The sequence below is a fragment of the Petaurus breviceps genome, unplaced genomic scaffold (assembly GCF_028583685.1).
Source record: "Petaurus breviceps papuanus isolate PSGF00001 unplaced genomic scaffold, PetGlider_PUasm1.0 138, whole genome shotgun sequence".
Classification (NCBI taxonomy): domain Eukaryota; kingdom Metazoa; phylum Chordata; class Mammalia; order Diprotodontia; family Petauridae; genus Petaurus; species Petaurus breviceps.
The window spans coordinates 22,514,897-22,581,184 of record NW_027185694.1 but is presented as its reverse complement, the minus strand read 5'-3'; the positions used below and the strand labels follow the sequence as shown (position 1 = coordinate 22,581,184).

The 66,288-nt window shown below is 41.0% G+C and overlaps 2 protein-coding genes across 3 annotated transcripts in view; both read right to left on the bottom strand.

The window, feature by feature from the left end:
* Positions 1 to 9,736: 9,736 nt before the first annotated feature.
* DECR2 (2,4-dienoyl-CoA reductase 2) lies at positions 9,737 to 33,956 on the bottom strand. Of its 2 annotated transcripts, none has more exons than XM_069107897.1 (10): positions 33,691 to 33,956; positions 33,226 to 33,344; positions 31,272 to 31,340; positions 26,699 to 26,750; positions 24,610 to 24,745; positions 18,254 to 18,378; positions 18,073 to 18,166; positions 17,277 to 17,381; positions 16,047 to 16,264; positions 9,737 to 11,968 (listed from the first exon to the last, which is right to left on the bottom strand). In XM_069107897.1, the coding sequence occupies exons 2-9, from the start codon at positions 33,303 to 33,305 to the stop codon at positions 16,047 to 16,049; spliced, it is 879 nt and encodes a 292-aa protein (XP_068963998.1). In that variant the 5' UTR covers positions 33,306 to 33,344; positions 33,691 to 33,956; the 3' UTR covers positions 9,737 to 11,968. The 2 variants fall into 2 exon arrangements, with proteins under 2 accessions (XP_068963998.1, XP_068964006.1); XM_069107905.1 differs by having other exon boundaries at positions 33,794 to 33,953.
* Positions 33,957 to 55,749: 21,793 nt separating this feature from the next.
* NME4 (NME/NM23 nucleoside diphosphate kinase 4) overlaps positions 55,750 to 66,288 on the bottom strand; it is a 22,151-nt gene continuing 11,612 nt past the window's right edge. Inside the window, exons 2-5 of the mRNA XM_069107886.1 lie at positions 60,798 to 60,931; positions 60,060 to 60,161; positions 57,600 to 57,712; positions 55,750 to 56,183 (exon numbers count right to left, since the gene is read on the bottom strand). Of these exons, the coding sequence (XP_068963987.1) occupies positions 56,063 to 56,183; positions 57,600 to 57,712; positions 60,060 to 60,161; positions 60,798 to 60,931 (470 nt within the window). The 3' untranslated portion in view covers positions 55,750 to 56,062. The remainder of the gene's footprint in view (positions 56,184 to 57,599; positions 57,713 to 60,059; positions 60,162 to 60,797; positions 60,932 to 66,288) is intronic.

The following is a 66,288-nucleotide window of genomic DNA, read 5'->3' as shown; positions in this document are numbered from 1 at the left end:
AAGAAAGAAAGAAAGAAAGAAAGAAAGGTCTTTCTGTGATCCTCCCATTTATCAACACCTCCTCTCCTGAAATGACATTGTATTCCTTTGTGTACACTATTTCCTTGAGTAGATGATGTATTCCCACTATACAGAAGAATGTAAGTTCTTTGAGGGTAAAGACTGTTTCCTTTCTTTTTGTCTTTGTACCCTCAGTGCATAACATAGTCTCTTACATATATTTGGCACTTAGTAATAATAAATGTTTATTGAATTGAATAATTTAATATGGGCTCCTTCTATATGCTTACAAACATGCTCAAATCTCTCCTGTTCTTTGAAAAAGAAAAAAAAAGATCTTTCCTTGACCCTTCTACCCACTCCACCTATCATCCCATTTTTCCTTTCCTTCAGTAACAAACTTTTGGGGGAGGGCAGCAAGGCAATTCAGTTAAGTGACTTACACAGTTAGTGTTAAATGTCTGAGGCTGGATTTTAACTAAGGTCTTCCTGACTCCAGGGCTGGTATTCTATCCCCTGGACCACCTAACTACCCCCCAAACTTCTTGAAAATATTGTATAAACCCAATACCTCTACTTCCTTACCATCTACTCTTCCTCAACCCTTTGCTATCAAATTTCTGTCCCCACCATTCTACTGAAATTGCTCTTTCATAAGTCACCATATCCTCTTTTGGGGGGGGGGAGAAGGCAAGGCAATTGGGGTTAAGTGACTTGCCCAAGGTCACACAGCTAGTAAGTGTCAAGTGTCTGAGGCCAGATTTGAACTAATGTTCTCCTGACTCTAGGACCAGTGCTCTATTCACTGCACCTCCTAGCTACTCTACCATAGCCTCTTAATAATCAAATCCAATGGCCATTCTTGTCCTTGTCCTGCTTGACTTCTCTGCACCCTTTGGTATGTTTCTGGAAGGTCTCTCAAAGACAACTTTTTTTGTTCTCCTAGTTTGAGAGTTCCTTCTTTATTTTTAGTCCTCTTTCTGCCCCCCTTAAGGGGGTGGTGAGGACATTTCCCAAGGTTCAGTCCTTAGCCCTCTTTTCTTTCCTCTGTATACTCTTTTTCAACCCATAGGTTCAACCTCTACAAATGATTCACAAGTTTCCAATTCTCTTTATCCTGACCTGTCTTCCAAACTGCAGATTTGCACTTCCAAATGCCTTATAGAACATCTACCTAGATACCTTGCTTAGCACTTTGCACCCAACATTTCCTAAAATGATTTTTTTGCCCAGATTTGTGATTTCATAACTGTATAGAGAGCTTCCCAGTGAGGAACCTCCTTTTTCCAATGCATATCCACAACAGCTCTGCAAATTAATTTTAGAGTTACCTAGGGCATTCAGAAGTTAAAGTGATTTGTCCTTGGTCACACAGCCAGTATGCATCATGGGTGGGATTTAAATACAGCTCTTTCTTACTTCAAGGCTGCCCCAAACAATGAGAAATATCTAGGCAAATACCAAGTCCAGGGAAATATTTCCGAAAAAGTCTCCCCTATCTATTGCTTCCTCTCAGTTCTCACTTCTACCACTCTAGTACAGGGCTTCATTGACATTGACTTTAGATTACTGAAAAAAAAATCAAGGTCTTTCTACCTCCACACTTTCCCTCTCTAATCTGTGCTTTATATCTACTTCTAGACCGATGTTTATGTATAGATCTGGTTATGTCAACTCTTTTGCTCAAAACCAGGCAAATGGCTCCAGTAAAGTTCAAATGCAGCCTAATAGTCAAATACTTTCATACTCTGTTGCCACCTTTTCACATACTCTAAGTTCCAGTCAAACTGGACTATTTGCTATCCCCTGTACACACCCTGTACACACCCTATACTTGCTCTCCTCCATAGCTTGGCCCATGTTATTTCCCTAGACATTCCCCAATTCCATCTGTTGAATTCCTACTCAGCCTTTATAGCCCAACATGGAAAAGGCATAGAATTTAGAATGAGAAGATGGTTTCCTATCCTGGCTCTGCTATTTATCACCTATATAACCCAAAGTATGCGATTTCCCCTCCCTCAACCTATTTCCTTATCAATAAAATAAGGTTGGGGAATTAAACCTCTAAGGTCCCTCTTATCTCTAAATCCTAAGATTCTATGAAATACCCCCTCCTTCACAAAGTCTTTCCTTATCCCCATGGTTAATAACAATGTTTCTTGGGGCGGCTAGGTGGTGCAGTGAATAGAGCACTGGTGCTGGAGTCAGGAGGACCTGAGTTCAAATCCAGCCTCAGACACTTACTAGCCTTGTGATCTTGGGCAGGTCACATAGCCTCAATTGCCCTGCCCTCCTCCCTCTAACAAGCAAAAAGGAAAATAAATAAATAAAATTATGTTTGTCTTCACAAAGTACTTTTCTCATTGTTTTATGCATTTATCATGCATTATTTTGTTTTTGTTCTTGCTTTTTGGAGGGGGGAAGGCAGGGCAATTAGAGTTAAGTGAGTTACCCACGGTCACACAGCTGGTAAGTGTTAATTAAGTATCTGAGGTCGTATTTGAACTCAGGTCCTTCTGACTCCAGGGCTGGTGCTCTATTCATTGCACCACCTAGCCACCCCTATCATGCATTATTTTGCATGATAGTTACCTGTGTGTCTCAAATCCTCTTTAATAGGCTGTAAGATCCATGAGGGCAAAAACTATCTTCACTAAACTTTGTATTCTCCCCTAGTATCCAACTTAGTGTCCTGAACAAAGAAGGTGATTTAAAATGCTCATTGGATTGAATTAAATATATGTTCTAAGCACAAACTGGAATTTTACATCTACTGGATTTAGCCTAGAAGTTGGAATATGTTTGAAATTTAACTTAAGTCATTTCTAGAGACAGCATCTAATATACATTTACTAAAGTCAAGAGGTAAAGCAATAGAGATGTATTACTCAGAAATATAGGACAATAGTCTCTTTGCCAAAAAATGAGCATTTTTTTTCAATCAGCTGAGCTCATGATGGCTTTGTTGGGATCTTACCTAAAAGAAAAAGAGGGAGTCACAATAAATGAGTAAAAGCATTTTGCTAAGTTGCCTGGAGCTACCAGGAAACTCGTATTAAACAAGGCTATCTATGCTTCTTCTGGGGCAGAGTTGCTCAGAATATCTCCTTCCCTAGCCAGAGTACCATGCCCAGATCTAGCTAAGAAGACCTCATTCTTGAAGAGGGTGTGGAGGTAACATGCCTTGTATAGGAACAAGGTGTGTGCAGTGGGTTCATTTTTGACCTGTGGTCAAAGCTGCTACTTCATGTTTTCCTTTGATCATTTTTCATTTCAACAAGTATTTAATAGACCTCCTACTGTGCACCATTTAGGTACTGTGTGGGTTGCAAAGGAAGCCTCAGGCATGTTCTTACTCTTGAAAAGCTTAAAATCTCAATGGGCACACAGGGTATATACATGTGAAAATTAAAGAAGGGAAATATTTTAGAATGAAAATGAGCTGTGGAGACTAAAGATTTAGAAAAATGTGGATTCAACATGGGGTTCTGGGGTCCAGGAAGGTTTTTGTTAAGGAGATGGTTTTTAAGTTGGGGCCTTAAGTATGGGAAGGATTTGGATCAGTGGATGAGAAGAAAATACATTCCAGGCAGAGGGAGTAGTGTGAGCTCAGCCAACAGGATCTGGTCTATATTTGCTGTTTCTCTGTTTGGTTTAAAAAAGAAAAAGAAAAAAAAAACCCTTTCTTGGTTAGCACTTTCCCCAGACTCGGGAGGCAAAGGAATGCTGGGGTCTTCTTGTGAAGTCTATATTGGGTTCAGATGAATCATGGGTCACTGACTTTTATGAACAGAGTGCCTCACCCAAGTACAGGGCATTCTATCTAAACAGAGGCTCTGGAATCTTGCCTAAAATCCAGGGCTAATTTATATATTAGGTTTATTTTTTTTTTAATCAACCTGCACCATCTTCTGTGTGGCTGATGGCAAGTGTCCCCAACTGCAGGGCCCAGATAACTGGGATTATCTGATTACCAGAAATTAGACATAAGAAACCTGGAGCTTCTTTTTAAATCAGAGGTGTTTTAATAAGCAATCAACATCTGCCTGAAAAAAGAGGTCAAAGCCAACCCTTGCAAGGAAGAACACTTGAAAATAATAATAATAACAATAGCATCTATACAGCACTCTAGGGTTTCCAAATATTTAATGTTTACAAATATTATCTCATTTGATATTCATAATAATCCTGGGAGGTAAATGCTATTATCCCCATTTTATAGATGAGGAAACTGAGGCAGATAGAATTTAAGTGACTTGCCCAGGGTGACACAGCTATTGCCTGAGACCACATTTGAACTCTAGTCTTCCTAACTCTAGGGCCAAGGCTTTCTCCAGGGTGCCATATATAATGACCAAAAAGCCTCAGAGACCCCTCAAAATGGGAGCTACAGTTTAAACTGTACTGAGATCCATGACTAAGAATGCTGGATTTTCTTTTTTCTTATTCTTAAAGCACCAGCAGCTTCCATCAAACAATCACTTTTAATGCCTATTGGGGGTGACAGAGACATAAAACAGTATGTGTGATGGGAGGATGGAGAGCTAAGTCACAAGTACAACAAATTCAAAAATAAAATCCCTTAGCACAGTCCCACCTGGATGTGGTCCTGTTCCCAAAATAGTACTTAGAAAACTGCAGTAACAAAACCCTAGCAGTGACTGCCAGCCTGATTGAAAACCACCAAGAGCTGTTTGGCTTTGATGTTTATCAAGGCGTCTCCTTGAAACGGGCCTCTCTTGCTGGAACATGTTTCTAGTAAGGGAAAATCTACAACAGTTAGGACTGGATCTAACAGCACAGGCAGTGTCTCAAATATTTCTTACTGATAATCCCATAGCACCTACATTATCAAAAACATCCTGGTGAATGATTTGGGTTAGTTACTGCCATTGGCAGTACTGCTACTACTTAGATAGATAGATAGATAGACAGATAGACAGACAGACAGACAGATAGACAGACAGACAGACAGATAGATATAGATAGAAAGATATAGACACATATATGTATGTATATGTGTGCATACATACATATATTTATGTATACATGTGTGTGTATATATATATATAAATATATAAAATTTTGGATTGGACTTGCGATTTCCTTGGCTTAGGGAACTCCCAAGGAGCAAAGTCCCTTTACTAATGCAGCCCAGTCACTTGCTTTGCAGCTTACAGCTTTTAAGAAATTTGCCCGGGGCACTAAGAAACCATGTGACCTGCTCAGTCACACAACCTATATGTACAGGAGGCAGAATTTGAAGCTAGGTATTCTTGACTCTAATGCCACCTAATATTATTATTATTATTATTATTATTATTACACTCCAAAGGTTCTGTGATCTTGTCAGCATTAAGTATTGCTTCCTTTAATGCAACCAGCCATGCCTAACCTGTATGACTCACTGGTGTCTCCCTGTAAATTTACCACAGCGGGGTCCACCCACCATACTGCAGGCTTTCCTGTAGTTCTTCCACTTACATGAATACCAGTAGAGCATATGGACTATCCACCGGTCACCTCTTGCTCATATTCCATGGTTATCGCATATGATAGTTCCATTAGTATTAGCTATACCACGTTCCCCACCCCTGAGCTACACCCATACATTGGCGGCATCAAATGATGGAAAGAACACTGGATTTGTACATGGTGCAAGCTCCTACTTCTGGCACTTACTAGCTTTGTGACCTTGGGCAAGTGTCCTGCACGTTGCGGGTAGACTAGGTGGTCTGTACTGCAGTCATATGCTGTGGTTCTCAATGCACACGTTGGTGGTTGTTCTCCTTTGTTCTTGAAGTTCAAGACCAAAATGATATCACTATGCTAGACTCAAGTTACAGTGTGCTGGACTGCGACTGACCGGACCAACGTGAGCTCAGAATATCCTACCACAGTTTGGGCACAAGTAGTCCTTGTGAACATTTGGAGTGAATTTTCTAAACTTGCACATCTTGCATGTCTTTCATTGAGCTACTTCAATTCTGCCTTGCTCACAGAGCACAGCACCTTCTCTGATGTGGGCATGCCACACTGAATGGTCCTGTGCCGCTGTCTCCCATGCCACACAATCAATTCTGAAGTTCTTAAGAGAGACCTTAAGAGTGTCCTTGTATTGCTTCTTTTTATCATCACGTGGACACTTACTCTATGTGGTTCTCCATAAAATAGTCTTTTTGGCAAGCATGTGGTCAGCCCATCGGAGCTGTGCTCCCTGAAGTAGAGTGTCAATGCTTGGCAGTTTAGTTTGAGAAAGGACCTCAGTGTCTGGTATCTTATCCTGCCAGGTGATTTTTAGAATCTTCCTAAGACAATTCCAATGGAAGCTATTCAGTTTCCTGGCATGGCGCTTGTATACTGTCCAGGTTTCACAGGCCTACAATGAGGTCAGCACAACTCTGTAGACCTTCAGTTTTGTAGTCAGTCTAATGCTGATGGTGCACCTGTGTTTTCTTGGTATTGTTAGATCAAAATTAGTACAATCAGCAAAGAATTGATCCATATTTTGTTGCATCTCAGCTTCAGAGGCTACACTGAGTGCATAATCATCTGCAAACAGAAAATCATGCACCAATACTCCCTCCACTTTGGTCTTGGCTTGTAGCCTTTTCAAGCTGAAGAATTTACATTTATAGATCTGACCAAAGGCTTTGATACAGTCAGTCATGATGGCTTATGGAAAATTATGTCAAAATTTGGTTGCCTAGAGAAGGTTATCAGCATTGTACTGATGATTCTCAATTCACATTTATATAATGTATTACATTTATAAAGGCTTTTATGGAGAAAGCTGATCTCAGAGCCAGGAAGGCCTGAGTTTATAATTTTAAGTACCACATAATCCTGACTGTGTGACCGTAGGTAAGTCACCTAAACCTCTGTGGATAGCTCTCTATGTTTCAGAGAAGGTGCAAACCTGCACAGGGAGTCTCCTCATCCAAGAGTTCCCTATACCAATAAAATCCCATTTTTAGTCCCTATTCTCATCTTTTTTTCATGTGACCACTACAACAATGCAAAGCACAGGGAAAGGATTATTAGTCTCATTCTACAGATGGGGAAACTAGCTCTGAAACTTGCTTCAGTCACAGCTAAGTGGAAGATCCAGGATTGAAACCCAGATGTTCTGTCTAGTGCTTTTTCCATACCCTATGGTCTGAATTTCTATTCTGGCTAGCAGAACTATTGGAGAAAGATTAATTGGGCGGCAGACTATCAATGACAGTAACTCCCTCCAAAATGTGACTATTCAAAGGGAATCAAAACTTCCATAAGCAAAAATAGCCCCAAATGACTGGAAACTGGAGGAGTTTCTTGGGCTATTTAGATACAGTGCTGCCATCTGGGGCCAGAATTTAAACATGCAAGTACAAATACACATTAAGGACAATTTCTAATCAAAATAGCTAACTTCTTCCCTTAACCTAGAAAACATTTTTCAATTTCCTTCTTTTGTTGACATTCAACAAGTCTTTATTGTGGTCTATTATGTGCAAAGCCCAGTGCCAAGTAATGAAAACCACACAAAGAAGGCACTTGCATTCTGACTCTCAAGGGGCTTAAATTAGGACTAAAACATCTGGAAGTTCTATACAAGAGGTATTAGACCAGAAGTGTCAAACCCACCACCTGCCATATTCCCAAGTGCTACTGGAACCAGATTAAAACATAATTTGGAAATGTTTAACAAAACAAATAAAAATATACATAGCAGATTTTTAAAGTTAGTCAAGGTGAGGTCTTCAGAGAGTGTCTTAGTGGTCCCCATTTCTATTTGATACCACTGGTCTAGCCAAAGCACCTAAATTGCCCAAGAGGCCCAATGATGACTGAATAATCTAGCTTTTCTCTCCACAAGACTCCTCTTTCTTCTGCTAGAGGTCTATACTTTAGAGACTCATAAGTTTTGTTATTTGCTCATCCTTTATTCTATAGCAAGTTATAGAATCATCGATTTAGAGCAAGAAGGGACCTTAGATATCATCTATCCAACTATCTCATTTTATAGACGGGAAAGCTGAGGCCCTCCAACTTGCCCAGTGTCACCAGGGCAAGAAGTGAGATAGCCAGAATTTGAAGCCAGTCCCTCTTGATTTCAAATCTAGCATAATTTCCATCATGTCACATAGTCTAATTAGTCCCAATTTACACCACCGCTATCAAGTCAAAAAGTTATAACAATAAAGGCTTTTTAAAAAAAGCTTACTTTCATCTGATTAGTGATCCTAAAGGTCCATGAATAGTTCTGACATTTATATATCGACAGTCAAAGGACAGTTCTCCTTTATCCACCATACTTGTATTCTAGCTATAGTTACTACTGAGCACAGGTATTGATTGCATTTGAGGTCTATGAATGAATGACTTGCTACACTTTTCAGTTTCTCTTGGGGGACAGATTATTCTTCTGTTTCATAGGTGAGGGAATCATAAAAGAGGAGTTGTCACAATATTCCTCAAAAGTCTCATAGCCTCAGAAAAAGTACCTTTTACAACCATTGTTAAAGGGCAAACTGTTTTTTTTTTTAATTTTATGTATGTCTTTTGTGTTTACATCACCTTCTTTTCCAAGTATATGCCCCCCCCAGCTCTCCTTTATAACACAAAGTTTAGTAAAACAAAGGAACACATTGATCAAATTAAACAGCATATGCAGTGTTTTATATCCATAGTCTTTTACCTCTACAAAGAAAGACAGGCTGCCCATATCTATTTTTAGGGGCTAATCTTGGTCATTATAATTACAAAGCAATCTCTTTTTAAGTAGTTGGTACAAATTATTGAATATACTGTTAAGATGCAGGTGCTGTGTAGTGTTTTTTTTCCTTTTTTTTTCTTGACTAGATTGGGTACATGAATGAGGAGAGTTTATTGAAAAGTCACAGTGGTTTAAAAACAGTATCACAAAATATTTTTTTAAATGCATTAAAAAAAAGACTCACAGACTCTACCAATAAACTTTTGTTTACTCATTTGGACGCTGATTATAATTCTCAAAATCTCCTTTCTTCTCAAGAAGTAAATACTTAAATTTGGGTTGGGGCTTGGCCAGGTGGCTATAATTTTAGAAAGGGGATGCTGAGAATGCAGGGGAAGATATCAGGAAAATCCAGAACAGGAGAGCATAATAGTAAGACCCTTTATAGCAATGATCAATTGCTTTTGAGTTCTGCAGTAACCTGACATTACTAAAAAGGCATTTTGTTGGTGGTGATAGGAATGAAGTGTGAACACTAGTCCAGGGAGTTAAAGGTCACCAGTAGGAATCTTAGTTCAGAGGACAGATGAGAATAGCTAACAAAGATGCCAAAAAAGCATGAGGAAAGTCCAGTGGTAGTCACATACTGTTGGGTGCTTTCGTTCAACACAAATATGGAAGGGGTTTTATAGTTGGACTATGTGCAACTAACTGAGTTGTGTTCACCCTTGGATCTGAGTCATTCTGCTGGATTTTCCATTTTTGTCCTCTGCATTATTGCTTTGATTTCTACTAATTTCACTGGTTACAGACTGACCACTCATTCTGGCTGTTAGAAGAAAGAAATTTTTAAGCAGAGGTTTAAACAGGTAAAAGCCAGAGTGGAGTTGGGGGAAAGGGTAGAATGAGAAAGAGAAAGAGAGAAAGAGAGAAAGAGAGAGAGAGAAAGAGAGAGAGAGAGAGAGAGAGAGAGAGAGAGAGAGAGAGAGAGAGAGAGAGAGAGGAAAGAGGATAATTTTTCATTCAATGACATTCTTTAAGTAATTTTAAGAGCAAAATTTTATTCTTTCCAAGGGACAATTAAACAAATAAAAGATTAAGTCTCAAGTTTCTTTGTAAACTTCCCCTCCATCTACAACCAAGACACAAAGAAAAAAACAGCATATTCAATCATTTACAAGTGTTCCTTATCCAACATTATGAATCTCGCCTAAACAAATATCAGATCCCAGGGAGGTTTCATAATTCAGCCTAACACCATAAGGAAGAGAGGAAGATATATTTTCCACTAATAAAATGTCCTATACTTGAAAGCTGTAGTGTAAGGCACCAAGGAAAAAAAATCTCTGAAAAACAAATTTCTAGGTAAAATACAAGATCAATGTAGCAAAGGCCAATGAGCCACAGTAGATCCACCCATTACCAGCCTGCTGCTACTAGCACCGGCTGCCCCCAGTGGACCTGGGGATAGTGAGTACTAGGGAAAAGGAAACAGAAAGGGAAAAAACAGGATTTGAGAAGAGGATGGTACAACAGTCTTAGGCTGCCACACACAGGGTAAAAAAGACCAGCGACTATCCCCACTCCCCATATAAATAGCCTTATTTAAACAAATAATATAGATTTAGTCCCCCCTTTAGGAAGTTCTTCACATAGGACTGCATGGATAAAAATCTTCCAAATTTGCTGCTGCAAAATGCCATGGTAGTTAATAGGTTCAATATTAAACTTTGCAAGTAATTAAATCAAGGGGCTATTTCCCTAGTCCTTGCCCAGACGGTGGTAGAGGTGTTAACATGCAGGAAAATAGCAAGCAGTGGGAAACTGGAGGAATAAGAAAGCCTAGGTCTAAGTAACTGTCCCCAAAATAATCAAAAGCGCACTGCATTTGAAGAGATTGCTCCTATTATGTTTGAAGCAGTCAGCATCACAGGGAATTAATGCAATCACTCTCTCACAGCTAACACTACCCCCATCCTCACACCTGGCCCTAATTAGCTTTGAGTCAGAGCAACCTATCTGCTGCTGACATCTCCCAATTACCAAAAGCATGTGAATAACCCCTTGCAAAATCTATGTGCAACCTAGGAGGGATGCTTGTGCTAATATGCTATTAGCATGCCCAAGGAAGGGGTGGATTCTGCCCAACAAGAGATGTCACTTCCTTCAGGCCCTTATAAAAGACCACTGTGTATTATTAAGTCTCACTCTGCCATAAGCAATTCTCAGCTGGCAGTGTCTGAATGGTGGGAAAGGGCTCCAGGTGCATCTGAGAGGTCAGAGTAGATACAGTTACACTTCATTCCTTCCTGTTGTACTCTCCCCTTCCAAAGAAAAAGCTCAAGACTACACTAAGCAAAGGGAACAGTTGAAGCAATACTTCAGAGTTTGGACAGAAGAGGGATTTGGATCTGGATTATTAACAACACCAATTTTCTTCTTCCTTTTGTCTATGATGAAGTCTGATCTAATGACCCTTCCATCCCCTCTCCTTCCCAAAGGGTTGAGAACATCACCTCAATAGGGAGCAGAGAAAAACCTGAAAACCCACTGTTTGGATTAGGAAGCAAATTCAAGAGCTGACCCTAGGTCTTTGGAATGGGGGAGCCCAAGTTATGGCAGGAACCTGAAGTTCTAGTCATTCTGGCCTGGCAGTCATTTCATACAGTCATCTTATTTATCCTTAGAGGGAGAGCAAAGATGCCCCAGGTTAAAATGAGGTTCTTATTACTAGGCAAATTTTGAGCCATGTTTCCAGCAGGGTTAGTCAAGCACTAAAGGTTGGGAGAGGAGGCTGACATCTTTCCAATAAGAGCCCTTTGTTCCAAGAGCATACAGATTTAATGTATTTCCTATCTAAGTGTCTGTTTGTGGAAAGGATAAGCTAGTGAAAGATATGCTTAGGATGGTCAAAATCTTGTGGTCTCGTGCAAGTTTTGTTTGAACCCAATCCAGTCCTACACTCTAATAAAAGATTATCTTACCAGCAGCTCATCAAATTGGCCCCCATAGCCCAAAGGAGGGGGTGTTTGCAGATTCACCAGGCTTTTTTTTTTGCCAGAAAACCCCTATGAGTGAAAGGGTTGAGAAATAGGCTTGTGAGATTCAGCACCCTACAGCTTTGCCTTGAAATAGCTTGGCATGCCAAAGTGAATCAAGGGGAGAAGAGGACAGGAAAGACTTCTAGGAGAAAGCTGGAGCACTGGATCAAAGAGCAGGTCTGAGTGAGGAATCCTCCTCCATTTATCTCAGCAGGGCAGCTACCTGTAAGAAATATTAACAGATGTCAGCATTACATTGTGTGATAGGGAAGCATTAGAAGAAAATGGCCAACAACATTTTGTATACTTCACTGGACTGGGGTTCCACAGTTCAAGCAGGCAGAGCTGGCAAAGGGGACAGAGGTGGCTAGGATGAAGGATAGAGAGGCAGGGACCCTCAGTGTTGACAGCTAGGGAATATAAAGAGTTGAAGCAAAATATTCCCTCCGAAATCCAGAAGAAACCTGGGGCCAGGTGACTGGCACAAAGTCCTCAAGGTGGGGACTCAGGGGTTTATGGGTGATGGAGCCCGTCTGTTCATTCTGAGGGCTACAGAGAGAAGGTGAGAACTACCAGCTCAGCATTCTTCTGGGATAACCAGACAATTATTCTCAAGACAAACAATAGCTCCTCCTATCTTAAGGAGTAAACTCAAGTGTCTAGGAAAGAGAACTACAAGTTCTGCCTCGTGATCCCTACTGGGTAGCACAAGGACCAAGGACTCCTTCCTTCAATGTTGAAACTAAGTTACCTTGATAACCAAACTTTTAAAAAGTTTTATCCTTTCTTTGAGACATAGCATCCCCTTGCCTATCGAGGGAAGTGATACGTTGGACTTCTTACCCCTTGAAAAGTCCTCAGCCATGGCACTACAATAAATCACATATGAATAAGGCAAAGGGATTCCCACCATTTCCCTCTGTAATATATACAGATGCACACTCAATTCCCTTGGTGATGATTTTAAAAATGCTTCTAGCAGAAAGAGGGAAAGGTTGTTCTCAAAGTCTACTGTTTGTCCCTGACATTAAAGTGAGTCATAAATTAAGAACTGCAACTGAAGACTTAGGGGCACCCCTTTAAGAGCTTACCTAGAATGACTACTTGGGTATAAGCTTAGCAGCTCTTTGGTCCAGGGGCAAATACCTGGGTGAACAATTCAAAGGACATTTTGTGCAGGGAACTCAGCATCCCCTTTCATGCCCTAGATCTAATCCCAAACAGATGAGGGAGATAAAGCACAGAGAGGTGGAGTATTTAATCAAATGTCACATAGAAAATCAATGACAGAGAGGAATCTATTTTCCCAGTTCTCACTTCAACTACAGTTCTCTTTTTTAAAGGGGGAAACTGGTGTCCCTATAAACTGGGACTGAGTTATGCAATATGCAATTTGATTGCAGAGGCAGCATTGCAGAGTGGAAAGTGTTGGACTTGGTGTCAGGGAGAACTAGATTCAAATTCCACTTCTAGTGAAGGACTTTAGGTGCCAAAGGAGACAGACATTTTGGATGTGGCAAATAAGCAGATTTGTTTTACTTGCTTGTTCCAAGGACTATGTTTTCATTTTTTATTTGGATGGATAAATTCAAGGGGAAAGCTAGCAACAAGATTGCCAAAAAATAAGAGAAGGAAAAGGGTCATTGAAGGATGTTTTAAAACACACAGAAGAGAAATGAAGGAAGCTCAAAAGGAAAGAGACAAGCAGGACATGTCTGGAAGTAATATGTTTAAGGTATTACATACTTTTTAAAAAAGCAAGCTGTACTTAACAGCCATTCATGTTTTTTGCAGATAATCTATTTCTGCTCTACTTTGAATATGCAACTGCTGTGGTTTCATGATGTGTTGTGGTGGAACTGTCTCAAAGAATTCAGAGTCAGACCACCTCTAATCCAAGTATTTATTGAGACTGATGCCTCTCAAGTGGGCTAAGTTCCCAGAGGAACCAGCTGCTTCAGAGAAAGCAAGATGGATTTTTAATAGGGTAAAAATGCATTACATAACCAAAATTTGCATAGAATGGAAGAATATGATTAATATTAAAAAGGCAGGAGGGGCTTATTAAGGGATTAGGTAATGGAGGAGGGGTCCCATCTATAGTTTGGTGGTTAGACATTCTGGTCATGCTGCCCTCCAATTAGCTAGCTTTTGTGGTCCTGTCTCGTCGAGATAGGTATTGTGGTCCTGCCTTGGGTTATATGGATGATATGATTGTGGTTGAGTACAAGTAAACACCTGTTTCTGTGGGAACGGGTCTGGGGGCAGTGACCAGGTAGAGGCAGCAGCTGGGTTCCCATCACATGGACACACCTGCTGTTTCTGTGGGAACTAAGAGTTCAGGGACACACCTGTTGTTCCAGGGAGCAGTGAGGCATATATGAAGAAGTTAGGTCATTGATGAGGGGGGGGCGCTAGGTAGGTGCAGTGGGCCTGCTGTTCACTAGGGCCAGGCCTATAATGAAGTTAGAATATTGGGGTTGGGGGAAGCTTTATTAGGATTCCATCACAACTATTTTGGGGGATATTTATTAATTTCAGAATTAAAAACAAAACAAAATAAAAATACCCTGACCAGGCATTTAGTAGCTAGGTGACCATGGATAAGACCCTTCACCTCTCTCAGTCTCAATTTCCTCATCTGTAAAAAGCTGATAATAAATAATATGTACACAAAGTGGTATCAAATGCAAAAGAAAAATGGATCCTGGTCCCTACTGCTGTATACTAACTTAGAAAACCACAACTTAACATTATCTATGTTGTATTATATTTTATTTGTTTTGTCAAACATTTATAATTACACTATAATCTGTTTCTGGCTGAACTGGGAAGTTCTGTATTCCAACAAGTCTGACACCTCTGTCGTAAAACATATCTCACAGGGCTGTTAGGAGGCTCAAGTGAGAGGAGATACATAAGATTCTTTGAAAACTTTAAAGCCCTATGTAAATGTTACTTGTTACTATAATAATTCCCTATTTTTGTTAGCTGACATACCTTGAGATATCTAAGCATATAAAGAATTACATTAATAACTAACGTTAATTTAAAATATTCTCTTGATACAACATTAAGTATAATAATAACTATACCTTGCAATTATATTAAATATATGCAGAATTATATTGTTAATATTACATTAATTTTTAATGTTAATTTGTGGCAACTGCAATGACCCTTTTGAGACATCAAGAGGGCAAACTTAAAAAAGGAAAAAAAGGGCTCTGGCTCTTTAAACTATAATAACCATAATGAGCAGCCATGAAAGTGATTAAAGAAAAAGGCCATCCTTTATGAAACTCAACTGAAGCAGTTACTGACTCTCTTCCCAAGTATCCATCAGATTGAAACTAAAGTTGAAAAGAGAAAGTCAGTGCTTCCTAGCCAACAAGTGTTATGAAAAAGAGCCTACAGACTTAGAAATGTTTCCCCATCTTCTGGCCACAACACATTAAATAAACTTGCCAATTCAAACAGAAAGGAAATTAGGTGTGGTATAGTAGAAAACAGGCTGTACTTGAGGGAAGGAGATGTTTGGGCTTAAGTCCTGGGCTTCAATCACTAGTCAAATGATCTTGGGCAAAACATTCTCTTCTCTAGGCCTCAGTTTCCTCATCTGTAACTGGAGATAATAATGATACTTCTCTTACCTAACTTACCTCACTTAAAGCACCTTGTAAACTAGCAGGTTTACAACTGTCTGCTGCTATGATGATGATGATGATGATGATGATGATAACGGCTCTTCCCCTATCAGTATTCTACAAATTCAACCAACCATCTGTCTATACTCAATAGCCCCAAACACATTTCACACACACACACACACACACACACACACACACACACACACACACACACACACACACACACACTCCCAGGCATTGTGACCCATGAAGAAGATCTTATGAACACACTTAAGTGAACTTGGTTGCTTAAGAAACACAAACAATCAGGGATAGAAGGCATCTTAGAAACAGAACCAGAGAATGTCAGCACTGGAAGGGACCAGTAGACATAGTCTAATCTGACTTACTTATCTTAGAGAGGAGGCCAAATGGTTCATCTTTACCAGAACTGAGACTAGACGCCTGGTCTCTTTATACTCCCTCGGGGCTTTTTTCACTACTATCCTAGTGCCTCAACAGACTACCTCTTTCAGGCCAACCAAACCACCCCTTATCCACTCCAAACAACAACAAACTGCTAGAAACCAGTGTCACCCTCTCCTACCAATGAGATGGGATGTCTGCTAAAAGAAAGACCTGGGTGGGGCTAGGGGCAGAGGTGTACATTACCTAGAGTTTGGAAGGGTAAGTTTCAATCCCCAACAACTTCATGGAATCATTGGCATAAGTCAGCCAGTTCCCACCATCCACCACCAGGACTGTGCCAGTCACAAAGGAGGCTAAGGGGCTGGCCAAGTACAATGCACCATGGGCAATCTCAGTCTTGTTCCCCAATCTCTGGAGTGGGCTTCCCAAAATATTTCTATCCCAGTCGGGTTGATGGCCACCTGGAAAGAAAAAGAAGAGAAAGAATTAGGGGGTCCAAATCACATGTTCACCAGTGAGGCTGAATAATATGTGTAGGTAGGGGAAAAGGGGAAGAATACAAAGGCAGAATTCTCCACACTGTCAACAGTTCCATATCGAATCACATCTAGAACAGGTAATGAATATTAAGGAATGAAAAATAATAATGTGACTGAATCAAAACAGGGTTATAACCCTTAGAAAAGTCAGACATCTGTCAGGAATTTTCTAGAACTAGTCCAGGGCTATTTCATTGGCTTCCCAGGCGTGACTTCCATGGAAGAGGTGTCACAAAAAAAAAATACCATCAAGAACACTTATGACTAGAAAAGGAGGCAGGTAAGTCACGTAGCAAGAATAAGGGATAACAGCCATGTGCTGCCCTGGTATTCATGAAATATCAAAAGAACCAGAGGAAGGCTTCCAGCATGTTTGGGGTAGACTGTCTGTAGAGGATATATGGAAACACATGGCCAAAATCAAATATCACACAAAATGAGGTACTGAAAGGTGGTGACCTCCACCATCAGAGTGAGCATGCACACAAGACTGGGTACTGAAGTATATTCAAAAGCTAGAGGGTAAGGAAAATACCTGTATAGGGCCTACAAACATTAAAGGGCTGTGCATAACAGTAGTTTACCAGCTGAAAATCTCCAAGAAAATAGAAGAACATACCACTAAGATCAGGGGTTCTTAAGCTTTTTTATGTGATGGTCTCTTCTGGCAATTTGGTGAAGCCTCTAGGACCTCTTTTCAGAATAAAACTTTTTAAAATTCACAACTAGAGCAAATGCTAAATTTTATTTAGAGGTTATTGGAAAAAAAAAGTCTCAAGTTGAAGAACTGGCAAAGTAAGGATTTGAACCCAGATCTCTGGTTTCCCAGTGTTTTCACTACACCATACTACCTTTCAACAAGCATGTGAAATCATACGTAGGAAGAAGAAGATTCAATAAAACTGGAGACGCTGGTCCCATGGCCTTGCCTTACCAAGTCGGCGCATTCCTTCAGTGCCACTGATGGGGCCTGGAGCCAGGCTATTAACTCGGATGTTGTTGTGACCCCACTCCACAGCCAAGTGCCTTGTCATTGCATCTGCAAAGGGATAAAAAGATAGAGCTGAAAAAAATTTCAACAACATCTCAATGGTCAAGGAATGGGAGAAGGGACAAATATGTGTGTGTGTGTGTGTGTCACACACACATCACAGCAAGACAAAAGTCAGAGTAGGAAGCAAAGGCCTGTGTATCTCTCACCCAGGGTAACAGGAAGAATAGTATAAAGAAAAAAAGGAGTCAGACTTAGCTGAAGGGGGTCAGGTCTGCCAAGTTCTTCAGGCTGTTGCATGAAAAAGCAACCTATTCTTTTAGAAGAAGCCTTATAGAGTAGAGAGAATTCTGAGACTGAAGTCAGGAAAACATGGTTCAAATGTCTCCTCTGACACTTATTAGCTGTGGAACTATAGGCAAGTCACTTAACTCCCCTGATCCTCAGTTTCTTCATTTTTAAAATGGGGATGATAATACTTTCAGTATCCAATTCAGATCACTCCTAGGAGGATCAAAGGAGATCATAGGAGATTTTGTATTAAAAAATTTTAAAGCATTATAGAGGGTGTTCCCAAAGTTTTAAACTTTAGGGTATTTAGCTTAAAACTGAAAACATGCTTTTAGGACACCCTGCATGAATTGTGATGCCTGTTGCTATTGCCGTGGCTGTCAGGAGTGGAGGAGCTGGGGAATGTGGGATGAGAGGGAGGGAAAGCCTCATAAGGAGCTGGCCATACCCACAGCTGCCTTGGCAGTGCCTGCATGCACCTGGAGCATCCGCCCTCGGTAGTTTAGGGTAGCAGTGATGTTAATGATCACACCACCATGGTCCTAAAACAGACAAGAGAAAGAAAGTGAGAGCAAAAGCCAGAAATGCCCCCAGGCACCCCAATGTGTCAAAGGTTGGTAAAAACCTACCCGGAAGTACTTCTCAAACATGACCTTGGAGACATTGAAGGTGCCTATTGTATCAATATCAATAACAGTTTTGTATGCATTGAAGGAAAGGCTGTTGGCTGCACACAAAAAATTACCTGCTGCACCTAAAGGAGAAAATTGGGGGAAGGAAGAGAGAAAATTCAAAGAACCTCCTAAGCAGTCACTCTGGGAGAGTAACACCCTTTGGGTTTGGTGAGGCATCTTAAACACATGTCCAAAACGAAATTCATTCTCTCTTCCCCAAAGCCACTCTCAGCTTCACTGTTACCGTAGAAAACACTACCTTCTTCCCAGCACTCAGGTTCACAACCCAGATGCCTCCCTCAACTCCTCCTTCTCTCTCACTCCCCATATTCAATCAGTCGCCAGGTTCCCTTGTTTCTATCTTGGTAATAGCTCCTGAATACAGGAGCTCCAGGGAAATCTTCATTTGATCATCAAGTCTAACGTCATCACCTCTCCATTCAATGAATTCCAATGGCTCCCAATTACCTCTCTGATTCAATATAAAATCCTTTGTTTGGCTTTTTATCCTTCACAACCTGCGCCCCCCCCCCTTCTTCCAGTCTTCCTACAATTTAGTTCCCTCCCACATACTCTGCAATCCAGTGACATTGGTCCCCTGACTCTCCCTTGAACATGACACTCGACTCCCAACCCAGAGGGTTGGTTTTTTTTTACTGTCTGTCCCCGATACCTAGAATTCCATCCCTCCTTATCTCATCCTCTTGGCTTTCCTCAAGTCTCAGTTAAAGTCTCCCCTTATGCAAAAAATCTTTCCCAGTCCCCTTTAATCTCAATGCCTTCCCTCTGAGATTATCTCCCATCTACTCTGTAGCTACAGAGTGTCTAAAAAGTCTCAGCACAGTTTTAAACCACTAAAGCTTAACACTACACTCAAGACTTTGGGGGCACTCTGGATAGATAGATTTAGCCAGCTAGACAGAGAAGGAGATAAATAATCATATTTGTACATTTTTTATGTATTGTCTCCCCCATTAGATTGTGACCTCCTTGAGGGCAGGGACTGTTTTCTGCCTTTCTTTGTACCCCTAGAAACTAGCTCAGTACCTGGCATAGAGAAGACACTTAATAAATGCTTGTTGACTTGACTTCTTAGTCCCTACATCTCAAGAAAGCTAAAATAGAACTGGAGAAAATTCAAAGATGGACAGATGAAACCTCTATATGACCACAAACTAAAATGATTAGGGATTTTCACTCTGCAAGACAAAGGTCAGAAGAAGTCTACAAAATAAAGAGGCTAGAGTGAAGGAGTCTGGTAAAGTTGAAAGAATGCTGGACTTAGAATCAGAGGGCCTAGGTTCAATTCTACTTTAACCAACCCTAGGCAAGTCACTTAACCACTCTGGGGCTCAATATTCTCAGCTATAAAATGGGAGAATGATATTTACGCTACCTACCTCACAAAGTTGTTTTGAGGAAAGTGCTTTGTAAATCTTAACTTAATAAAGCAATGTGAGCTAATATTAATCACAGTAAAAATAAACCTCAAAGAAATGAGCCATTATCATTACAAGCACCCACTGACAGGGTAGCACAGGCTTTCTCCCAGGTGAGGGAGCAGGGCCTAGCAAAGGGAGGAGGGTATAGACTAGAGGGCTGAGAAAACAGTCTATGTTCCCTACCCAGATCTCTGAAGAGAATGGCAAGCTGCCTTCCCAATGCCTTATCTACTATGCCGTGTCTCAGGAGATAATCAGATTCCAGAGAAAATCTGGGGGTTGTACCCAGCAAGTCTGAGGCTCTGGTTAAATCTGAGTTATTTGTTCATCAGACAACATATTTAATGAACATTAAATTCTAACTCAGTGAGCTCCAGTTGCTCTTACTGCTTCTGAGATAAAATAGAAACCTTTTATATTGGTTTTTAAAGCCCTTTACAACTGACCACAAACTATCTGTCCAGTCTCATACATTCTTCACCTTCCTACACTCTACAATTCAGTCCAAGTGGCCTTTTCTCTGTTCCTCACACAGGACACTCCATCTACCAGCTCCAAGCCTTCACACTAACCATACCTCATGCCTAGAACACAGTCCCTCTATCCCTTCTGGATGGAAGTTTTTCTAGACTTTCAAAGCCCAACTTAGGCATGACCTCCCTCAATGAACACATCCCTAAACCTGACAGCTTCAAGTGATCAGTCTCTCCCCTTCCCTGGTCTTTCATTCCTGCTTGACTTTTTTTTTTAAAACTTTTGCTATATACTTATCACAGTCTAACTTTTATTACAATTCTTTGTGAACATCTTATTGTAAGGAAAGAAGCCAGGAATAAAAACTGACTCCTCAACCTACCAGAGCAGTATGAATGCCAGTCTATGGGTGAGGAGCAGATTCAATGTCCCCCAAAATTCCAAGATGCCCCATGAAGACAGCCAGAGAAATGCTCTCGCTTCCCTTGTTGCTCATCAGGGTCATTCAGGTACCATCTGATTCAACTGGGTGGCTCTTTAGGCCCATTCCAGATTAGTGGGATTCAATGGAAAGAACACTCTTTTGGAGTCAGAAGGTATGGGCTCTAATGTGCAGCTACCTGAGTGACTTGGGAAATTCACTTAATCTGAGAATCAGTTTCTTTTTGTGAAAAATCTATAAAATTACAGGATTAGATTACCTTCAAGGTCTCACTCTAAATCCTATTACTTTATGACTCTTTTTATCTTTGATTTATTTATTGATTGCTTTTTGGAGGGGGGAAGTCAGGGCAATTGGGGTTAAGTGACTTGCCCAAGGTCACATGGCAAGTTAAGTGTTAAATGTCTGAGGATGGATTTGAACTCAGGTCCTCCTGACTCCAGGGCTGGTGCTCTATTCACTGCACCACCTAGCTGCCCCTCTTTTTATCTTTGAATAAAGATACACTGCACACAGTGTATTTCATTCAACATAGCATTTTTGCCATATGCATGGTTTTGTGCAAGGTGTTAGGGATACAAAGACAAAATGAAAAAGTCAGATTCTACTGGGAAGATATAACATTTACATAGATAAGTACAAAATAAATCAATAAGGAATTATATAACAATTTGGACTAATATAACCTGAATTATTGCTCCTACTTCTACTAATGGTAATTATAATGATCATGAAATCTCTTCCTTCAAGGAAATAAAATCATGCTTCAAGGTACACACGCACACACACACACACACACACACACACACAAAAGGGAAATTATCAATCCTGCCATCTGTGTATTTCATTTGTACTGGGTACAATCCTGCAAACATTTATTCCCATAGAAAATGGTCCTGTATTTTCAGGTCCAGGGACCAGGAAGAATTCCCATCTTTGGATGAAGCCAATACAAAATAAAAAACAAACTAAAATAGGAAAGGTTGCTGTTGAGATGATCCCTATTATTAAATTAATAAATCACTTCCTGGAGAATAAAGTTGCTTGTAAGAGCCTTCTTGTATCCTTGAACAAAGTAAAAAAATGTGGATCTGCTGTCTTGGAGACTTTAAGCAATCAGTTCAATAAACACATATTAAGAGTACAAATCATGTACTTAAAAATATGGAGAGGCACTATGGTTCTGTGGATAGAATGGCCTCAGCTGATTTCAAGTCCTAGCACTGACACACAGTGGCTATTTGACACTGAACAAATGACTTACTCTCTCAGTGCCTAGAAGTAACTTTCAAAAAGAGGGATTTTTAACTGGAATCTATAGACACCCAAGGGTATGTTGATTTTAGGGGATGAAATAGAATGGGGAAAAAATTTACATCTTTATTTTATTAACTTTTTTCCTATGTGTAATCCTAGGCATTTTATTTTATGCATTTAAAAACAATATTCTGAGATGTCCAAAGGTTTCACCAGACTGTTTAAAAGGATCCATCACATGCAAAAATGTTAAAAATCTCTGCTCTAAGATAATAAGTTACAGAATACCTACTGATAGCCCAAAGCAAAGGGAGCAAATCACAGGTCCAATAAAAACAAAATGCTTCCTGACCAAGGGTCAGTCCCCTCAGATAGTTCCCCACCCCCAAAATTAGAATACAGATGGTCTCTGGAGAGCAAGGACAGGGCACTGGGCCAGAAGCCCTTTGCCCAAGTAAAACTCTACATCAGGTTAAAATAAAACCTTGATAAGAGAACTTGCCATTAGCTTTCCCCTTCCCTGATGGCTGTGACCTCTTTAGACATTCCAACAGGACCTTTCTTTCCTAAATACTTTCAGGTCCTTAGGGTCCTTCTTGTGGGCCCTTATCCTGCCTTATTTGGGAGCAACATTGTCTTGGCCTCACCCTTCTATGTTGCAGGCTAGCACACATGAGCAGTTTGGTATAGCCGTATCAGACATACCCTGCCCTTGATTTAGGACCAGTCTTGTCAAGGTGGCTTCTGGGCCACAGATGCTGTGTAAAGTTCAGGAGATAACTAAGGAGGAGGCATAGAAGGCTAGGCCTTCCCCTCTTAGGCCTGCTTTGTATCTACTTTGTATACTTCTTGTGTGTACTTACTTCTTCACATGCTGTCTCCCCCACTAGACTATGGGCTCCTTGAAGACAGGGCCTGTTCTTGACTTTCTTTGGGGGCACAGTCAGCATCTAATAATAACTTGTAAACTTGACTTAACCAGGTACCCTTAATGTTCACAACACCAGTCCTGAATGAAACAAATTACATCTAGAGCACTGAAAGAACTAGCAGCCATAATTGCTGGGCTAGTACTAATAATTTCTTTTTTTTTTTTTTTGCTTTTTTTGGAGGGCAATTGGGGTTAAGTAACTTGCCCAAGGTTACACGGCCAGTATTTTTTTTTGTGTGGGTGTTAAGTGTCTGAGGCCAGAACCGAACTTGGGTTCTCCTGACCTCAGGGCTGGCGCTTTACTCACTGCACCACCTAGCCACCCCTAGTACTAATAATTTCTGAAGGATTCTGGAGAACAAATAAAGTGCCAAGGAGATACAGATTTTTAAAGGAAAAAGAAGATACAATAAGCAAAATGTTAGCTGGCACAATTAATTGACTAGGCTCAGAGAGTAATAATTATTTGGTAGATGTCAACTTGGTCTCTACCAGAATACCCTAAGTATGTGTCCTTGGTCCTCTGCTGTTCAAAATTTTTATCACTGAAGGAGGTATGTTTGTCAAGTGTGAACATGACACAAAGTTAGGAAGGACAGCTAATATACTGAATATAGAATCAAAGTCCAAAAAAATCCTTACAGCCTAAAATCATGGGATATGTAATAAGGTAAAATTGAATCAATGTAAAATTTTGCCTTTGGTTTCAAATAATAAACTTTATAAGTACAAATTGGGGGGCGGGGAACTCTGTGGCTAGAAAACAACTTGTGTGTTTTAGCAGCCTACAAACTCAAAACGAGTCAACAATTTTGAATGTTACCCTAAGCTTCACAAGAAGAAGGCAAGGTGTCCAGAAGGAGGAAGGTGATAGATAACCCTGGTATATTTTTCCACGGTCAGATCACATTTAGAATATCATAGACAGTTCTGGTTATCACATTTTAGGAAGCATGGTAACAAACTTGAGCAGTTCTAGGTAAAGGTGACCAGGATAGAGAAGGGATGAAAGAAATAGGGGTGATTACCCCAGAAAGAACATGGAAGTTATCTTCTAGTGGGCTTAAAGGCCTACTAAATAAAAGTTAGATTTATTTCGCTTGGACTTGTGCAGGGGAACCTGTGGCCTTCTAGGTTCTTGGGTGTAGCCTTTTGACTGAGTCCAAGTTTCACAGAACAAATCCTTTTATCAAGGGAATGTGTTCTGTGAAATTTGGATTCAGTCAAACGGACACACCTGAGGACCTAGAGGGCCACATGTGGCCTTGAGACTGCCGGTTCCCCACCCCTGAGTCCCAGAAGGGCTCATGTAGGAATAAATTTCTTTAAAAATTAAAAATACAAAAGGAAAGTTCTGCCTTGGGAAGTTGTGGGTTTGCTATCACTGAAAGTTTTCAAATAGAGACTATGTGTGAGGGCGGGGGGGAGATTTTAAAAGTAATTCTTATATAGGTATAATTTGGACTAGGTACCCAGTAAGGAAGAGTGGTACAGCGGAGATTGTTAGCTTTGAAGTCAAAAGACCCCAACTTCAGATCTTGACTTTGCTATTTAATACCTGTGTGACTTTGAACCTAAGTTTCCCCCTCTGTAAAATGATGGAGCTGGACTAGATACTCTCCAAGATCTTTTTCTAGTTCTAAATACAATAATCCTTAAATTTCATAGATTTTTTTCATACCCTTATGAAGACATGTGCTTAAAAGGATGCATTCTTTTAGTTTGTTCCACCAAGGCCCTTTGTTCTCCCTCTGTAGAAACTCACCATTGATGAGAATGTCAATCTTGCCAAATGTCTTCAAAGCCTTATCAACTGCAGCAGTAATAGTCTGAGGATCCCGGACATCCAGAGACAGGGCAAGGCACTGCTGGCCAGTAGCAGCAATCAGTTTCTTGGCAGCCTACTCCAGAAGAGAGCACAAGATATCTGGGCACTGGTCTGTTATCTCCACTCACACTGATAATGTACCAGCAGTGACACCCATAAGAGGCGGCTTAAATAGCAAAGAGGACAAGAACCAAAAGGCGTGCCTCCGTGTCACGGCTCTGCCGCTTCCTCATAGACCCTCCACCTTTCTAAGCCCGTTTCCTCACCTGAAAAATAGGACAATGAGAGTAGCCTAGCAACCCTTGACTAATTTACAGGTTTTAAGTAATGCATGTAAAGCTCAACATAAACCAGAATCTTCACCCCATGAAGAACTTCACAGAGAACCAAGAGCAGGGAAATTAGGAAAGAAAACCTCGAGTCACTGTTGGTTCTACCAGTAACCTAAGGGAGGCCACGCCATGGTCCCTTTTGTTTCCATTACAATAAAATATGTTTTATACCACCCAGAGCACTGGGATCTATGGGAAAAGTTTTCCCTTTCCAGCTGGAAATCACCTAATTTTTTCTTCTTCTACCCACAGGACTTCACTATATACCCTACAAGTGTCACAAAGTATATCAGAAACTCGATAAAAAACTAAGGGAGGCAACCAGGTGCTTTGGGAAAAAACACTGAATTCAGGAGTCAAGAGACATCAGTTTTAATCCATATTTAGACATTCAATAGCTTTGTTGCTGAGGGTAAGTCACTTGACTTCTACAAGCCCCAGTTTTCTCATCTGTAAAATGGCAGGAATGTTTTGCATGATCTACCTGACAGGGCTGTAAAGATGAAAGTGTTTCGTAAATTTCAAAATGAGTTAATAATATTAAGGGGGACATCTGGAAAGGAAGAACCCAAAAAAGATAAGCAGCAAGGCTTGGGGTCACAGTGTTTTGAAACTCCACAATAAAGAAGAAACAAGGAGCGGCTAGGTGGTGCAGTGAATAGAGCACAGGCCCTGGAGTCAGGAGGACCTGAGTTCAAATCCAGCCTCAGACACTTGACACACTTACTAGCTGCATTACTTTGGGCAAGTGTAAAGCGAATGTAAATTTTAAAGATCTTCCCTGCCCCTAGGCTAAAGTGCACCAGAAGCCTGGGGAGGGAGGCTTGTTTTTCAGTAGATACTTTTTGATTGGCCAGTGGGTCAATAAGGTTGTTACATTCTCTGAGCCAGGAGAAGGCTATATAAGCCCTGATGTGTAGCTTTGTTTTGGGACTCACTTTGAGAAGTGTTCTGTGATTTGATCTGAATTCTGGGAAGCCGTTGTTGAGAGTCCCCCGGCTTTGAAAAACCCAGAATGTGGAAACCCAGATGTTGACTGGGTATGGATGTAATGGTTGGACAGTTTGGAAATCTGTCTACTTGATGTTTCTGTCTTGATAATTATGCCTGTATACTTTGAGGTTCAGGGTGCTGACCTTTTCTCCTGAACAAGGTAAATGATATATGTCTGACTGATTAAAGTAAGCTTGTTAACCCATTTTGAGTTGCTTTCCTTTAACAAAGCAGATCCAAGAACCTGTGGTAGCAGCAAACCCTGAGGACGTGCTTGGGGTGCTTGCCGCTACAACAAGTTACTTAACCCCAACTGCCCTCCAAAAAATAAAACAAAAAAGACCTTAAAAAAAGGAGGGGGGCAGCTAGGTGACACAGTGAGTAAAGCGCCGGCCCCAGAGTCAGGAGGACCTGAGTTAGGTTCTGGCCTCAGACACTTAACACCCACACACAAAAAACTAGCTGTGTGACCTTGGGCCAGTTACTTAACCCCAATTGCCCTCCAAAAGAAAAAAAAAGAGGAAACCACCAGGTGGTACCACCATCATACTCTCATCCCTGATCCTCTAGATGCCACCTGCTAATCCACCGTCCAGGAACACGGTGCTATTACATTTACAATGAGCCCTAGAGAAATAAGTACTAATCAACAAGGAGAATGAAGAAAGAAAAACCCCAGTTGTCAGGGGGATTCCACTCACATCGGACAGCCTTTGCTGATTTCTGCTAGCAATGACCATTTGGCAGCCGTGCCTGTAAAACACAAACAGTTTAAGTCAACAAACACCAGGTGTAGGGACAGAGGGGGAAGACACCCAAAGGATAAGATTAAACAGTAAAGAGAAGGAAACAAAGCCCAATCAGGGTTTCTTCCCTTCTTTATCCCTTATCTGACAGGGCATACTGGATAGTGTTCTTTCTTACAAAACAACCTACTGAATTAAAAGCCTCATCCCCCAGAAGTAAAGGGCTCTAGCAAGGAGGATAGGGCAGGAAAGGGGCTAGGGCCTGGGTAAGGGTCAAATGGGTTAATAACTAAAGAACAGCACTGAGTTTGGATTGTTTCCCTGCATCTGGAATCCTCAGTTAAACGTCCGCTGTATGTGGGTGATCCTAGTCAATACAAAGATCCATTCTCCCCAGAATACAATGGTGAACACTTCAGTGACACAGACCTCTGCTCCATCCTCCACAAGAACCACCAATTTAGGCTTGGAAGGGGCCTTAGAAATTTGCATCACACCTTGTTTGAATATTGTACCTACAATTCCACCCCAATGCCTTGCCACCTTGGGCTCATAATACAGGAGATCCCCATAGCATTCTCTTAGGCATTCATTATATTCTACTTTTATTATGATTATTTATATATATTTTGTATCACCCTAGAGGCAGTAAACTCATTAAGGACAGGGACTATGACATTCATCTTTGGATACTCCAGCATCTAGCACAGTTCTTTGCATGTAATAGGTGCTCTAATAAACATGTATGAAATTTAATTCAATTCCTTTGATCCCTACTTATGCCTACCAAAAACTATCCTCATTGTTTTGAGCTCCACACCTCTGAGCTGGGCATTCTTATAACTCTTAAATCTCTTGTTCTGTGGGCTTGACTTCCCTGTGAAATCCACAGAATCCTAGAATTGAAGAGGAGCTGTTAAATTAACTGGTCAGATTCAATAAGTCAATCCTCTATACCAGAAGTTCCCAAATTTTCTCAGTGCCTACTGTCTCCATAATTTTTTTTCATGGAATCATTAGGCTAAATGAAATACCTAATAGTTCCATTTATTAATTAGGTTAAAAATTGTAAATATCTAGGAGTGCCCCTATGAGTTTGCTGCACACTTTTGGAACTGTGACTCCATACAATCTATCCTAAACAGGGGGTAGTCTTTGCTTAAAGTCTTTTAGTTATGGGGTGTTCACAATTTCACAGGGAGGTCTATTCCATTTTTCCACTAAATTCTACATATGGAGAAGAAATTTCTCTGTCTTTTCTACCTATTGATACAAGCTGTCTCATTAAATCTAAAATAATTCTTCTTCCATATGACAGCCCTCCAAATAGTATAAAATGATGAGCAAGCTTCTCTTAAATTGCCTCTGCTTCAGGATGACCAGCTCTAGTTCTTTCAACTTATCTTTAAGTCCCCTAGCCACTCTAATTCCCCTCCTCCGGACCTGCTCTAGCTTATAAATATCCTTCCCAAAATGAGGAATCAGAATTCCATTCGACAATCATTAACTACGTTTATGTGTAAGGCACTGTGCTAGGGACTTGAGAATGTAAAGACATAAACCACATAGACCCTGTTTTCAAGGGGCTTTAGACCTATGGAAAGATAAGACACATATACACATCTTTAAGGAAAAGGACAAGCAAAGTGCTACAAAAATCTGAGGAAGGAGTTGCCATTGTTGGTTGAAGATATCAGAGAAGTGGCAGCTAAATTCAATCTTGAAGGAAGGCAGAGGCTTAAACTGAATAAAAGATGGATTAGGAAGTCCCTTCCAACCATGGGAGAGGATGTGAACAAAGGTAAGGGGGAAGAAGAAAAGGTCAGGAGAACAGGGAATGGTAAGATCCACCAGGAACTTTTGGGACCATCAAGTTTGATCCTCTAGACAGAATGAACATTAAATGTCCAAAGAACAAATGTGACTTGACTGTGGAAAATTACAGTGAGACTATCTCCCTCTGCCTATTTTAGACACTATACTTGTGTTGGCACAATCCAATATCATATTAAGTTTTGTTTGGTTCCTTTATCACACTTTTAATTCATTTCAAACCATTCATACCAGGCTTTGGCAAGCCATGACAAAAGCACCACCAAGTTTGGAGGTGCAGGGATCTCTTCTTTTTTCTCCCTGTCTTTCCCATGGTCCAGCTTTTCTGAATTCCTTGCTAACAGTGATAACCTAACAGTGATCTGTTAATCACAGGTACTAATAAAAAGTTTGCTTAATCAATTTTTTTCTCTTTTCTTTGAAAGTACCCTGTGCCTCTCTCCTCATCTTAACATGGTCTATTTTGCACCAGTTTTGAAGACAGGGTCACCTGCTCTTAGTATGTTGCAAGTTACATGAGGGCAAGGACAAAGTCATATTTATCTCTATCAGTCCTCAGCCCTCATTCTTCTGCACTCAGTAAATGTCTAAATATTTGTTCAACTTCTTATCCTTATGCATGCCTTGGCCCTACCAAACACCAATGCCAGGACAATTTACTTAACTCCACCCCCATTCCCAGGGCCTCTTAGAGGTAAACAAAAGTTAACTCCGGCCAGGCTTCACAAATACCACCACAGAATACTTGCACCAAGGACTCAACACATGCAACATCTTAGTTTTACTAGCAGAGTAAAACTCTTGATCCAAGGGGTAGGAAGCAAGGGGAAACTAGGTTCAGCTAGAATGAGTCAAAGCAGTCTATGTAGAAAGTAGCTGGGGGCGGGGGGGGAGCCTCTTCCTTGTCTTCTCCTGGGAAGAAAGGCAAGCAATAGGACTAAATGGAGACCAATCCAACTTGTGACCTATCTGGAGAGCAGGTAGGTCCTTCTTGCCTTTGCAGAAACCATCCCTAAGGCCTGGAATGCACTTCTTCCTGACCTCTGCCTCAGAATCCCAAGTTTCCTTCAAGGCATCTCATGTTATACCTCCTCCAGGAAATCCTTCTTGATCCCCCAAACTGAGAGTGCCATCTTCTTCCTCAAATTATCAGGCACATACTTATCTATTTACACGTGGTATCCTTCCCAATAGAATGCAAGCTTCTTTAGGGCAGGGGTTATTTTTCATCCTCTTTGTATTTCCAAGCACTTCAGGTAATACAAATGTACTTAATAAATGCTTGCTGTATGTGAGATACAGATAAGCTGCACTGACACTGTATATAATTCAATGGGAACATCCAGGGGACTTAGCAGGTACAGACGTCATAAATCTCTCTTCCCTTGTCACAAGTTCACTGAGATGCCCTTCCTGCCCCAAAGATACCATGTGATTCCTTAGCCTTGACAATATGCATTCCTTGGCAAGTTAAATACCACTAGGCCATTGACTCTTGTGGTGCCACTGGACTTCGATGACTCTGGAGGAGAGAGGGAGGCTGATGACTTTGCATGACTCTGCCTCACTTAAACCCAATTCACTCCCAAGTCAAAAAAATGAGGACAAAGGATGAACAACCACACAACGAAACCAGTTCAGAGAACATTTGCACATCATGTTATGGCTTTCAAACTTTTTTCATTCATTACCCCATTTGATCTCTCCAAGATGAGTAGGTCAGGGACCATTATACCCATCTTACACTCAGTTCAATTTCGCAAAACACTTATTAAGCACCTTTCATGTGCAGAGAACCATGCTACGAACTAGCAAATAGACAAAGATGACCAAAATACTTTGCAGCCATCGAGTTTACAACATAGTAGGGAGATATAGCACACATAAAGCACTAGAATATAATATAAGCCATGATAAATACAAGAAAGAGAAAGTACTATATGAGGCCTAAGGGAAGAAAAGTCATTTACTAACAATATGAAAAGGGTAATAAGATCAGGCAAAGCTTCTTGAAGAGCATTGGCATTTCAGCTGGCCTGGAAAGAACTGCTAGGAATTTCAATATGCAAGGGGGAAGAAGGGAATTCCAAGCACAGGAAACAGGGTGAGCAGAGGCACAGAGGCAGGAAGCACAAAGTAAATACAAGAGAGAAAGAGTTATACAATTATAAAGGAAAAGTAAATGGTAGGAGATAAATCTGGAATGACAGGATGGTGACAGATGGCATATAGAGCCTTAATACCAGGCAAAGGACTATGAATTTTCCCAGGGAAGCATATGAAGTCACTGAAGAATTGGCAAAGGAGTGGCATGATCAGATAGATGCATGAAGATGATTACTCCAGCATGAATGACATCAGGAGAGAGAAAGAAAAGGGCACAAACCCTGTTAGGAGGTTATTGTAGTGAGGCAGGCTGGTAGTAATGAAGGCTTATCCCTGGATAATGGCAGTGGGAAGAGATAATGGAGCAAATATAGAGATAGTGCAGAACTAGAATTAAGGAGATTTTGGTAACTGACATGATTTGAGAAGGACAATGGCTGGAGAAGACCAGACACCACAGGCCTTGAGGGAAGCCCTTGCAAATGGATGGACAATTTGGTGAAAGAGTAAAAAGCAGCCACCAAAACGTGAGTCTGTCCAGGCCTGGGTGAACACAGAGGAGGTGGGAAGCTAATGAACAGAGACATACCGCATAAAAATTTCTGCAATTCGGAACCCAATTCCTGAGCCTCCTCCAGTGATAAAGGCCACTTTGTCACTGTGGAGAAAAGAAAATCCCTTTAAAAATGTTACAGAAAATGACATGGTGTAGTTATTATATGCTTAAAAAGAAAAACAAGTGATTATACAAATCTGTTAGAAGATGGCTTTTAATTTTTTTTTTCCAACGGGGATGGGAGAGGGTGAGAAGGAGAGAAATAGCAATCGAGTAGAAAAGGAAGGAAGGAAGTTGGGAGGAAAGGAAGAAAGAGAGGCTCGTTGATTATCTTATTAAAAAATGCACAAAGGGCCAGAAAGAATCACAGACAAGCAGAATAGCTTTGAAAGATACATGTTGAATTTATTATACATTTTTTAAAACTGCAAGCTGCACTTAATAGAGAGCCACAGTGTCATGTACCACCTCCTTTTCCTTTTCTACCATGTATATGGAAATTCCCTTTTAATTTGGTGTTAAGTTCAGAATAATTTTTAAAAAAGATTTTAAAAAGAAGAAAAGCAAGATCTCCATAATGGAGGTTTGTAGTTTCATGTACAGTCTCTCCTGTTCTACACCGTATATGTATGGAAATGCTCATTTTGTTTGTGATTGTTAAATTCTGACTAATAAAAATGTAAAATAATAAAAATTTAAAATGTTTCCTAAACCCTCTGAATAATAAAAATACTTCACAAGATCTATAATTTCATCAGAGTGTAGCTCTGTATTGTATCCCTGCCCTCTAGTCACCCACCTTAGTATATGGGAACTAAAAAGAAACAAAGGTGGACAACTTTCTAATGATAATCCTCTCCAAATTTAGGCTGGTCCTTAAATCACAGAAACACAGCCCTTCACCTGTCCCATACTTGATGCATCATGAAACAGCTGGAAAAAAAATAATGCCTCTAGAGTTAAAGAAACTGGGTTCAAATTCCACTTTGTGACCAATTACTGTATGACCTGGAGCAGGTCATTTTACTTCTCTGGAACTCAGTTCCCTTAGCTGTAAAATGAAGGATTGGACCAGAAAGCTTCTAGCATTTCTTTCATCTCTAGGTCTCTGTGATTCAATGATGCTTTTGAGCTTGGCAAGGTCTGCTAGTAGGTGGCAGAGTAAGGATGTTTCCTGGCCCATCATCATAGCTAGCACTTATGTAGCAGTTTAAGGTTTGCAAAGCACTTTACAAATATTTTCATCTGATTATCACAGCAGCCCTGGGAGGTAGATGTTATTATTAGAAACTGAGGCAGAGGTTAAGTGACTTGCCCAGGGTCACACAACTGCTAAGCATCTGAGGCAGCATTCTAATCACTGCACCCCCTCCTTTCACCTAAAGGTAAAGTCCTTTACACTAAAGATCCCTAATGAATCACTATCTTACTCTGTCCCTCACTGATAATTTTTCATTAAAATTTTTTTAAAATCAGTATTTTTAGTTTCAATGGCTATAGATTGGTTCTTTCTAAATGCTTCCCCAGAGGCAAAATAGAAGTCTTAATTTATAAGTATGAAGTTCTACTTCCATCTCATGCCAGAAGCCCTTCTCATTTTTGTCTGTAGTGATTTTATTTTTTAATAGTTTTATTTTTCCCGATTACATGTAAAAACAAATTTTAACATTCATTCTTTTGAAATTCTGAGTTCCAAATTTTCTCCCTCCCTAAGATGGTAAGAAATTTGAACTGGGTTATATATGTGCAATTATGTAAAACATTTCCGTATTAGTCCTGTTGTGAAAGAAACAGACCAACAGAAGAAAAAAAACATAAAGTGAAAGTTTGCTTCCATCTGCATCTGAACTCCGTCAGCTTTCTCTGCCAGAAGCCCTTCTACTGCATCCCCCAGTGAGGGTCAAGCCTCAGAGGTCTTGGGTTGGAGGATCCACTTCTCCACACCCCAGTGCCTGGGGTGAGGGTGCGGGCTGTTGGGAGCGCTCACCGAAGGATGTCTGGGCTGAAGAGGTAGTTATAGCTTCGGAGGCAGTCATCACTGGGGACGTCTGGGGGTGGGTGAGACATGGTGCCGGCCGCTGGTCACCTGCAGGGCCCCTGGAGAACCTGGAGATGGGAACAGGCTCAGCACCTCCCTGAGACGGCAACGGCGGCACCGACCCTGCTCTTCCTTATTTCTTGTCAGATTCCCGAGATGGGCGGTGTGGCATTAGAGGGAGTGAGGGGAAGGGGAAAGTCCAGGAAGGGTGCGTAGTTACGCAAGCCTGGGAGAAGCGGCCCTGTGCACCCCACCCCCCTTCCAGGCACAGGGACGGGTTCCCAGACTGGGGAGAGGGGCTAGAAGGCACAAAGGCCTTTGTGGGGAGAGGTCTCTTCCCTGAAGTCCAGAGACTTCTTGGGTCCCCTGGGGGTTCCCTGGCGGGGAAGGGCCAGGGGCCCGGGAGGGTGCGACCTATCTCAGGATGCAACAAGTGCGTCTCGGCCGGGCAAGGGGCGGATGGAATGGTCCCTCTGCTCCCTGGGCTGACAGGAGGGGCACTGTGGTGCAAAGAAACCTCCACCACCGCCAAGAATTCCCTCTGGAAAACCGAACGATCGGGGAAACCGAGTGAGGAGCCTCGAGGCAGACCGCACGCGCCCACTTTCCTTCCCTCCTCACAGAACGGTCCAGCGAAGCAGAACTGGGCGTGGCTTCCGCACACTCCTCCCCCTTCCTCTAAGCGTCTGGAAAGCGGAGTGGGCCGCTGGGAGTTGAAGTCTTCCCGGGCCGGAAGAGAGAGGGGCGCAGACGCAGTGTGATGCCGGTGTCTCTGGCAGGGACTTTTGGACTTGGGAATGCTCAGCATGCTGAACCTGCGCAACAAATCCCCAGAGGAGGGCATAGTGGAAATCGTACCCTTTTTTCTTGTGGGGGCTGATAACATCACATAAGGGTCAGACCTGTATTCCAAGTTTACAAATGACCACAAGCTGGAAGGATCAGCTGACAGGCGGAACCACTGGCCCCCTGGATGACCCAGAATCAGTCCCTGGGCTTTGGTTTCATAGGATCAGAGACTTAGAGTTAGAAGGGCCCTCAGAGCCCCCTTTTATGTTAGCGATGGGCAGTCTGAGGCCTAGAGAGGGCAAAAAGGCTGCTGGCCAGAGGTTGCAAGGGGAGCAAGTCCCAGAGACAGAGTTTGGCCATTGTGTGCCTTGTGAAGATTACTTCAAGACCTTGAACCTCAGTTTCCTCAACAGTAAAATGGGGGCGGGGAAGGTGCACGAAATGGCCTCCAAGGACTCTTCCTGTTCTAAATCTATGACCTAGTAAACCTAAAACGAGATCTAAAAATATTCCAATATGCTAGAGCAATGAGCTTGTGAATTGAATAATATAATTTTCATAGAAATTTGCCTTTCTTCAACAAGAATGTGTTAAATTCTTCCTATGAGATTCGAATCCTGGTGGATGGGGGTGGGGAGGAAACCCCTGTCTTCCAGGAGTTTGTATTATAGTAGGTAAAGGGTTAATAAAGCATATACACAGATAAGTATAACACAAGGTGATTGGAGAAAGAAGAGAAAACTAATTGAAAAGATCAGGAAAGGTCTGTAAAGGAGGTGGAACCTAATCTGAATCCTAAAGAAGGTAAAGATTCTAAGAGTTTGAAATGAAAAAGTGTATTCCAGGCATGGGGGAGGGGGGGGGGCTGCTAAAATGTTCAGAGGAAGAAAATATTCCTAGGAGTTTTCTTTTTGGGATCTTTTTCAGGAAGTGATCAGTGGATTCTTTCAACCTCTATTTTGCCCTCTGGTTCTAAAACATCAGGGCAGTTTTCTTTGAGAACTTCCTGGAGTATGATTTCTAGGTTCTTACTTTGATCATGGCTTTCAGGTAGTCCAATAATTTTAAAATTATCTCTCCTGGATCTATTTTCCAGGTCAGTGGTTTTTCCCATGAGATATTTCAAATTGCCTTCTATTCTTTCATTTGTTTGGATCTGTTTAACAGGATCTTGATTTCTCATCAAGCTTCCATTTGTTCCAATCTAATTCTGAAGCAATGATTCTCTTCAGTGAGCTTTTAAGATTCTTTTTCCATCAGGCAAATTCGACTTTTTAAAGCATTCTTCTCCTCATTGCCTTTTTGAGCCTCTTTTGCCATTTGAGTTAGTCTGTTTTTAAGGTATTATTTTCCTCAGTCAGGCTGTTGACTCTCATTTCATATTTTTCTTGCATCGTTCTCATTTCTCTTCCCAATTTTTCCTCCACTTCTCTTATCTGCTTCTTAAGGTCCTCTATGGCCTGTAACCAGCTCATATTTTCCTTTGAAGCTTTTGGTGCAGGAGTTCTGACTTCACTGTCTTCCTCCTGTTCCATGCTTTGCTCCTTTTTGTCCCCAAAATAGGAGTGTAACGTTGAAATCTTCTGTTTGCTTTGTTTCCTTTGCTTGGTCATGTCGCCCCTCAGTCACTTGACCCCTGGGCTTTTTGCCACAGTAGGACTCTGCCACCAGACTGGGAAGCTTTCTTCCCAAACGCTGGGGTTTTCTCGGCTGCCGGAGGTATTAGATGGGTGCCCTCTTTGAGGCCTCTACACACTCTGGCAAGCTGGACACACACCCCAGAACCTCCACCCTAGACTGCAATCCAGATCCAAGCAGATTAAAGCAAGAGCGATTCCCCTCAGGCTGGTGCTTGGTCCCCCTACATTCTGCAGGCCAGGAGCTGAAGCTGCCACGTGGTGCTGGCTGGCTGTGCTGGACATCTCAGGCTTCTTGCCCCAGGGGCAAAAATGAATGCACTCCCACTTATTGGGTCCCAAAGTCCAGACTGCACTGACCTCTCACTTTGTCCTTCGAATCTATGTATTGATAAATCTGGAAATGGCCACAGCTGCTGCTGATCTGGAGTCCCTCAGGCCAGAGGCTGGTCAGGCCCGCCCTGAGGCTAAAGCCTCGTTGTGGGGCTGGGCTTGGCTCCCAGAGCACTGTTCTGGCCCCTTGCTGCGGGCCTGCCGGGCTGTCCTCAGTGGGAGGTTAGCTTCTCTGTGTCATTTTGTGGGTTCTGCAGCTCCAAAGTTTGTTCAGAGTCCGCTTTTTACATGGATTGGGGAAGGTGGAAGCTGGAGCAGTGGGGAGGTCCTGCTTCTACTCTGACATCTTGACTCCACCCTCCCCAGAGGAAGAAAATAGAATCCCTAGTTGAGTAACCAGTTAGGTAATGGTCCTGTTTGGCAATAGCCTCTTAAATGGTCTTCTTTCCTCAAGCCTCTCTTTCCAGTATGCCCTGCACACACTGTCATGTGTTCATCTTTCTAAAGCACCACTCCCTGTATTTCAGTCTCTTGTTCAAAATCCATCCGTGGCTCCTTATTGTTCTGGTTTTTAATTTCCCCCCAGTGCTTAGCATAGTGTCTGCACTTAGTATCACTAATTAAATGTTTGCTCTATTGCAAACAAAGTCTAAACTCCATAACCACCTTTTACTTACCACCCTCCAACATCTTAACCTTTCCTGACTCATCTCCCACACTAACCTTATGTTTTAGACAATTTATACAATTTACCATTCCTCAAAAATGCTCCATACTTCCTTGCCTCTGTCTGGGTCTTCATTCTTGCTATTTCTCCTGCCTGGAATAACCTCTCCCACAATACAACACACACCACCCTATCAGCATCCATTTAGGCACAACTCAATGCCACTTCCTAGAAGATGCTTTAAAAAAAAAATCCCTGCCCTGCCCTTTCATCCCTGGTTGGAAGTGATCTCTCCTTTTTCTGAACTCCTATGGTATGATGCTTGTGCCACTTAAGTCATAAGGCATTTATCACACACTGCTGTGGTATAACGCAAAGAAAGTTAGACTTGGAGTCAACAAACCAGGGTCTGATTTCTGGCTCTCCCACCTGACCTCTTTGAACATCAGATTCCTCACCTGAGAAATGCAGATAGCATTGCCTACCTCCATAGTTTCAAGATAAGTATCTCCTAACCTAGCCTCAAGATCAATAAGCCTCAAGATCAAGGACTATGTTTCATATGTCTTCATACCCAGGGTAATGCTGGGTATGCATATTTCAAGTACTCAACAAATACCTGCTGAATAAACAAAAGATTATAAAATAATGGCTGGAGCATAAAAGTATTTCACAAGCCAAATATGGTGTCTGATTTCTTTCTAAAAATCCATAATAACAAAACTAAAAACAAAATTCTTCTTGGCTTTTCAAACAGGATAGTCTACTATTGGACAAGTTAGCAAACCTTATCCTCAGATTATATTATTAACTATATTAATGTGCATCAACAGGTTTGTCTAGTGGAAATGTGCTAAAGTACAATCTGAAAGAAAGTGGAGGGAGAGAGGTCATTGTCCAACAAGAAGAAGGAAAGAAACATTACGTTTTCATATTTTAAATAATTGTATTGTATGGGAATTACTTATTTCTGGAAATCCTGCTAAACTAGTTTGTGTTTATTTATTAGGTTTTACTTGTGGTTATTTTAGGCAATCAGATTCAGAAAAAAAATTGTTGAAAGAGAAGTTAATAAAATCAACATACCCTTTTTTTTTTGAAAATTTGTTTGTTTACTTTAAGTTTACAAGATTCAATTCCACAATTCCTTGAGTTTCACATTTTGTCTCCTTCCCTCCCCTCTCCCCCATGGTGGCATGCATTCAAGCATAGGATCTGTAAATACTTTCACATTATACATTAGTCAGGTTATAAAGACAGATTGTATCAGATGGAATGAAAAATGGTAAAAAGGACATAAAACCAAATAAGAAAAGGAAAAAGATCAGGTATTTTGCTTCCATCTGGATATAAACTCAGTTCTTTCTCTGGATGCACACATTTCTCTCCATCATGAGTCTTTTGGGATTGACTTATATCACTGCATTGCTGAGAAGAGTCCAGTCTATCAAAGTTGGTCATTACACATACGTTGTGTCTGTAATTGTGTACAAATGTCTCCTGGTTCTACTCTTCTCACTCAGCACCAGTTCGTATAAGCCTCTCCAGGTAAATATGAAGTCCATCTGCTCCTCGTTTCTTATAGCACAATAGTATTCCATAACATGCATATACCACCTGTTCAGCCATTCCCCAGTTGATGGGCACCCCCTTAATTTCCAATTCTTTGCCACATACCCTTCTTTGTTGACTGATATGAATTCACCTCTTCTTTTCCTCCACTCTTTGATAGGACTAACAAATAATGAAGTGTTCAAAGTGTAGAAGCAGCAGGAGACAGATCACATATCTGATTTTTTCAAACTGTATCACTGGATTTTGCATAATTGACATTTCTTTATTCCTTTTAAGTATTTATTAACTAGTATTTATGTAGTACTTTACTGTTACAAACACTTTTACAAAAACATGCCATTTTATCCTCACAACTACCCTAGGATATAGGTGTTATTATAATCCCCATTTTACAGATGAGAAAATTGACACCAAGAGTGATTAAGTGACTTACCCAGGGTCACCCAGCTAATAAGACTGAATTTGATATAAGATTAAATACTATGTGGATTTGAACTCAGATCTTCCTGATTCATGAACCAGAGCTCTTCATACTGGGCCACTGTCCTACTAAGTATTTTTTAAATACTAAAAGCATCTTTTCTGTTCAACAATTGCCTATACATACTACCTAATCAATAAAAACAAGCCCATTTCTGTTTATTAGCTATATAGTTTAAGATTAACAGAATACCAAAGTGGCGCGATTTCATGGAAAGAGGACTATGGTCAGGAGACCAGGATGTGCTAGCTCTGCTGGTGAATCTCACTATCTCAGACAAGTCACTGGACCTGTTTTTTCACTCTTACCAAAAGAGGTAAAATATCTCTTCACCTTTTACTAGTGGTTCTGTGGGTTCTCATGATGCCACAAAATCCACATGGCATCACCACACCAATGAATACTCCATCCACATCAGGAGTATTATCTTGAACACATTAATCACTTCCTTCACCATCGCCACCCCACCATCAATCACCTGTTCTATAACTTCAGCCTCCCTTTTGGTATTGTAATTGCTCTTAAAGACCTAGGGAATCAATAGAGGGAAATAGAGGAGGTTGGTTCACTTTGTCCCTAGAACCACCATCAACGATTCAATTCAACTACCAAGTATGGAACACCTAGAAAGTGCCGTTAGATTCTGGGGATACAAAGACAAAAATAAGTCATTTCCTGCCCTCAACGTGCTTACATTCTACATTGCTTTTATGTTTATTTTTTCCAATTAAAATTTTTGGTTTTGTATTCCATTAATTATAAGCTTAGACAGGAAGTTTTCAGACAAACTTGGAAAGACTTAAATGAACTGATGCAAAGTGAAATGAGCAGAACCAGGAGAATGTCATACCAGTAATAGCAGCACTGTGTAATAATCAACTATGAATGATTTAGCTCTCCTCAGCAATATAATGATCCAAGACAATTATAAAAGACTCATGATGGAAAATGCTATTCATATACAGAGAAGGACTCTGGTGGACTCCAAATACAGATTGAAGCATACTATTTTGACTTTCTTTATTTTTTCATGTTTTTTTTTCCTTTTGTTCTGTTTCTTCTTTTGCAATATAACTAAGATGGAACTATATTTTACATGATTGCACATCTATAACATATATCAAATTGCTTCCTGTTTTAGGAAGAGGGGAGGGCAGGGGAGGGAGGAAGGAGAAAATTTGGAACTCAAAATTTTGGAAAAAATAAATGTTAAAAAATAGTCTTTACATGTAATTGAAAAAAACCAAATAATGTGAAAAAACATTACAAGCTCAAACAACTATCATCAAACACCTATTTAAAGATCTATGGCCTCTGTTTTAATTACATCCTTGGGAGTCTGCCTAGCCCCCACAACAGATATCGACCATTACTTGGAAAAACATTGCATTTTAGAAATTTAATTAGAGTTCAGTGAGGATTTGGAAGAGGGGTGACAGAAGGAGAAAAAAAGTTAACAAACACTTAAAAGGAATAAGGAAATGTCAATTATGCAAAATCTAGTGATACAGTTTGAAGAAATCAGATAGTGATCTCTCTCCTGCTGCTTCTACACTTTGAGCACTTCATTATTTGTTAGTCCTAACAAAGAGTGGAGGAAAAGAAGAGGTGAATTCATATCAGTCAACAAAAAAGGGTGTGTTGATTTTAAGAACCTCTTTCAAAAATTTTTTTTTCTGAATCTGATTGCCTAAAATAACCACAAGTAAAACCTAATAAACAAACACATTGTCACAAACTAGTTCAGCAGGATTTCCAGAAATAAATAATTCCCATACAAAATCAAAAGAATCTCAGTTATCTTCTAATCCAAGACTACTGAACCTCTTCAAGAGAGAGAAGTTATAAATCTGCTAAAAAATGAAGCACTGAAAGGTAACTACTTCTGGCCTTCTTAAGATAAAAGTTAATTTCTTTTAGACACTAAGCAGCTAGCCATACCTTATAGGTATCATTTGCCATTGCTATTAATAGCCAAGGAGATGAGAGAAATGAAGCCAGATAGAGCAAATTAAAACATGATTTAGAGACTATTTATACAAAAGTTATGACATCACTACTGTCAGCCTCTCTGAGTTTGTTCTAAGAAAAGACAAACAAAATTAGGTTGTGTCCATGTTTTTAATTTCCCTCAAGTTGGTGACATGCATATATTGCATGGGAGTTGCAGTCCAGACTGGTTCAATTTGGGGGTTGGAGTACATAGTTATGTATCCTATGAAGAGTAGGTGTTCCCAAGGGGTGCCAATCAACTTCGACTGGTCAATACACTGGGAGGTGGGCTATAGTACAAATCAGGGTTTGGGGGTATTTGACTCAGGTCACCCAATCTTGGTCAAAGAGACATCAATTTCCATTTCACCTGTCATGACAACAGGGAGGAATGAACATTTTCCCAGACCTGTCTGAGCAACACAATGAGCAGGAATAGACCCATTAGATTAAATCTTAATGTCCTTCAGAAGAAGAAATTGAACTTTGGAAGAAAGGGGGATGAGGGGAAGCTCTGAGTCTCCAAAATAATGATTACTAAGAAAAATAATTTTTCACAGTATTATTAGAACGGTTCAGGACATAAAGAAAATCTTCTGGCAAGGAATTGGCAGAGTACGGAAGAATTTCCCAGAGGGGGAACCACATGACTTCAGAGATGATAGTAGCCTGAGAGAGTGGTAAAGTGGTGGGCAGAACTTTTTATACCTTTAGGTGACCAGGAAGTTGTGTCAAGGATAAAGGGGCCAATCAAGTCCCAGGGACAGCTTTGTTGCCTTTTAGGGAAAACTAATCCTTGTTGCAGAAAATGGGAGAAACCTAATCTCAGCACAGTTTCCCTCAGCAAAAATAGGAAAGTTAGAAAAGGTGGTGGATTGGGGGTAGAGGTAAGATAATGAATTCTATTTCAGGCATGTTAAGTTTGAGATACATACATTTGTAGATAACCAACCATTGGCAATGTGGAACTAGAGCTCAGGAGAAAAATTAGGCCAGACATAGAGAACTAGGAATCATCTTCAAAGAGATGATAATTGAACCATGGGAGCTAATGAGACCACTAAGTATAGGGAGAGAAGAAAACAAGTTTTCTGATAGAGTCTTGGGGAACATCTACAGTAGGGGGTGAAACATAGGTAATGATCCAGGAAAGAAACAGAATCAAACGAGAGCAGAATTTTAAAAGCCAAGGGAGAAGAGAGTACCCAAGAAGAGGGGATGGTTAACTGTGTCCATTTTTATATGTGTCCAGTTATAGTGAGGTCAGGAAGAATGATGATTGAGATAAGCTATTTTAGTTATTACATAAGAGAAGGTTTGGGGGTATTTGACTCTGGTCACCCAATCTTGGTCAATGAGACATCAATTTCCATATCACCTGTCTTGACAACAGGAAAGAATCAACATTTTCCCAGATCTATCTGGGCAACACAATGAGCCTTGAACACAAAGATTGCCTTGAAGAGAGCTCTTTTATTTGTGTGATAGGATCAAAAGCCAAATTACAAGAAGCTGAGAAATGAATGAGAGAGGAAGTAGGTACAAGGGATATAGCTTTGTAAATGAAATATTTATTCTCGGTAACTAGGTAACTAGGTTGGTTAAATCAGTCTCTGTCTTCCACCAGCATTATTCATTTCTTTATTCAGGTTCAACCTAGAATATCCATCTCTCTATTCTAGCTGATGAACTGAATTGAATTAAGTAAATAGGTTGTGCTGTTCACAAGGCAAGTGACTCCAATCTGCCAACATCTCCCTTCTCCATTCCTGAAGAAGCAATTCGTGAAAAGACCAAAGAGAAGTAGGGAGTGAAAGTAAATGGTAGTTTTCTCCTTCCTTGTTTTATTTTTTGATATGAGTATTAATTTTTAATTAGAAATATTATGTTTTAAATAGTAGTGAAAAAATAGAAATAGTCTATATAGAGAACTGGAGTGGTTTTACAGAAAGAATCAATAGACCTGCCTCAAATTCTAGTTTCCTCTTATTTTCTGTGTGGCCACAGACAGGTGAAAATTTCAATTCCTCATCTGTAAAATGGGTAAAATGATACCATTAGAATCTATCTCAAGGTGTGGTTATAAGGAACAAATCCCATTAGATGCTTGTAAAGCACTTTGTACGACTTAAAACGCTAGGTCAAAGTGCTATTTAAATGCACCTCAAACAAATATGAATTAAACACCTACTATATGCTAGGTCTTGAAGCACAGGATCTATTTATGGAAACCTTGTCTAGGGGGTCTTGGGGAGCCACTGTGAGTGCTATCTTTCTTTCTTCCTAGAGAGTGGAGAAGGTAGAGAGGGCACAAGGAAAGAATTAAACTAAAATGGGGGGCGGGGCAAGTTTGCTCCTTCATCCGAAAGTCCAAAGGGGCTGCTGCCTCAAGGCCAGAAAACAAGGGTCTGGTTCCAGTTTTGTAAAGACATGCTTTGGATGGACAGACCCTTTTACGTCTTAGCGCTATATTCTTTAAAACCTAGAGGATAACGCTGCCCCCATGAGGAGATGTGAAGAAACTAGAAGGTGTTTGTGAAGGAAGTTACAAGATGGACTCAACTTAAAATAATTTATGAGAATATGAACAGCTTCTAAATTATGGAGACAGAGAATATCAGAGCTGACAGGGTTTTAGAACATACGATAAGAGATCTGGAGGGGACTTAGAACACAGAATATGAGAGTTTGTTGTTTGTCCTTCATTCTCAAAGAGGACCAATGACCTTAGGAGGGTGATATCTTTTTTTGTTTGTTTGTTTTTTGGAGAGGGGAAGGCAGGGCAATTGGGGTTAAGTGACTTGCCCAAGGTCACATGGATAGTAAGTGTTAAGTGTCTGAGGCCAAATTTGAACTCAGGTCTTCCTGACTCCAGGACCAGTGCCACCTAGCTGCCCAGAGGAGGGTGATATCTTGACTTGCAAAGGAATTAGATTTAAGTGAGGCAGGGCTGGGCAAAGTCATCAGCCTCACTCTCTCCTCCTAAGTCATTGGAATCCAATGGCAAGATATAAATCAAGAAGACTGGCAATGGCCCTAAACAGAAGAATCAGAAGGGACTTAGAACACAGAATGTCAGAGCCAGAAGGGTCTCTAGAACATACATCATACAATGTCAGAATGGAAAGGGATGAAAGGGGAGGGATGAAGAATGGAGGAATAAAACGGAGCTCAGAATGATAGGAAGGTACCTAAGAGATCATCTAGGTGAACCCCCTTCCATCACCGATTTTATATAATTGGGCAAGGGAGAGCTCTGCTGTACTTGGATGCATAGATATTTTGATACTAAAATACATACAAATGCTCGGTGAAACATTTAACAACAATCTATAGATTTTATAGGGCAGGAAAAGACTTTAAATGTCATCTACTGCAACCCCTTCCCTCTGTAGATGAAGAAACTGAGGCCAAAAGATGTTCAGAGACTTGTCCAAGGTTAGACAAAGGCAGCATTCAAACCTAGGTCATTTGTTTCAAGTCCAGGGTTCTTTTAACTATACCATGTTACCTCTGAGATCACCATCTAAGCTAGTGCAAAGTATGAAGGGTATATCATTGTGGCTGCACTTGCTAGAAAGCTTCCATATTTGGCTGCATAGGGAAGCGTCTTCAGAGTCCAGGTAAATGGAGCTGTAGTGGCAACCACACTGGCATACCCTGGATGACTGCTAGCACAAGTTCTTAGATCTGCTTTACTAGGAAAGAGAGCTGTTTAAGGGATCAATATTCTTTTTTTAATTATAATCACTAGTTCTGGGGAAAAGTCAGCACCCTGAACTTCAGAGAAAATACAAGTAGAGAAATAAAGACCAACAGAAAGGCTTTTGACTGGCTGAATCAACTATACACTTTACATATATCCCTGAATAGAGAGAGTCTTTACATGTGAGCAGTCAAGGAGATCTGAATATACAGCCACTCAGAATCTCAACCAGGAAATTACAAGATCCTTCTCATGTGAGCGCCCAAAGCAAAATACCAACTCAGAGTATATATTCACTTCTCAGAGCCAGAAGGCATCACCACCCTCTTGACTCAGTGCCTAATTAGAAATTAGCAAAAGGTGTGAAAGCCTTCCTACAAGCAAATTTCCCCAAATCAAGCTTCCCTTAATGGGCTCCACATGAGGCCTCTTAATGGGCAGGGAAGATCTTATACCCCATTAACAAGGTGATATAAGGAGTCAAGATAATATAAGTCCTACAACACCCAGAAATTCACAGAAGACAAAATCCAAGAAAGGAACTAACAAGACAACCCTGGCTTTGACTCTCAGTAGTTTTAAGACCATAAGCACTTGACCTGTTTTCAGCCTTAGTTCCCTCATCAGTAATGATCAGTACACAATTACAATTACACCAAGTGTGTTAATGATAACAACATAGCAACCATGATAAACTAGATACTAATACAAAGAAGTAAATTTGACCTTGTAGGCATGACTGAAATTTGTTGGAATGAGATACATGACTGATCTATGGGTCCACAAGGGTATATATCAAAAGGAACACAACAGGTGAGGTGGGGAGCACTGGAGTAGAACCAGATACAAAGAAGATGAGATGGTGACAAAGTGAAAGAAGTAGAAGGGCATGGAGGAGTGCCTTTGGGTAGCAACTGTGGCAGACAGAGAAGCAATACTGTCACTATATTGGTGAAAAGGTCTTTCTCAGGTCTCAGTTTGTCTTGGACAATTCAATGGTTAAGGCTAGGTAAAAAATGAGGCATAGAAAGGCCACTTTTTTTTACCCAGTCAAAAACAAAATCAATCTGGGAGGGGAAGACCCTCAGGGTTTCTGGCCAAAACAGAAAATAATTGCTATTTACACTCACTCTGAGCCAACAGAATCCAAACAATAACCAAGTAAGGTTTGAGCTGGAGCCTGTTGTTGGCCAATCAGTGAGAGCCAGAGTGATTTAGGTTTAGGGCATGGTCCATAAAAAAGAAATCTAGCCTGTAAACCTCAAGATATCTTGCTAGGTTCCAGCGTTCAAAGTTTATCTTCCTTTGGACAGAGCACCTGCAGGAAAGGGTATGATTCCCTAAGTAGACAAATGGAGAGTGAAGAGGGAGAGGGAGGGAGGAAGGGAGGGAGGGAGGAAGGGAGGAAGGAAGGAAGGAAGGAAGGAAGGAAGGAAGGAAGGAAGGAAGGAAGGAAGGAAGGAAGGAAGGAAGGAAAAAATAAATCTCATTTTATGCTCTTGGACAAAGTGGAGGGGTTTGGGTTACATAATATAGTTAGATGGATTCTAAACTGGTTTAAAAAACAGGAACTCGTTCACACTAAAAGTCACAGGAGCCTCAAGGCTTGTGCTCAGAGCTTAAACCAGGGGTCTCTTCCAGGCTTTGCAAATGATACACTTTGGTCCGACCCCTTCACCTTTTAGGGAACTACAATTGTCTCAACAGGACAGTGCCGATGGACAACACTGCCCTCATGTGGGTGTTTGAAGAAACTGTACATGTTTGTTCATGAACAAAATCAACTTTGCCCTGTGTAAACACAACATTGAATTTATGAATCATAGAGACATATTATGAGAGATAGACTTTTCCTGACAACAAAGAACTGTAAATCAAGTAGCTGCCAAATTGGAAAGTGACTAAATAAATTCTGAATATTTATTGTGTCATAAGAAATGATGATTCTGAAAAAAATTCGAAAGTGCATGGGAAGAATTATATGATCTGATACAACATACAGTAAGCAGAACCAGGAAAATAATAGACACAATCAATATAGCAATGTAAATGGAAAAAACAAGAAAACAAAATTGAATTCTGTGTAATCTGTGTAATTATAATGACCAAATAGTTCCAGGGAAGAACTGAGAAAATTCACCTTATCCCTGAAGTACAGAAATTGGTGGGATGATATAGAATATTGCATATGCTATTAAAAGCAATTGATATATTGGTGTATATGTGGGGGGTGGGGGTAAGGGATATATATGAAAGGGATATATTTGGAAATGAGTGTTATATAAAAACAAAAGACATTCTTATTTTTTTTTAATTAAAAAATAGCAGAGCTGGAAGTAACTTTAAAAATAGCCTGTCAGAACTATAAGGAACTTTAGAACATAGAATGTCAAAACAGGTATCACTTTAGATATCATCTAGGTCAACTCCTTGATTTTATGTAGGAAGAAAAAGAGTTGCTGTGTTTGAATGAGTCAACATTTGTAAGGAAATAATGCTAATAGTAAATGCTAATATTAATCCAAATGCTTGAGAAATGTTTAACATCAACATAGAGACACATAGCATGTTAATGATTTGAGGTTAACATGGATGGATATTTCTGGTGGACTGAGCCAGAGCTCTGTCCTCAGTCCTATACTGTTCAACAGTTTTATGACAATTTGGATACAGATACAAATGACATATTTATCAAATTTGCAAATGAATAGCTAACCAAATGAATAGCTAACATATTGTATAACAGAGTCAGGATCCAACAGGCCAGAATGAGGGGTCAATTCAAATAAAATGTACGCTTAGGTTCAAAAAATTAATTTACAAGTACAAGGTGAGGGAAGCATGCCTAGATTGCAATAGTTTTGAAAAAAAATTGGGGTGTTTTAGTGGACCTCAAGATCAATAGATTAGAGGCAACAACCCAGCCAACTTCTCCCAACATTCTCTTCCAAACAACTTTTAAAAAACGCTTCAAATTGAATTTTGGAGCAGTAGAGACAATAATCTAACAAAAGGTCTTTCCAGCCTAAGGAAACAGGAAGTCGGCAAAAGGGTCTGTGACACCAGGGTAGGGGCCAGTCTAGAGCACAATGGTGGCTTGGGCCTTGGAGGTGGCTGTGATAGCAGCAGTAGTAGCTTTGGGAGTTCTCAGCCCAGAGATGATAAGGGGGTCAGACAACTGGACAGAAAGAGATTACAGGGGAGGGACCCTTTGCTGGCTCTGGGAATAGTTGATGTTGATTAGTAATTCTATTGCCCACATGTAGATCTGAATCACAGTTCCCTGGCAGAGAGGAGTACTTGTGGTCAGTCACAAGGGAGAAGGGGGCCCTGTTTGCAGTTCCAAGGCAGAAAGAAGTGGGGCAGCGAAGTGGTGCAGCGAATAAAGCACCGTCCCTGGAGTCAGGAGGACCTAAGTTCAAATCAGGCCTCAGACACTTAACACTTACTAGCTGTGTGACCTTTGGTAAGTCATTTAACCCCAATTTCCCTGCCTTCCCCCCCACCAAAAAGCAAAAAAAAAAAAAAATTAAAATTGGGCAACTGGAAGCTGACTCCATGAGATATCAAGAAACAATAAGACAAGGTCAAAAGAATTTTAAAAAGAAGAAAATGTGAAAAGTAACTGCCCTGGAAAAGAGTTTGAGGAGAAATAATTTAAGAATCATTAGACTGACTACCTAAAAACCATAATCAAAAAAAGAACCTAGACATCACATTTCAAGAAATTATAAAGGAAAACTTCACTGATTTCTTAGATCCAGAGGGTAAAATAGAAATTGAAAGAATCTACCAATTATTTCCTGATAGAGATCCCAAAATGAAAACTCCCAGGAGTATTATACCCAAATTCCAAAGCACTCATGTCAATGAAAAAATATTGCAAGCAACCAGAAAGAAACAATTCAAATATTGTAAAGCCACAGTCAGGATCACACAAGATTTAGCAGCTTCCATGTTAAAGGAGCAGAGGGCTTACAGCCAAGAATAATCTAACCAGCAAAACAGAGTATAATCCTTTGGAGGAAAAAAAATAGATGTTTAATGAAATAGAGGACTTTCAAGCATTCCTAAATGAGAAAATTAGAGATGAATGGATAATTTGACATTCAAATACAAGACTCAAAAGAAGCATAAAGAGGTAAACAGGAAAGAGAAATTCTAAGAGATACAATAAAATTAAACTGCTTGCATTCATATATGGGAAGATGATACATGTAATTCCTAAGAACTTTACCATTATTAGGGCAGTTAGAAGCAGTCTACATAGACAGATGACACAGGTGTTAAGTCAATGATTTTAGGATGATCTAAGAAAAAATGAAGAGGTGAAAAATAGGGATGTACTGGGAGAAGGAAGAAGAGAGAGGTAGAATGGGAAAATTATCTCATCAAAGAGGTTCACAAGGAAGAACTTTTACATTGGAAAGGGAAATGGGGGGTAGCAGACAATGCTTGAGCCTCACTCTCTTGGAATTGATTCAAAGAGGGAAGAAAAAATACACATACACGTGTATATATACATACATATATATATACACACACACACACACCCAGTTGGATATAGAAATCTATTGTACCCAATGGGGAAATAGGAGGGTAAGGGAATAAAAGAAATGAGAAGAGCAATGATAAAAGGGAGGGCAGATTAAGGGAGCCAGTAGTCAGAAGCAAGACAGACTTTTGAGGAGGGGTGAGATAAAAAGAGAGAAAGTAATGAATAAACATAAGAAAATAGAATGGAGGGAAATACACAGTTAGCAATTATAATTGTGAATATAAATGAGATAAGCTCATCCATAAAATGGAAGCAGATAGTAAAATGGGTTAGAAACCAGAATCCAACAATGTAAACAGTTATTTACAAGAGACACATGAAACAGAAAGACACACACAGAGTTAGAATAAGGAAATGGAGCAAATTCTATTTTGCTTCTGAAGTAAAAAAGGCAGAGGAAGTAGCAAACATGATCTGTCATGATCTCAGACAAAACAAAAGCAAAAATAAACCTAATTAAAAGAGATAATCAGGGGGGTTCCCAGGTGGGTTCCTCTTCCCCATACCTGGAGCCTCCCGAAGCCTCCCCTGGCCATGGCTGGCAACATGAACAAAGGCACCATGGAGGGGCAGTGGTGGCTCTGGGGGCTTGGGCTCAGGTGGCCTGATAAGGATGCCTTCCAGCCACATCACCACCACCACCACCTCAGTCCCCACCCGCCCAGAGCCGTGGACAAGAAGATGGTGGAGAAGTGCTGGAAGCTCATGGACAAGGTGATGTGTTTGTGTTAGAATCCAAAGCTGGCTCTAAAGAATATATTAGACCTGTTACCAGATAATACCTACCAGCATCTTTGCACAATCTTGTCAAGATATGGGGGGAGAATGGAGACACTAGGAGAAAATGAATATTTCAGGGTATTCATGGAAAATATGATGAAGAAAAGTAAGCAGACCATCAGCTTTTTAAAGAAGGGCAAGAGAGGATACATGAGGAAAATTCTCACCCTAGGTAATGGAGAGTACCATAGAAATACTCAAGGTTCTACTCTTTGGTAGTTGGAATGAGTGATGTCTAGAAATAATTGAATTAATCTCCTATTTTAGGTATATTGTACCAAGAATATAAAGGTAGGGGGCAGCTAGGTGGCACACTGAGTAAAGCGCCGGCCCTCAGACACTTAACACCCACACAAAAAAACTAGCCATGTAACCTTGGGCAAGTTACTTAACCCCAACTGCCCTCCAAAAAAGCAAAATAAATAAAAAGAATATAAAGGTAGAATTTGTCATAATGGCATTTTTATAGTGGTTTGGATTGCTATTTGGGTCTTGAGACCACATCTTAACTTCTACAATCTTCTAGTTATCATCTTAAACTGGGGCCAAGAAAGTGACTACATGGTTATGGAGTTGGTGAGTGATTTGGAGTCTAGCTCTGTAGTCCATTAGGGACTTCAAAAGACATTAAAATTTGAGTTTCAGGAGAAAGATGGAATTGGGAATGAAGTGGCAGGTGAAAGTGAGGTATTGGAAAAGAGTAACTGAGAGGCTAGTGGACCAACTGGCAGCAGTTTCTGGGGTGAGCTTCTGGTATTTGGTTTGGTCTCTTAGCAATTCATAATGTTTAGACCCTTTTAGGGTTTGTCATGTGTGGGGAAGCAAAGTCTCATATGTGTGCATGTAAGTATGTGGCATGTAAGTATGCTATATAAGTACATGGTGATAAGATACAGTGCTTTGTGAAATGCACCTAAAATATGACTGAATTACACAAATTCACAGAAAAAAATAAGTGGGTAAGGATGGGGCTAGACAGATGTTATTTTTGAAGCAAAAAAGTAAAGCATTATTTTCTGTATTGATGAGACTTTTTTTTTTAAAGCAATTGGGGTTAAGTAACTTGCTCAAGGTTACACGGCCAGTTTGTGTGTGTGTGTGTGTGTGTGTGTGTATTAAGTATCTGAGGCCAGAACTGATCCTAGGTCCTCCCAACTCTGGGGCCGGAGCTCTTACTCACTGCGCCACCTAGCCGTCCCTTGATGAGACTTTTTAAAATTAGAATAGATATAGGTAAATTCAGTTACTCTCAGTAGATTTTTATTGCCCTTATGTATGACACCATGCTGGATCCTTTGATGGTAGGATGAAAAGGAAGTATGTCATATATTGAAATATTAATGTTAATGACTAAGTTCACAATAAAAATGAAAATTAAAAAAAAAGATAATCAGGGAAAATACATTTTGATAAAAGGTACCATAGACAATAAAGTAATAAAATTTACAGCAATTTTCTCCAATAAAGGCCTCTTTTCTCAAATATATAAGGAACTGAGTCAAATTTATAAAAATAACAGCCATTCCCTAATTGATAAATTTTCAAGGGATATGAACAGGCAATTTTCAGAAGAAGAAATCAAAGCAATCTATAATCATGTGAAAAAAAATGTTCCAAATAACTATTGATTAGAGAAATGCCAACTGAAACAACCTTTTACCTATCAGAAATGACAGATGCTAGAAGGGATGAGGGAAAATAAGTATATTAATGAACTTTTGGTTGAGTTGTGAACTGGTCTGATAATTCTGGAGAACAATTTTGAACTATGCCCAAAGGGCTATAAAATTGTATATACCCTTTGAACCAGCAATAACACTACTACATCTCTACCCCCCAAAGAAATAAAAGAAAAAGGAAAGGGACCTCTGCATACAAAAATATTTACTAGCAATTCTTTTTGTGGCAGCAAAGAATTGGAAATTGAGGGAATGACCATCATTTGGAAAATGACTGAACAAGTTGTGGCATCTAATTGTGATGGAGTACTATTGTGCTGTAAGAAAGGATGAGGGGGGTGGCTTCAGAAAATCATGGGAAGACCAAATGAATTGGTTCAAAGTGAAGTGAGCAGAACCAGGAGAATGTTGTAATGATGATCAACTGTGAAAGATTTAGCTACTCTGATCAATACAATAATCCAATAAAATTCCAAAGGACTCATAATGAAAAATGCCATGCACCTATAGAGAAAGAACTGATGAATTCTGAGTGCAAACTGAAGTATAGTTTTCTTACTGTCTTTATTTTTCTTGCTTTTTTTGCAATATGGTTAATACGGAAATTTTTGTATGATTTTACATGTATAATGTCATATTGCTCACTTTCTCAATGGGTGGAGAGGGACTAGAGGGAGGAAGATAATTTGGAACTCAAATTTAAAAAAAAGAATGCTAAAAAATAGATAAGACATATACATATATGTAAGAAATCAATGTAAATTTTTAGTATTTTTTTCCAATTACATGTAAAGACAATTTTTAACATTCACTTCTTTTATATACAATTTTGAGTTCCAAAATTTTCCCTTCCTTCTCCCCTCCCTAAGACAGTAAGCAATTTGATATAGGTTAATCATGTAAAACATATTTCCATATTTGTCATGTTGTGAAAGAAGAAAGAGAACAAAAGGAAAAAGAGCATAAAAAAGAAAATGAATATAGCATGCTTTGATCTGCATTCAGAATCCATCAGTTGTTTCTCTGGATGTGGGTAGCATTTTCTTTCTTTTTTTGGGGGGGAGGGCAATTGGGGTTAAGTAACTTGCCCAAGGTTACGCAGCTACTTTTTTTGTGTGGGTGTTAAATGTCTGAGGCCAGAACTGAACTCGGATCCTCCTGACTCTGGGCCGGTGCTTTACTCATTGTGCCAACCAGCCACCCCCCCTGGAAGTAGCATTTTCTATCATGAATCTTTTGGAATTGTCTTGTATCATTGTATTGCTTAGAAGATCTAAGTCTATCAAAGTCCTCATACAATGTTACTGTTACTATGTACAATGTTCTCCTGGTTCTGCTTACTTCACTTTGCATCAGTGCATATCAGTGTTTTTCTGAAATCTACCTGCTTGCCATTTCTTATGGAACAATAGTATTTCATTACATTCATATACTATAACTTGTTTAGCCATTCCCCAATTGATGGGTGTCCGTCACTTTCCAATTCTTTGCCACCACAAAAATAGCTGCTATAAATATTTTTGTACAAATAGGTCCTTTCCCCCTTTTTATGAAGATCAATATAAGTATAATATGATGATTAAAAAAAATGAATGCTGTATTTTATATGTAAATAGGCTGTAGAAAGTTTCAGAAAGAAGGGAGGTGATAGTCTGTAATGTTAATGTGATATAAGATCTTCTCCACCCATTAATAGACTTCACATGGAGCCCATTAAGGGAAGCTTTATTGGGGAGGCTTGTTTTTTTCAGGAAGGCCCACACCTTTTGTCACTTCATAATTAGGCAGTGTGTTATGAGGATTATGATGCCCTCTGACCCTGAAAAAGTGTGTGCGTTACACACACACACACACTCACACACACACACTCTGAGGTTAGCATTTTGCTTTGGGGCTCACTCATTGGAAGAGTGTTTTTGTGATTTGACCAGATGAGACTCTGGATAGCCATTAAGGAGCCCCCTGGCATTGAAAAACTGAGATATTGTGCTTCTCTCTCTGCTAACTATGTATGTATTGCCTTGGTCAGACAGTTGAATCTGTTTGGTGATTTGTGCTTATTTCTCAGATAGTTAGAAGCCCTGTCTGTTGGTCTTTATTTCTCTGCTTGTATTTTCTCCATTTTCTCTGTTTGGATTTTCTCTTAAGTTCAGGATGCTGACATTTCCCCTGAACTAATGAATGTAATTTAAAAAGATTGTTGACCCCTTAAGCAGCTATTTTTCCTAGTAAAACAGATCTAAGAACCTGTGCTAGTAGCCATCCTGGGCATGCCAGTGTGGTTGCCACTATATAGTCCCACACTGTTCTCTGGCCTTGTTGAGGAATATCTCGTCTGGAATTTGCATTTGCTTCTGGGTACTCCAGTTTGGAAAGATATTGACAAGATGGAAACAAAGGCAACCAGGATGGTAAGAGTCTCAAGAATAGGCCATATAAGGACCAATTGAAGGAACTGGTGATGTTTTACCTGGATAAAATTAAGGGGCAAGATGATGATTGTGTTCAAGTATCTGAAAGGCTGAGAAATTGAATGAGGAATTAAGATCCTTCTGGTTGGTCCAAAAAGGGAGAACTCAGGGATGGGTGGAAGTTGTAGAGAGACAGACTTTTACTTAATGTAAGGAAACATTTCCTGATAATTAGTAGAATGGACTACTTCCAAAGGTGGCAGGTAGGTTCTGATTTGTTATAGGTCTTCAGTAACACATTGGATAACCACTTGTTGGGATGTTGGAAAGGGGATTTCTATACAGACTATATGGAGCTAGGAGGTGCAGGGGGTGGAGAGCTAGACTAGGGATTAGGAAATTCAAATTCCACCTCCAATTCTTCAGCTATATGACCCTGGGCAAGTCACTTAATCCCTTTGAATTTCAGTTTCCTGCTCTGCAAAATGGGGATAATAACAGCACCTACCTCAGAGGATTATTTGTGAGGATCCAATGAGATAACATATAGAAAGCACTTTGCAAACCTATTAGATGCCCTTTGAGGCCTCTTCTAACTTGGTAGACTCCCTCCTTTACTCAATAATCCAGTTGGGAGTTGGATGGGGGGAGATGCCAAGGGAATGGGATTCAGTTCTTTTAGGGGGCCACATGTTTAGGAAGAAAATCTCATCCTTTCTAGAGAGTGCATACCTGCATTCAGGCCACCAGTGTAAGCTACCTTATTGCACCCATTCCTACAAAATCCTTTTTTTTTTTTTTGCTTTTTGGAGGGCAATTGGGGGTAAATGACTTGCCCAAAGTCACAGGGCTAGTAAGTCTGTCAAGTGTCCAAGGCCGAATTTGAACTCAGAATCTCCTGACTCCAGGGCCAATGCTCTATTCACTGCCACCTAGTCGCCCTGAGAAAATGGATTTGAATATCAGTTCTGCCATATACTAGCTGTGTTCTTGGGCAATACATTTCATCCTCCTGACCCTTTTCCCTTATCTATAAAATGGAAACAAACAGTAGTTCTACTATCTGTTGCTGATTAAACGAATTAATGCATGTCAACTGCCGCAAAGATGCTATTTGAGTTTGCTGTTTTTTTAGTGTCTGCTGCACTGTAGTGGAATTGAGAAATCAGAATCACTTGGCTTTGTGACATGCCTCAGTTACTAAGGTTCCAAGGCTAGGTCCCTGGGTCCATCAGGCAGTGAGAACAGGGATATTTGGGGCTGTAGCTTCATTCATTTTTTATTTTTTAAAATACTCATTTATTTTTAGTTTTCAACATTCATTTTTATAAAATTTTGAGTTCCAAATTTTTTTCTCCCTTCCCTCCCTTTCTCTCCTCCCCTCCCCAAGACAGCAAGCAATCTGATATAGGTTTAGCTTCATTCATTCAATAAACCTTGATGTGTGTGTGTGTTTTCCACTCCCAGGGCACTATGTTAGGTGCTCTTGGGGATATAAAAAAGCCCTACGTGCAATCCTGGACCTTGAGGCAGCTAGATGTTGTAATGGATAGAGCAGTGGGCCTGGAGTTAGGAAGACCTGAGTTTAAATCCAGCCTCATAGACTTTATAGCTGTATGACTCTGGGCATATCACTCAAATCTCTACCTCAGTGTTTTTATGTGTAAAATGGGGATAATAATAATAGTACTTACTTTGAAGGGTTGTTGTAAGGACTAAATGAGACAATATTTGTAAAACACTTAGCTCAGTACCTGGCCCACAGTAGACTCTTACTAAATCTTTCTTCCCTTCCCCTTCCCCATCTTAAAATCTTATGGAGAATCCCCGTTTATAGAAACAAGAAAGGATGAATTATTACCAAGTTATAGATTGAATGTTAATGTGTTTCCTTTAATAGTCATCATTATCTCTGGTTACAAGCAGTTACCCTCAAGGTTGATTGGCACTGTGGTTGAGGGAAGGATTAGACTCAGTCCTTCAATGGCTTGGGGTATGGAGTGAAAAGGCACATAATTTGGCATCAGAGAGGTCTCTGTGGAGGAGAGGGTATTAGGATAGAGGGATGGCAGGTAGCTCGGACAGGAAGGAAGGGAAGAACATAGCATTCTCATTGGCAGAGGTAGTTACTCCTGGGTCCTTAGTCAGTGTGGGCGGGAGGTGGGCTGAGCCCCTCCCTCACACGTGGTACAGGTTGCTGTGACTGCAACAATCCCAGTCCACCAGCTCACTGCTATGAAACCACAGGCTGATCTCTCTCTGGGCCACTTCCACCGAATCGCTGGCATGAACAACATTCCTGTACCAGAGAAATAAGCAACAAGGATGAGCGCCAAGGTGGGGGGGCCTCCCTGTAGTTGGTGGCTGGTGCTGTCCCCCACACTGCCAGTCCTACCCCACCCTCAGATGTCTGCTTCTTTTGCTCCATGTTGCTTAAACAGATAGAGAAATGAATGATCTGAAGAACAGGGTTTTGTTTTCTCCTATCAAAACCCCATTTTGGTTTTGTCTTCAGTCCACCAGAATTTCTATATTTCCTTCCCTTTAATAATTGGAATAATTCACATTTATATATATATATATATAATATGTATATAATATATATGTGTTGTGTATATTTATATATACACACATATATTTACATCCTCAGAAAAAGCCCAAAATAAAACCCAAACCTCATGGTCCATGTATCCCCACTAGCTATTGTCTCCAGGGGTGTGGAACCTGCAAACTCCAGGCCCTCTAAGTCCTCAAGTGCAGCCCTTTGACAGAATACAAACTTCACAGAACAAATCCCCTTAATAAAAGGATTTGTTCTGTAAAACTTAGACTTAGTCAAAATACCACAACTAAGGACCTAGAAGGCCACATGTGGCCTTGAGGCTGCAGATTCCCCACCCCTGGCTCTTAGCTATAGACCTATTGAATCTTCCCTCTTGTGGCCAAAGTGCTTGAAAAGACCATTTATAAGAGGAGTCTCTGCTTCCTTTTCTCACTCTGTTTTTAACTCTCTATAGCATCTGACCTCATCATTCAGTGACACTACTCCCTTCAAAGTTACAAATAATCCCTGAATTGACAATCTAACAGCCTTTTCTCAATCTTCAGCCTTCTTTTTTTTTTTCCTTTTTTATTTTTTGGAAGGGCAATTGGAGTTAAGTGACTTGCCCAAGGTCACATGGCTAGTAAGTGTTAAGTGTCTGAGGCCGGATTTGAACTCAGGTCCTCCTGACTCCAGGGCCAGTGCTCTATTCACTGTGCCACCTAACCACCCATTCTTCATCCTTCTTGACCTCTCTGAAGCCTTTGAAGTGAACAAGCATTTATTATGTGCCTACTATGTATCAGGCACTGTAATTTTAAACACAGGCTTTAAACTATGATCTCATTTGATCCTCACAACAACCTGGAAGGTAGGTACTATTATTATCCCCATTTTACAGATGGCAGAGAGAAGTTAAGTGACTGTCCAGGGTCGTGCAACTAGAAAGTGTTTAAGGCTGGATCAGAACTCAGGTCTTCTTAACTCCAGGGTCAGTGCTCTCCTCGCTGGGTCACCTAGTTTTGATACCATCAATCACCCTCTTCTCCTGGATACTGTCTTCTAGGTTTTTTGTGACATTGGCTCATTTCTTCTGGCTCACTTCCTACAGCTTCTTCTCAGTCTCCCCCCCCTTTCAGGCTGCCCAGTCTGCCAGGCTCTCCCCACCAGTACCTGCTGATGTGAACGCTGAAGTCTCCCCGGATTGTTCCAGGGGCAGCTTCTGCTGAGTCCGTGTCTCCTACCATGGCCCTAGAGGTACGGACCACATTGTACCCTTCCCAGACCTGCAACAAAAAAAGACCCTGCCTGTTCCTGTCAATGAAAGGCAACTGGACAAGTAGCTAGTCCCCAGGATCCTTCTCTTGGCCTCTTTTCTGCCTTCATGGTTCCACTCACGTATCCCCCACCTCTGTGAAGATTTCTCTGAATTTGCCAATCCTAGGGAATCAACTAAAAAACTATTTGAAATAATTAACAACTTTAGCAAAGTTACAGGATATAAAATAAACTCACATAAATCATCAACATTTCTGTTTATTACCAACAAATCCCAGTAGCAAGAGACAGAAACAGAAATTCCACTTAAAATAACAATATGAAATACTTGGGAGTCTACCTGCCAAGACAAATTTAGGAACCATATGAACACAATTACAAAGTGCTTTTCAAACAAATAAAATCAGATCTAAACAATTGGAAAAATATCAGACTCTCCTACCATACTTTGCCCAACCCTCTCTGCTTTATCACCCTTTACCTCATACCAGACCCGGTTGTACATATATCCCAGCCTATCTCTGAGGCAATCAGTGAGTCAGCAAGTACTTATTAAACATACGCCATGTACCAGACAATATACCGAGCGCCAGTTCGAAGCAAGCATTGAGACTCTGCTGTTTTTCATCTTTGTACCCAGCACATATAAGGGAGAGACGAATGTTTGTCAAGTCACAGAACTGAGCACATCTTTACGGAGCAGTTGACCCAGCACTAACAAAACTCCACACTCCTAATAGGAGGTAGAAATGTGGAGGACAAAAAGACAAGGACACTGGTCTAGGGAAGGAACTTTGTTTTCCATCCCTCTAATATACTTATCTAGTAACTGTGTATGTTAGAGCTACCCATTTTTGTATTTTATCCCTCCTGACTAGACTGGAATTTCCTTGATGGCAGGGCCCTTGCAAATCACCCATTTCCTAGCACAATGCTTTGTATACAGTAAATGCTTAATAAACGTTTGGTGAGTGAAATAATTGCTCTGGTGTAAAGGAGGACTGATTGACTCTAGAATCAAATATAAAATCCTCTTTGGGACTGGAAGCCCTTCACAACCTGGCCCCTTCCTTCCTTTCTAGGATCCTTATACTTTATTCCCTTCCGTGAACTCTTTGATGCATCTACACTGGCCTACTCACTGTTTCTCACATCTCTACTCTATCTCCCAACCCTGTGCCTTTTACTGGCTATCTCTCATGCCTGGAATCAGGGGTGTGCTGGAGTCAGCTTGATGAACAACTCTGGTTGTTAAATTTTCAGTGTGAACATTCACTCCTCAAAACTTGGCAAATGCTACAGATCAGGGCTTGATTTATTCTTTTGTTGTTTGTCTATACTTTAAAAAAGTGATAGAGAAAATGTTGTTTGGAGAGGGGGAGGAAAGGCAATTGGGATTAAGTGACTTGCCCAAGGTCACACAGCTAGTAAGTGTGTCAAGTGTCTGAGGTTGGATTTTAACTCAGGTCCTCCTGACTTTAGGACATTCACAGTGACACCTAGCTGTCCTGAGAAAATGTTAATGATGCAAACTCAATTTAAAAGTGTGCCTTGGGGGGCAGCTAGGTGGCCACATTGAATAGAGCACCAGTCCTGGAGTCAGAAGGAACTGAGTTCAAGTTCGGCCTTGGACACTTGACTGTGTGACCTTGGGCAAGTGTGACCTTGGGCAAGTCACTTAATCCCAAATGTCTTGCCTTTCCCCCTCCCTCCCAAAAAATGTTCCTTGAGTACATTCTCCCTCCAAAAACAAATAAAATGTGCCTTGGGTACATTTTCCCCTTGGAGAGCCAGTTTTCAAACTGAAAAAATACACCACTGCCTGGGATGTTTTCCCTCCTCACTTCTACTTCCTGACTTCCCTGGCTTCCTTTAAGACTTATCTTCCTTAGGAGGACTTTCCCAGACTCCTACACAAACACACAAATACGCCCTCGCCCCTCCCACTAATGCCTTTGACTCTCAGAACATTTTCCATATCTTGCATGAGGATAGTCGATTGCTTCCTGGGAGCAACTTGGGGGGAGGAACCATGTCCATATTTGTTTTTCTTTGTGTTCTCAGAACTTAGCACAATGCCTGGCCTACATGGTGAGGACTTAACTTTTACCATGTTTCTGACTGACTGACTGACGGTGTACCTTCTCATTAGGCAATCCCCTTTTGAGAGTCAAGAAAGACTCTAAAACATCTGGGAAGGGACCGACAAAAGACCAGAGTACTTGTGTCCCTTTCGTCATCATCAGGAGCTAATAAGGAAGCATCGGTGGCATTTGCCGAACTCCTAACCCCCAAGGAAGCCCCACTCCTTCCCACTTCCCCTCTTAGCAGAAGCCAGGCCCAGCCTAGTCTCACCATAGCAACGACAGGACCAGAGCTCATATAGTTGATCAAGTTTGGATAGAAGGGTTTCTTCTTTAGATCGTGGTAATGCTCAGCAAGGACTTTCTCCGGGGCCTGGAAGGTAATGAAGAGAGAGTTGGGAAGAGTTGGGAAGCCACACAGCAACAGGAGAACTTGTGAAAGGTTAGCCTACTCAGACCCTGCTACATGTAGTGAGCCCTCAATGGATGCCGTGTTGTTTGGCTGATTGCGTAGTGGTACCCTCAGTTCCAAAGAGCCCACAAGACATCTTTTTCTAACCCCAAGATACCACACTTTCCCAGAGCATATCAGTTATGCCAATAAGGGAAACAGGAAATACAAATACAAAACATGGCTACTGTTGGAAAACTAAATGCCATTGGCCCTTGTAGACATACACAAAAGAAGTGGAGTCAAGTTAGAGAGGTGCCATGATATTTCCCCCACATATAAAACATAGCCCTGACTGCTTGGACCAGAAATGATGGGCCTCAATGGAACCAATGAGGATGGATTGCTGAAATAGTGACTCGAGTCAAGTCGTTTTTGACCTCGAGTCTCTGGGATGGAAGGCTAAGCTGGGTAGTCTACCTAAGCTTGTCTGGGGCATCATGCAGGAAAACCTGGCTCAGATCAGTACTGGTGCCTTGCTTTGGAGTCCCACCTCTAAGCAAGGAACAGAGCCCCCACAGGGAGATTCACAGCCCCATCCATGGCAGGCACTGTTACCTGTAGTAGCTTCATGCCCACCAGTTTGAATCCTCGTCTCTCAAAGCGCCTGATGACATCTCCAACCAGCCTCCGCTGAACACCATCTGGCTTTACTGCAATTAATGTGCGTTCCTGGGTTCTAGTAAGTCCCCCTATAGGAAAGGGAGAAGGTCATCACCAGGACTGGCTTCTTGGGCCTGCTGGGGTCTAATAAGACCAAATTCAATGAGTAGAAATGTAAAATCCTACAATTGGGCTCAACAAAATCAATCGCACAAGTACAACACAGGAGAAAGATGACCGGATAATATTACAAGTGAAAAGATCTGGAGATTTTAGTAGACAAGCTGACATTAGTCAAAAAATGTGACAAGGCAATCAAAAGAGCTAATGTCACCTTAGGTTGCACTGATAGAGGTACAGTGTCACTGTATTCTACATCTGGAGAATTTGATGCTAGGGACCCTCTGACAAGTTGGAGTGTGACCCAAAGAGAATGATGGAGATAGTGCAGGAACTGAAAACCATATCATATGAAGATTACTGAAGTAATTAGGGATATTTACTCTAGAGCAGGCATGGGAAGGGAAGGGAATGGTGAAGAGTGACAGCGATATGATTACTTTCTTTGAAGTATTCAAAGGGGCATCATATAGAAAAGAGATTAGACATGTTCTGCTTGACCTCAGAGGGAAGGACTAGAAACCACATGTGGAAGTTGCAGAGAAACTAATGTCAAGTCAGTATAAAGAAGGCCTTCCTAACAGTGAGAGATGTCCAAAAGAGAAAAGGAGGGGGCAGCTAGGTGGCACAGTGAGTAGAGCACCGGCCTCGCAGTCAAGAGGACCTGATTTCAAATCAGGCCTCAGACACTTAACACTTACTAGTCATGTGACCTTGGGCAAGTTGCTTAACCCCAATTGCCCTGCCTTCCCCCTCCAAAAAGACCAAAAAAAGAGAAAAGGAGCTGTGCCAGTAGGCCTTGGGTTCTACATCGTTGAAGGCTTTCAAGCAGAGGCCAAATGACATACTGGGGACATTGTAAGGGAAATCTCTATTCAAGTATTCAGGTATGGGTTGGATGAGATGGAATCTGAGCTTCTTTCCTACTCTGAGATGGTGTTGTTTGTTCATTTTCAAAGAGAATTGGGGTGGCCAGGTGGCTCAGCAAGTAAGAGCACCGGCCCCAGTGTCTTGATGACCTGGGGATCAAATCTGGGCTCAGATACTCAGCACCACACCCAGAAATAACTGGCCATGTAACCTTGAGCAAGTTACTTAACCCCGATTGCTTAATAAAAAAAAAAAAAAGAGAGAGAGAGAGAATCAATGACATTATGGGAGATGTCTTGACTTGTATATGAATTGGATTCAAGTGAGGAAGAGTTCCACATCAGCCTTAGGGCAGCCAGGTGCACAGGCCCTGGAGTCAGGAAGACCTGAGTTCAAACTCAGCCTTACTTTGCAAGCCTGGACAAGTCATTAAACCTCATTGCTTTAAAAATAGAAAAAGTCATCAGCCTCACTCTCTTCCAGAGTCATCCAAGTCCAGTGGCAGGGCAAACATCAAGGTGACTGGCAATAGTCTGGGATGTAGTAGATGACCTTGGCATCTTTGATGTCTGACCAAGTTCTAAGCACTCCACAGAACCTGCTTCAGCTGCCTTTGTGGCCCCCGGAACAAAATGTTCTCATCTGCCCATTCCGCCGGGAAAGTCTTCACATGCTTGAGGTGCATTTCCTTAATTCACCAACAAGTTTGAGGCCTATCAGTTACCCTCAACCTGGTTTAACCTGCCTGCCAAGAAATTTACTGGGGTGTAGTCACTGTACATGCTACAGCTACTTGAAGTCACAGGTGAGATTTGGGTGAATCAAGTGGACACCGAAAGTGGATGAGAAGCCCTGAAACCAGAAGCCCTCACACCAGAGGCGAGTCTTCCTGAACACCCCATACACTCCTCTATGAACCAGACAGTCTCTTCATCTCCCCCACTAGCCTGGACTGGGGGTTGGAAGCATATGCTAAGTCACAAGTGGGCTCAGTTTTTCTGACCAAGGAATTCTCTTTTTCCTTCTCTTCAGGAAACTTATTCAGTGCCCATGGAACACTCCACCCCAGAAGTGTGCATTTCAAGGGAGAAGAAGCAGGCCTAAAGTCTGTTGAGATGTTTCAGGATCTCTCTCATCTCACTGTAATTTTGAGGAGACTCCAACCTAGGACTGTCCTGGATACCTGGAAGAAGAGCACCTAGAGACCAGGTCCTTCCAGTTATGACAGCAACATGCATGTTTAGCCAATGTCTGGCACATAGTAGGTGCTTAATAAATGTATATCGATTCATTGACTGATTGCACGGTAGCCTAGGACTCCCAGCTAGGCAAAAGGCACAGACACAAAACAACAGTTTTTCCAGAGCAACACAGCAGTCCTAAAAATACCATTCAATGACGCAGTCTGCCCAGTTACTGAGACAGCTTTGCTGGGAATGAGGAAGGCTAATTAGGAACACATCCATGGGGAGACCTGGAGGTAGAGGCAGAGATAGCACAGCTCCCCAGAGTAGGAAAAAGGCAGGGTTCTGCCTCTTCTTGTTACATTTGTGTCCTGCATCCCAAGACTGAGGGAAAGGCAGCATTTCCCAACACACTGAAGGAGGCAGACGGTTATCCTTCAGTTTCCTCATGACTTTATTTCATGAATCAGCATTTCTGAAATTAAGGAATGGCAGAGGTCCAAGTTGGGGGTTGGGGAATGTGAACTAGGTTATCCCCTAAAGGGTAGTTTATTTCAAAACCAGGCAATAAGGCACAAGGCAAAGGGAGTAGATGGGGAGGGAGAGAGAGGGGGAGGGAGAAAGGGAAAAGAGAGAAGAGGAGAATAGAGGAAAGGACAGGAGAGGAGAAATGAGGGGAAGAGAGGGAAGGAGAGGAAGGGAGGGAGGGAGGAAGGGAAAGAGAGACAGAGACAAAGAGAGACAGAGAGAGAGACTACACAAAGGAGAATGGAATGTATTCTTTTCCATGTGTAATAGTCATAGATTCAGGTAATTCTGACTGTAATTAGTATCTGACTGTAATTAGTATGGCAGCAAATGCTGGGAACCAATAATAATACTCTCATATTTAAATATCCATACTCTTTGACCCAGAGATCCCACGGCTAGGCATATACACCAGGAGGTCAATGATTGAAAGAAAGGGCCAATCCATACCAAAATATTTATAGCAGCACTTTTTATAGAACTGAAAACAAATAGATGGCCATTGCTTAAGGAATGTTTAAACAAATTATGTCACACAAATGTAATGAAAAGTTACCAAATTCTAAAAATAAGAAATATGACAAATTCATAGAAGCATGGGAGTTAAATGAAATGAGGAAAAATTAAGTAGAATAGGAAAATACATGATACCTATAAATTGCAATAACAAGAAAAAATATTGAACATTGTATAAACATAATGACCAAGCTCAGCCCTGAAGATGAAAAAATGCCTGTAAACATGCCCATGTCTCCCCATCCTCAAAAAAAAAAAAGTTGGGGAGGGGGGGGCGGAGTCAAGATGGCGGAGTAGAAGCACGACCCTCCCGCGGCTCCGGCTTCCACACTCCCCAATCCATGTAAAAAGGGGACTCTAAACAAACTTTGGAGCTGCAGAACCCACAAAATGACACAGAGAAGCTAACCTCCAGCTGAGGACAGCTCGGCAGGCCGGCAGGAATCGGCCATCGCAAAGCTCTGGGAGCCGAGCCCAGCACCACGCCGAGGCTTTAGCCCCAGGGTGGGCCTGACCAGCCACCAGCCAGAGGGACTCCAGATCAGCAGCAGCTCTGGCCGTTTCCAGATTTATCAATACATAGATGCGAAGGACAAGGTGAGAGGCCAGTGCAGTCTGGACTTTGGGACCCAGTAAGTGGGAGTGCGTGGCTTTTACCCCCAGGGTGAGAAACCGCTGAGATGCCAGCATAGCCTGCCAGCACCACGTGGCAGCTTCAGCTCCTGGCCTGCAGAGTGTAGGGGGACCAAGCACCAGTCTGAGGGGTAATCGCTCTTGCTTTAACCTGCTTGAATCTGGATTGCAGTCTAGGGTGGAGGTCCTGGGGTGTGTGTCCAGCTTGCCAGAGCATGTGGAAACCTCAGAGAGAGCACCCATCTAATACCTCCGGCAGCTGAGAAAACCCCAGCGTTTGGGACAAAAACTCCCCTGTCTGGTGGCAGAGTCCTACTGTGGCAAAAAGCCCAAAAGTCAAATCATTGAGTGGCAAAATGAGCAGGCAAAGGAAACAAAGCAGACAGAAGATTCCAACATTACACTCCTATTTTGGGGATAAGAAGGAGCAAGGCATGGAACAGGAGGAAATCAGTGAAGTCAGAACTCCTGCACCAAAAGCTTCAAAGGAAAATACAAACTGGTTACAGGCCATAGAGGACCTTAAGAAGCAGATAAGAGAAGTGGAGGAAAAATTGGGAAGAGAAATGAGAACAATGCAAGAAAATTATGAAATGAGAGTCAACAGCCTGACTGAGGAAAATAATACCTTAAAAAACAGACTGACTCAAATGGCAAAGGAGGCTCAAAAAGGCAATGAGGAGAAGAATACCTTAAAAAGTCGAATTTGCCAGATGGAAAAAGAATCTCAAAAGCTCACTGAGGAGAATCATTGCTTCAGAATTAGATTGGAGCAAATGGAAGCTAATGACTTGATGAGAAATCAAGATGCTGTTAAACAGATCCAAACAAATGAAAGAATAGAAGGCAATGTGAAATATCTCATGGGAAAAACCACTGACCTGGAAAATAGATCCAGGAGAGATAATTTAAAAATTATTGGACTGCCTGAGAGCCATGACCAAAGTAAGAGCCTGGAAAGCATCCTCCAGGAAGTTCTCAAAGAAAACTGCCCTGATGTTTTAGAACAAGAGGGCAAAATAGAGGTTGAAAGAATCCACTGATCACCTCCTGAAAAAGATCCCAAAAAGAAAACTCCTAGGAATATTATAGCCAGGTTCCAGAATTCCCAGATTAAGGAGAGAATATTACAAGCAGCCAGGAAGAAACAATTTGAATATTGTGGAAACATAATCAGGATAACCCAGGATCTGGCAGCTTCTACACTGAGGGATCAAAGGGCCTGGAATGTGATATTCCGGAGGTCAAGGGAGCTGGGATTAAAACCAAGAGTCACCTACCCAGCAAAACTGAGTATCATGTTTCAGGGGAAAATATGGTCATTCAGTGGAATACAGGACTTTCAAGCATTCTAGCTGAAAAAACCAGAGTTGAATAGAAAATTTGACATTCAGATACAAGAAGCAAGAGAAGCATGAGAAGGTAAACAGGGAAAAGAAATCAAGGAACTTATCAAAGTTGAACTATTTTTTTTTAAAGCAATCGGGATTGAGTGGCTTGCTCGGGGTTGCACGGCCAGTTGTTGTTTCTGGGTGTGGTGCTGGGTGTCTGGGCCTGGATTTGATCCGGGTCGTCCTGGCACTGGGGCCGGTGCT

Bases quoted from the DNA above. Each gene is read 5' to 3' on its own strand.
- DECR2 (XM_069107897.1), bottom strand. From the start codon at position 33,305: ATGTCTCACCCACCCCCAGACGTCCCCAGTGATGACTGCCTCCGAAGC. The intron at 18,167-18,253 runs GTAGGTTTTTAC...TGTCTGTTTTAG, and splicing joins TGTTTGAGAAGTACTTCCGG to GACCATGGTGGTGTGATCAT. The intron at 17,382-18,072 runs GTATGGCCAGCT...ATCCCTTTGCAG, and splicing joins CACTGCCAAGGCAGCTGTGG to ATGCAATGACAAGGCACTTG.